General features: G+C 43.4%; 1 protein-coding gene across 3 annotated transcripts; it reads right to left on the bottom strand.

The window, feature by feature from the left end:
- Positions 1-1,884: 1,884 nt before the first annotated feature.
- LOC120759948 (ubiquinol-cytochrome-c reductase complex assembly factor 1) lies at positions 1,885-48,929 on the bottom strand. 3 transcript variants are annotated; one of them, XM_040079695.2, is made up of 10 exons: positions 48,874-48,929; positions 44,610-44,714; positions 43,163-43,267; positions 38,352-38,459; positions 36,004-36,076; positions 30,166-30,223; positions 24,178-24,286; positions 7,751-7,828; positions 6,217-6,330; positions 1,885-3,160 (listed from the first exon to the last, which is right to left on the bottom strand). In XM_040079695.2, exons 1-10 carry the CDS (start codon positions 48,895-48,897, stop codon positions 3,026-3,028), a joined length of 909 nt encoding a protein of 302 aa, XP_039935629.1. In that variant the 5' UTR covers positions 48,898-48,929; the 3' UTR covers positions 1,885-3,025. The 3 variants fall into 3 exon arrangements, with proteins under 3 accessions (XP_039935629.1, XP_039935630.1, XP_039935631.1); XM_040079696.2 differs by having other exon boundaries at positions 36,004-36,073; positions 48,874-48,924; XM_040079697.2 differs by lacking the exon at positions 48,874-48,929 and adding an exon at positions 48,650-48,831.
- Positions 48,930-61,116: the final 12,187 nt, after the last annotated feature.

The raw sequence follows: 61,116 nt of genomic DNA, 5'->3' as shown, positions 1-61,116 counted from the left end.
TAAGTGATGTTCACATGCCGTATATGAGATAGATCAGCCTGGATGATAAAGTGGCTCCTTCCAGAAGAAATTCACACTGATATGTAAATTTAAATATAGTAAGTGCCTCCAAGCTGATGGTCAGTGACCACTTTCCAAAAACCCATAAACAAAGAACTGTCCGTAAGTGAAATACCTTCAATCATTCCCTCTGGAAAATTTTGAAAATAGGAAAAGATGGGCTTTACAATGTTTGGTTAAACCTCCTCTGTCTGCTGCCCTTGAAGCAGAGCTGTGCATAGCAATCACTCACCTGGGAATCTGCTGCTGGAACACTTGCCGTGGGAAATGTATTTTCTTCTGGTTGGAGAGACGTCTTATATAAGATACTGACCATGGCTCACCTTTTGAGAGCAATAGGGGTCACATTAGAATCCCAGAATGGTTTGGGTTGGAAGGAACTTTAAATAAAGTTCATCTCATTCCACCCCCTGCCATGGGCAGAGACATCTTCCACTGTCCCAGGGTGCTCCAAACCCAGTCCAGCCTGGACTTGGACACTTCCAGGGATCCAGGGGCAGCCTCAGCTTCTCTGGGCACCCTGTGCCAGGACCTGCCCGCCCTCACAGGGAAGGATTTCTTCCTGATATCCAACCTAATATTGTAGGATCCTGCCTCTGGGTAACTAATGACTGGAAAGCAAAGTCTTCCCTGGTCCTGTGTAGCCTCCAGTGGATCTCACCTCTCTAACAAACCACCCTTTTAATTCAAAGACAGCATCTGCCTTGTTTTTCCACCAGGCCCCACACGCCCAAGCACACGCGCTGCCGGCTCAGCCCTTACAGTGGGTGGGTGAAGGCATTCCACGGCCCAGCCAGAGCTGTGATTACAGGCCTTTATTCTCACCCTAATAAAAGGTGCAAGGGCAGATGCCAATGACTCCAGTCTGGCACCATCACTCGTGGAGCCTCCTGCCCGTAAACACAGGGGAGGGTTCATTGTGACCACACGCTGTCCCACATTCTGAGCACCCAGGTGTCCTCCCCTCCGGGCCGGCACAAGAATTCCTGCAGCTCTCCGGCCTCCCGCAGCCACGCACGGCCCCTGGACTGCATGGTGCTGTGCTCCCAGCCCTGTGCTCCCATGGCACGGAGAACGTGAGTCCGGGTTTAAATTACACAGCAGGAAAGGGGTTAAAGTTTAAGTAACTGTTTTGTATATGAATTAATGTATGTAGCTTTGAGCCAAAATATCTACCATTAATTTTTCCACCTATTTCAGGAGCAGTAAGATACACAAAGTAAAGTTTATTTTGGTACTTGGTGTACTTCACTCTCATTAAAAATAAATTAATCAGCAAATTCCTACACAGCTCAGCCTTCTTTTATGTAAATACAAGCCAGCTGTAATGAATTACAAGGTGTTATTATCTCACACACACTGTATAATACTTCACACATAAGAGGTTTCTCTGCTTAGCTCAGCTTTCAACAAAAGCATCTTAAATAAACTGCAAGCCAGTTGTTTGGGCTGTAATGTTTTCACAGAGAAGGGATACATCTCACACAGAAAGAGGGGCTCTTTACACGACTCATTTTACAACAAGTTAAACTGAGGAAGCTCGCCCTGGAAGAAAAAAAAAAAAAAAGACAAAATGCCTTTTTTATACACAAAGGCTCCCTAAAAGAAGATTAAAAAAAAAAAAACACACACACACAAGGCAGTGTTTGGGAGCCTCTTTGCTGCATCCCACTGCTTTTTACATGGGGAAGGGATGGCAAATATTCCCCAACACACACACTATGGAAGAAGTCACACTAAGGAAGAATAGTCACAGCCAGGCACTTTCACCAGACTAAGGAGTCAAAAATTAAGGATTAAATTCACAAATTAAGGATTATCACCTTCTGCTTTTACTTAATACTTTTATTAGGAATAAATCCTGATTTTATAGGGCTTATTCTTATCAAAAGCACGCATGGCACAGAAAACAAACACACAGCAATTTAACCCAGACTGACATTTATTATTGACTCAGATTTGGGACAGGAGAGAAATGAAAACTGCTTTGCCACTGACCTGGAAACAGCCTGGTGAACCATCCACCCACACAGAGCACCTCTGCCTCTGCTGATCTCATCAGTGCAGCTCCTGCTCCCCTAATTACTGTGTTGGCACAATTTGGCTGCACAGCCGTAGAAAGTTTTCACTGGTGTTGAAGGATCCTGCTAAAAAGCCCTGGACTGCTGCTTTGGGGGATGGAGGATGGCAGAGTCCTGTGCCAGGGACACAACAGGGATGTTCTTTTCAAAAAGGAATTCCTAGAGCACAATTCTACAAAGAATGTGGAAGTATCAGCAAGGCAGACTGAAACATCAAGTACTGAGGCAGCTTTTAGTGCCAGCCCAGCCACAGTTGGGGATTTAATCACCCTAAGACAGCCAAAGTCACAGAGGATTGCTGGGGACTGCACATTATTCTTTGCATTCTCTTACCCTCGTGCAACAAAGCAGAGAGTTCCTATATGGGATTTTCACAGAAAACCCTTCAGAATCTGTTAAAGCAATTCTTAACTGCACTAAAGCAAAGATGGACCATCCCATCTTGATATCAGGCATTTAAAATATATACTTAGTATCTAAATATGCAAAGCTCAGATTTACATTCACAACCATACAGGGAGCAGAAGACACCACTGTGTCTCTGAGCAGCAGCTCTTTGAACGAGGCAAGGGACAGAAATGTCTTTTTGAGAGAACTCTACGTCACGGCGAATACCTGGTTTCCTAAAGGCAGAAGGCAGCTCTGTCCATTTGTCAGCAAGGGCCACTCGGGGCCATAAAAAGGACAGAGGTTCTTAAAACAATGAGCATTTATTTGCAGGTGAAGATTTGGGAGTACGGCTGTCCAGGAGGCTACTGAGGCACCACGGATGGGATAGCTAATGAAATGTTTTCCTTCCGACAGCAGACTGTTCTTCCTGATCACGCAGCCTCAGCCCAGTCCCATTCCAGGCATCCTTCCCAAGCTGTTCTGGCACGAGGATCTCAGAGTCCTTCGTCGTTGTAAACGGGGGACAGGGGCTTGAGGATGCTGCGGGCGTTGCTCTCCACCAGCGGCCGCCAGCTCACCTCGCCCGTGAGCAGCAGGTCCTCCCCGCTCAGCGCGTCCAGGTGCTGCACCTGCAAGCACAGCAAGTCACTGCCACGTGTCCCTGCGCCCAGCCAGCTCCCGCAGCAGCTACACCAACACCCGTCCTTCCAGAAAGCAAGCACAACAGGGAGAATTCAGCCTACTCTGCCGTTTGTGACCTAAGAAAGTCACTTCCGACTGCGAATCGTCATGGAAGGGCCAGGATAAGGATCTGCAGATCCTCTGGAGTTACCTGCGTCACTGATGCCTTAGCTAATGCCTCCTCCTTTGGCAACAGGGCAAAGAGGAGCCACGCAAAGCTGCCATGAGTCACTTCATCCTCCTGGTGGCTACTGCAGGGGATACTGCCTGGACCAGCACCCACGGAGAGCTCCCATCCTGCACACAACCCGAGGTTTTAGCTACAGAAAAATGGCCTGACCAGCAGGGAACACCAGGGGTTTATCACATAAAAGCACAGGAGCTGGAAGAGGTGAACATGCAATGAACGCTCATCCTCACAACAAAGAAATCCCTGAATGGTTTGGGTTGGAAGGGACCTTAAAGCCCATCCAGTCCCACCCCCTGCCATGGGCAGGGACTCCTTCCACCAGACCAAGCTGTTCCAAGCCCTGTCCAGCCTGGCCTTGGAGACTTCCAGGGATCCAGGGGCAGCCACAACCTCTCTGGGCAAGATAGTTGGGATCTAATGTTATTTTAAGGTACAATGTAAGCAAAATTAAAAATAAAACCCCTCTCATCATACAGCAGAGGGTCAACTTACTGCCACTGGTCACGCTTAGACATGGGAAATGGGGGGAAAAAAAAAGAAAAAAGTCACTCCAAGGATCAGTCAAAGACAAACGCACCACCATTAGCTCAGGAAGGCTGGGAGAGCTGACCAGGGGCACAGTACATGCTGTCCTGTCAGTATATTCTCCTCTGGCATCCACTAATACTCATTGTTAAAGACAGGATCCACAAGAAACCGTGGGGACAACCTGGCACACAATGTTACTGGAAACAAAGGATAACTGGACAAGGAGTTTCTCAACAGGGGAATGAATGCACCCATGGCCACAGAGGGTCACACTGGAAAGCCACCTAAGCACAATGTCCTGTCCCTGACAGTCACCACTGGCTGTCTCCACAGGAGGAGTTAAACACAGCACACAATGCTCTTTTCCCTGCTCATTTTCGCTCCCTCGCAAAATCTGTTCAGATTTTGAGGCTGAAGTGGTTGTGGATTAAAGAGCCCTGGGCAAACTTTTCTTCCATAAACCTTGCCAGTGGCTTTGGAACCCACGTGCAATTGCAGCACCCCAACCAACTGTGGCAATGTTCTGTCCCCACATTCCTGTGTCCCTGAACCCCTTTCACTGCTCACCTTTCAGGCTGCCTTCGGGATTTCCCAAAGTTGTCTCCCATTTTTTCTCCCACTCTTTTTTGGGCAGGAGATTCTACTCATTGCTAATAAAAGAGCAGTTTCACTGTCACCCTTAAGTGCTCCTCTCTGAACCTTCTTCAGGTAAAATTTTATCTGTCCTGGTGGTCAGCACCTGAACCAGACACATTATTCCAGCTCACAATGGTACCAGAGATGTAAAACTGGCACCACAGCAATATTTTATCCTTTATTTCTTCCCTAGTAGTTTGAGCATTTGTTTTACATGTTTTTAAACACTATGGAGCGCTGAGCTGATATTTTCATAATACAGCTGTAATCTCAAGGTCTCATTCCTGTGTAGTAACAGTTCAGAGCTCATTGGTACCTGTGTAAAGCTGGGAATGTTTTCCTCAAGTGCACCACTTGTCTGCAGGAATGACCTGTCTGCACAGAACCTGTGCTCATTCCTCCCCAATGTGCCACATTTTCCTGTTGGATCACTCTTTCCTGTTCAACTGCTGATTGCTTCAGATCTATCCTTTGCTTGAATATCCAGAAGTACAACAATTTCCCTACCTGGCAAGAAATTATCCCAAATTACATAGCTTTTATATGTGTTTGTCCCCAGCAAACTTTCCTACAGCTTCACCACTGAGCATCAGTAACATTCAGCATTTAATTAAGCCAGTCCCTCCCAAGAACCCTCTGGCATTCTCTAAGTGTCCTTAGGAAGCTCAGCCCTTTATTTCCCATTTTCAACACACACTTAAGTACTGTCTCTCTGTACCTCTATCTGATCATGAATATGGTACTAGAAACATTACAGAGAATGATGTTGTGAAAGTTCTGGTCTTCAATCTCCTGTCCAACACCCTCCACTTTTCCTCCACAACCTCTCTCACCCCTTTTCTTTGGTGCCCACATGGACTTTATCCCACCAGCACTTTCTAGAGATCTGGTTCACAAACCTCCTCAGGGCTGAGAGGACGAACACTACTCAGTGTTGTCTCCTCCAGGTAATAACTGAAAGAAACAGAAATAATTCTGGAAAACAAACCCGTCTGTTTCTTTTTCTCAAAGGTCACCAAGAGACTTTCAAGTTCTATGTGCTATTTCACTATGAGGAGAACCCCAACTGCCTAACATTGGTAACAATTCTACAAAAAGTTGCAGCCTATTTCTGGCACATTCTGTCAAGTCCCTCCATAGCATGGGTCCAGAAACAGGTGAGCAGGATTGCTTTCAATATTCCATTAATTTCTCTGCAGCCATTTGTCATCAAACTGCAGTATTGATCAGGACCTGAGGGAACAACATGGAGCTGTGCCAGGGAGGGTCAGGCTGGATACCAGGGAAAGGTTCTTCCCCAGAGGGTGCTGGCACTGCCCAGGCTCCCCAGGGAATGGGCACGGCCCCGAGGCTGCCAGAGCTCCAGGAGCATTTGGACAGCACTGCCAGGGATGCCCAGGGTGGGATTTTGGGGTGTCTGTGCAGGGACAGGGGCTGGGCTGGATGATCCTTGAGGGTCCCATCCAGTTTAGGACATTCCACGACTCTGTAATAAATACCATGCACTTTTCAGATTTTTACCTTCTTCTTCTTAAAAATGATCACTGAGTATTAAAATCGGATTTATTTATGAGAAGTGAGCTGCAGATGCAAGCAATAAAAGAAAGCACTCCCCGTCCTGCAGCAGAGCAGAGGAGAGCGGGGCCGTACCTGTTTGCGCACGTACTCCACGAGCAGCTCCAGGTGCCGAGGGTCATCACAGTTCCTGTTAAAAAGGTTTCTCCAAAGAGCTGCTGCCAGAACGTGATCATCAGACAAGATTCCCTAAAGGGAAGTACAGAGGGGGATTCAAAACTGCACGTGAAGAAGGTCTGAACACAAGACACCCCCGTTCATGTACTTGGCCCCTGGCCACGGCACCTGTCCCAGAGCCCACAGCTGCCACGGGCTGTGCGCACGGAAAGGCAGCAACATCACTCTTTCCCAGAATGGAAAAACAGACCTGGCCTTAAATTAATTTACAGAGCGGCCTGTAACCAATTTTCTGGCAAGTTAATTTGGAAAAAATCTGGGTCCGGGTATTCCTAATGTCGGAGCTGATAACTGCACTTCTGTGTTATGAAATCTTTACCATAAAAGTGGTGATCTTACAGAGAAGGCAGCACCACCTCATGGGAATGTGTGAAGCCTCTGACACTTTAAAAAGAAAAATTAAAGGCTATTTAATGTGATGTTGCAGAACTGTAGTCTGGAGTTTGCTATTTTTCTTTGCTTTTTTACTTTTCATTCTAATTGAGAGAGAAATCTTGCTCATCAAGAACTATCTAGATTTTTCCAGTTAAATTTAATATTAGCTTTGGTTTATACGAGAACAACATCCATTAATGTTACTTGTCCAAATTCACTTGAATTTTATTGTCTTTTTAGATTATGTGGTGTTGTCACAAGCTCATAACTCCTGTCTTCTGCTGACACATTTTCCAGAGGCAAAAGACTTAAAAATATTCTGTTAAAAATAATTTAAAAAAAAGTCAACATTTGTCTTTAATCAAAGCAAACATTATGTCTCCAAAAAGATTGTCAACAAAGCACAAGCAGACACATCCTGGCTATACTTAAAACCAGATTAAACCTTGCATGTGTCCACAACTGTCCACAACTCTATGAGGTCACACTTACAATATATTAATAATGTAAATCACTGTGCAAAAAAAAAAAAAAAAAAAAAAATCACAATGTGAATAAGAGCATCTGAAAAGCAACACTCACTAGAGAAAAAAAAAAAAAAAAAAAAAAAAGTAATTGCATTTTCCTCTTCAAAGTCCTGCAGACACTTGTGCAGTGCTGCATTTGCCTCCCTGTATTATTAGGTACTGCCTATAAATATTCTCACATGGACTCCTGTAGCCACAATGCGACAGACTCCCTATAAATACTCTATAAATCCTCTCTTCACTTTCAAAGTACAGCTGAATACAACAGGATTCAGTGGGAGGAAATGACTTAGTGGAGGCCAAGAAGGGATGGTGAAGCAGCACAAAGAACACCCTACCTTCCACACCCTGTGGTCTAAATCCATAAGCTCTGTGCTGTTTCTTTCTAAGAACTTTGATTCAAGGCTGCTTCCCTAACATAATATTGCTTTAAAGAAATGGACAGTGAATGTTTTACCCATCTGGATTATTCTGTGTTCAGGAATTAGATGGTCTACTTGTTGTACATTCCCTGAAAACAGCCTTCTTACCTCATCGTATCCAAACAGAGCTGCATAGAAATTTTCTGCCATCCTTTTCAACTCTTCTTTCAGAACAGTAGAATTAATCTGAAAATGAACCAGAAAATCATCAGTACAGCCTCTAAGGAAGAGGTGAGGAGAAGATATTCCCAGTTTCACTGTGAGTGGACAAAGAATCACCAGCGCCCCAGCCCACCCCACTGAGATTTGGCTGCCAGCAAGAGTCGGTCTCTCTGGAACCCCCCACGACACAGCTCCGTTATTTCTGACACAGCCGAGGTCGGTGTTACCCAATACACAACTGCCAAGAACGTCCCAGCCAACAGCTCTGCCACCAGCTCCACGAGTGGAGAGAAAATGCTGCTGGGGGAGTGTGAAGTAAGGCTGCCCTTGCAGCAGCAGCACAGCCCAAGAACATGGAGACCTCTCTGGAGCTTAACTACTGAGCAGCTATTCCAGACCTTCATTCGTGGGCAGAAACTCCAAGGTTTTTCAACTTTTTTTTTCCTCAAAGCACAGACTGCAGGGCTGGATGTGCTACTACAGTGGAAGCACTGGAATGCTAAAGACAGAGACAACACCCTGCCACTGCTCCTCCTGTACTGTCCAGACTGACTCTCAGCTAGCCAGAACATGAATTCTGCCTCTCCAGCATCTCTAGCAGCTCAGACTCACAAGTTTTTGACTATGATTAAACTTCTTTCAGAGTCTGTGATGACACAGCAACTTCCCCCATGCTCTAAGTGTGACTCAATCCAAGTTCCACACTGACCTTTAACTAAATTTAATAACTGCTTAAGCATTTGCTGGGTTGGCCTAAGCCACCCATTGGCATGAGAACTGACCCCATGTGAGTTTAAAACGGGACTGGACCAACTGCTGGGTGCAGAGGGATGGCTGAAATACCTTTTGTGCATCTCCCTCATCCACAGTCTGTCCCTCTTGCCTCGATTCATTACCTCTACCAATAAAGTGATGCAGTTCTTCTCCCAAGGGCCCAGCTACACTTTGGTAAAGCTTTTTTGTACTGATTCCCAGGAGGGATCCAAGAGACACAAAGCATTTCTTTTCTGCAGCTCTCACACGCTCCAGAAATACAAACGAAAAGGCCCATCAGCCCTGCACACCAGCAGACACTCAAGTGTGACACTGCACTTTGCAGAGACAGGATTTACACACCAGTGACACCAGCCCATCACATCCACCACATTGGGAATCCCTCGTCCTGAATTCTCTCAGTATCCTTACGAGTATTCACCCTGGCAATTACACAACAGCTTTTCTATCAAAACATGAGTTCGTTTCTGCCAAGTGAACAAATTTCCAGTTCATATACTCTTCCCTTAAACCACTGTCTTTTTTCATCTGTTGATTTTTATAGCAATGCACACAGTGCAAACACAAGGAAAATTCCTTTTATGTCAGTTACTCATATTTTTCCATTAATATAAGCTATTAAAATTCATGCAGATATTTTATAGGCTATCAAGATTTGGAGACTGGTTATTACTGAATGTTTAAAAAAAGAACTAAACATAAGAAATCAGAGGGTTAAATGATGACTGCAACTTCTGTAATGACTTAATTAAATTTTTATTGAGTATATAAACTATGATGTCATTTCTACCCAACCATGCTCAAACCTTCTATGCATGTCAGAGATCGTGGTTTTTCTCAATAGAACGTACTTCTAAATAAGCTGCACTTCTACAGCTCTAATAAGGGGGAGCAGGTCTCATGTAACACACTCAATAAATTATCCTTCCATTTTAAACAAACAAATTCCATGAGTTATTATATATTTGCCACGCACTTTTTATGACATAATAAAAATGTTACCTCAAGGATTACTTAACACATACTACAAATGTTACAGCAGGCAACTGCAAGGGGCAAAGAAAACAAATAGTCCCATTACAGAGACAAGTCCTGGACTATACATCCCTGGGGAAGCAGCTTTCCCTACAAAAACCAAAGAGCAGCAGCTTTAAGTTAGCAAGAAACAGATCCATGAAGGAGATAACCAAGTTAAACAAACATGGCAATAAATACATCTTAAAGGACAGTTTCAGATATAAAATCTGAGTTTGGGGATGGAACCGTATCTTAGGCAATGAAATGATACGTAAAGGAATATTGCAGTTTCTGAAGAATACAACTGGCATCAGTCAAGTACTAACACTGAAGGAAAAAACCTTCTTTATAAATCAAGAAAAATGAGCAAATCCAAAGCAGTGTTTGCTGGAAGTGCTTCCTCTTTTGAAGCCTGTACAAGTTCTTACCACTGGCCAGTTTCAGGACCTGGTTGGTCATGATTCTGCTGACTCTTCCACAGTTTGTTATAAAGAAGAAAAACTGCTAGGGAATTCCAAGTGAGTAATTGCTAGTAACAAGAAAAAAATCAGTAACATCTGGAGCTCTTCTTGGGACTTCGCCCCTTTGCCTTCCTTGGAACAGCCCAGCGCAGAGCTGTCACTGGACAGATTTATGTGACACAGCACTGTGTTAGTTCAAAACAAGGAACCCATTTTTGGTACACATCTCATCTTTACAAGACCTCTGAAACAAGGAAATGTACGGCTAACAGGATCTTCACAGCTGTTTTCTGTGAGCCCACGTTCTGCCTGTGGGACAAGTGCAGCAAGCAGCTGCTGGATTTTCCATGTCACAGTGAAGAAACTGTCTTTGGCATCAGGGAGTTCATGTGCATCATCCAACAGCCACGTGCTGAGGGTGACTCTGCAGCAGACAAGTCCCACAGAAGGTTTTGTATTCTAAGACGATTTCTAGGGAAGTAAGAGCACAGTGCTCTCCTGTACTGCTGGACACATAGCAAAAGACCTAACACGTGGACATGGTATTTAAAGTGAATGCTGCTCTAGAGTCAGTCCATATCAGCGTCCTGTGATGGACCAAGAGCTTCCTCTGGTAATGCATCTCCTCCTCCCCACTTGCTTTGGCTCTGTGCAGAGTAGGATCAGTGTGCACAGACTGGAAGGTAACAAATTATAGGGCAAGAGGAATGGCCTCAAGTTGTGACAGGAGAGGTTTAGACTGGACATGAAGGAAAAGAAACAACAGAAAGACTTTTAAAGCACAGGCTGCCCAGAGCAGTGGTGGAGTCACCATCCCTGGTTCAAAAACTGTGTGGATGTGGCAGTGGAGGACATGGTTTAATGGTGAACATGGAGGTGGTGTTGCACTGATTGATGGTGACTGGATTACCTGAATGGTATTTCTCAATTTTAACAATTCCATGGGCTCTGATGTGCTCTGCCTCCTCAGAGCCATCAGCCCAGGGACGAGCCCAGGCGCCGAGGTGCAGCCCGGAGCAGGACACGGGATCCCTGGCAGTGTCACTGCACACCTGGATCCTGCCAGCGCTGCCCCAGCTGGGATGGCCATGGGCTGCACTGTCTGAGAGCACCGCAACAGGAGTTTCTTTCTGCTTCAGCTTTTGCCAGCACGTGTTGCACCCTTAAGCTACTTTAACACATTAATCCTTCCATAGACTATAAAGCCAGAAGGGGCACTTCTAACTGCCTCCTAGAAGCACTACTCATTGAATTCCAGGCAGCAATTCCTCTCTCTAGGCTGAAAGTTATGCTTGAACTAGGCTTTTTTATGAAGAGATTTCAGCCAGAAGAAATGATTAGATCATAGAACCTGACCCTCTGCATATCACAGACCATTACATTTCACCGAGTTCCCCCTGTACTAAGCTCACTAAGTTGTGTTTGGCTAAAGCATATCACTCTCACAGTTGAACATGTGTATCTCATTTCATATTTGAATTTTCTGGCTTGGATTTCCACCCCCTCCTTCTCATTATACCATTCCTGTTAGAATAAATAGCCTCTCCTGTACAATGTGTTTGCTCCTGTACCTGCACACAATGGATGTGTCAGCAGAGTCATCTTTTCAAACCAGGACTGGGCTCTTCCAGGTGCATCATCACACCTCACCAGCAGCACGCTCCTGGAGTGGTCAAAGTCGCAAGAGCAAAGTAGTGGTTTATGCTTACACAGTAAAAATTAATCCATCCCTTGTACAAAACAAGTTCCACAGGTCTGAGTACATTCATCTTGTCATGGCTGAGTCCACTCTGGGGACTTTGGCAGCCCCACTGCCCTAAACAGCAACCACTCTCACCGACACTTCTGACTGCTGGAGCAGGAATATCAGCAGAAGTTCCTGAAGGAGATACAGGACCAATCTTTCATGGTAAAAAATGTCACTCCGCTAATATTTAGGCTTTTTTATGCCCTTTCTCTCAAGTTGCAATTGGACTGAATTACCTGTAATATGGTCTGTGTTATTTATAAATAATATATAAGCACTTATATATGGGCTTTTTCAGTGTTCGCTCAAAACACTGTGTTAAAACACACACAACATTAAATGGGCAAACACAGCCTTTTTATTTCACCCTATAACATCACTACTGCTTGAAGAATATTAATTTTGACATGACTGAGACTGTAGTTAGGATCAAAAATATTAAATTAATAAAAAATATTAGGAAAATTTCTGTAGCAAGCTTCAGGCACATACTCGTGAAATGAAAAAAATACTGAAGAAATTATTTTTCCAATCTTCAATTTTTGAGCCTTTTTTTTAACTGCTCTGCTACTTTGCCTGCAAAGCAGATCACTGCTTGTACAGCTTGAGTCCTGTATGCTTTAAATATTGACTCCTCTGATAAATTCTCTACTTTTTTCATTAGAAGTAATTTTGTAATACACTCCCATAATCATTAACTTCAGAGAACAATCTTTAAAGCCTTCTTCAATAACCTATTTCAATATTCTTTTAACCTAGACAAAAGCTAAATGTTGGACTGTAGCAGAACCAGCTCCTGCCAAAATCTTCAATCCATAAAAACAACATGTTAATGGAAAAAGTTGTGTGTGCTCTACCTTCACAACAATCATGCAATCATCAATAAGGCTCCTCACAGCAAGTTGTTCCAAGAAAGACACAGAAAAGCAAGTTATACAACATTACCTACATCTTTCAGCAAAAGCAAGGTAGTCACCCCTACCCTTCTGCTACCCAGAAAATGAGGATTGTTCCCATCTTGCAGTTTATTGATTTGGAAGCTCTGCCATGGTAACAGTTACAGATGCAGAGGAGATCACAGTACAATCTGAACTGTATTTAATGGCTTGTTCCAAATTCCTGCTTCCCTGCAGAACGTGGCTGGCAGAGCTCACTGACAACCTCTCAAGAGAAGATCAGGGAAAGGAGGTTGAATTGCTATACCCTGTAAAGTAGTGCTGACTCTCTGTAAGGTGAGCAGTTGTCAAGGGATTTTCCTGTAATGCCTCTTGAAAAAACTAGTTGCTCAAAGACCTAAAGCTAATCACCAATATATTTCTGAACACACCAGAAGCAGGAATTCAGCCTGATAAACTGAAAGGAAATTTCAGAACCAAGCTTGAAAGAAGCACTCGGAGAAAACAGTAGTAAAGGCAGATAAATCATTAAGGTAAATATGCAACATGAGCACTCACAGAGGTCCTGTAAAAGCTCCAGCTCCTCACTGAGACAAACCTCAGGGAGTGTCAGAAAGTGTCACCCACCAGGAACACTGATCAGACCAAGCGGCTACCTACCAGGGTATCCTGCCTTCAGCAGCAGCCAGAATCCCTGAGAAACGGCCAAACCCTACAAAGGCTGATAAATACTTGCTTCAAGGATTCTCCGAACCAATTTCAGCTAAGAATACTTCCCAACTCTTGGTATTTGCTTAGAGAGTAGTCTCCAAAAGGTCTCTATGTCCAGCAGCTTGTCCAGGGAACTTTCTGCACTCACCACGTGCTTCAGCAAGAAGCACCCTGGTCTGCTACCCCCGAGAGATCCATCTCCTCTGGTGAGCTCCCCCTGAAACTGGCTTTTGCTGGCTTCCTCTGCTGGTCCAGCCTTTCCACAGGATCAGGCAGTGAATACTCATTGCTGCATCACCTTCTCACAGCACTCAGGATTTTGAGAGTCAGCGAATGATCCCAGAATGGTTTGGGTTGGAAGGGACCTTCAAGCCCAATCCATTTCTAATCCCTGCCACGAGCACAAACACCTTCCACCAGACCAGGCTGCTCCAAGCCCTGTCCACCCTGGCCTTGGATACTCCCAGTCCATCATATTCCAGGTGATATAATCCACCCAGAGAGAAAGGCTTCAGATAACTTAGTAAAAGTCAAGAGCAACAAAATTCCAGGGATCATAAAGTACTAAACAGCTAACGTTACTAGGGCTGCAGAGACAGGAAAGGTGGTATCCATTCTGAAAAGTCTTTCAGCAGAAACAGGTATGTACAGATTAGTAGAAAATACAGTAAATGAAAATAAAAATCACAGATAATTATGACCAGCGATATCTAATGCTGATAAAAGTACTAGTTGTAGGCATTAAAAATAATAATCCATAAAACCTATTTAACATCATGCACACATTTAGCAGCAACAATTTGGAAATGGATCTTTAAGAGAAAAAAATTAAGCTGAACAGTTCAGTAGTGAAGAAAATGCTAAATAAATTTTAGGAATGATTATGAAAGGAATATGAACCAACAGAGGAACTCTATTCTGCAAAAATCCATAATGTACTGCATATGAAATGTTGTGCATAACTGTTACCTTTTAATCTCTGAACAGATCTAAAAGTAGTAGAAAACACACAGAAAATACCATGATGACATGATGACACTTATGGGGAAACACTCAGCAAACCTTTCAGGATGAAACAAGGAAGAAGATGGTGGAGAGGTAAAATCATGAGTGGTATCAAGCAGATAAACAAGGAATTATTGTCCACTGTTTATCATTAAAAAAGATGTAGAAAATAATCTATTGAAACGACCAAATATTTTAAAATTTAGGTGTTTTCTCATGCAACACATTTAAGTGGCAGAAGTCATTGTCATAGGGCACTAAAGAGCAAAAAATATGCAAGAGGTAACAAAGGGCTGCACATTCCTGGAGGATTTCTGTCAATGATCCTGAACCGCAGTCCCTGTGCAGCTCTCGGGTTACTCGTTAGTGAATGCCAGGAGAATGTACCAGAAGGAACTGACCAACAGTTCTGTTTCTTATCCTTTATCCCAAATATCTCTGGTCACTGCAGGCACAACACACACTGGATCTTCATCTGACAGCAGCACAAGTTCTGAGCATGTTCAGCTTCGTCCATTTTTTGCTGCCCTGTGCAGATATTGAGTGGTATCTCTCCTCTCTGGGGCTCTGTTCTTTCCTGCCCTGACTTCCAGCAGGACAGGCACAGCTCACTAGATGATCCTGGATACCAGACATCAGGTCACTTTGCTAACTTGGCAGGAATTTCACCTGAAAAGTGCTAGTGCTATTAAAAAAACCGCTCCCTTTACCATAACCTTTAATACCCTCATGGGAAGAGGCTACATTTTATGTAGTAATATGAGCAAGAATGATCCCGCTCATACCAAATAGGTCATCCTCCCCTAGGGGAAAAATAGTAAGAACACAAAAAAACATTCTTTCTCCAGAATTTGGGACCAGAACAAGCTTCTGTTGGAGGGGAACGGCAAGGCACCCATCTCCTCTCCTAAAAAAACTGTAAAAAAAAAAGTTAATTTTATTTCAAATGGAGTGACAATTGCTAGAGTCCATACAATTAGTCAGCAATTAACCAGCCTAATCCTTACTGCTACAACCTTTATCCACCAAGAGAGGCCAGGATAACTGCAAATACTCACAATTACTATCACCTTTTCAAATTCATTTCTGTAGTGCCTGGCAGACTTGCTGATTTGTGTTTGCTCCATCAGCCTCCCCACTCTCTCCTAGCAGGGCCCTGCTCATACGTGACCTGTTTGACATTCTCCCATCAGTTCCACATTTGGGTAAAATTCTAATTTGAAGTCACATTGCTTTCACCTTCTACCAATATTCTGCACCTTCTGGTTTCAATCACAAGCTGAGAAAAACCCGATTTCCCCAAGCATTCCTCCTCCCCAGGGCTTCAAACACACGCAGGCCACAGAACAGTTAACAGTTAAATATTTTCTTGCCAATATTTTAAGAGTGCAGAAGGTTCCAAATTGCTGGTAAAATAAACAATGCCAGACTGTGAAAACTCCTGCCTGCCATATACTCTGATGTTAACAAGAGTTTCTTTATTACTGTAACCTTTCAGAAGAGAACAAAAATTATTTCTCTACCCTAGTTCTGCCCTCAAGTAAAAGGCAAAGGAGGAAAGTAAACCATGAAAATGCTGCTTGGTAAGATATTGTGAGTTTTCCATCTTACTTCTGCATTTCATTCAGACTCTATGCTGCTGTGAATAAATAAACTTCCAAAAGATCCTAAAAGCATGGATTTTAAGAAGCCAAAATCTTCCTTACACAGTTTCCTGAATAACACGGATTAAACCTATATATGGGTTATCTTCCCTCCTGCAAGGACATAATAAAACAGGAAACACAAAAGGGCAAATTTAGGATGTTCTCAAGGAGACACATTATTTTTAAGCTCTTGGTACCTGGCTTTGTCTTCTGGGGCTTTAGTCCTGTAATTCCACAAATTACAGGGGCTCTGCCACTTCCCCACTTTAAAAACATTACGTCTTCAAACAGCATCTCCAAAGAGAAGTGCTGGTACTCGGCATCAATGAGACAAATGACCCCAAAGCTCAGAGGACAACCCCTAAAACCCTGCTCACCCACAGGCCTGCCTCCTGTTCCCTGCCAGATCCTTCTGGAAGCACTGTGAAAATCCATTCAGACCAGTGTTGTTCATTTCACATTGACCAAGGCTGTACTGACCTTGTCTCCCATCCACAACATCTCAATCCTAAAATTGTCCCTTTTATGTGCACTTATACTCCTGGCCTCAAGGTTCCTGACTAACTTGAAAATCAACTTGATGAACACTTTGCTATCGACAAAGAGAGATCTCCAAGATTAGATACCCTGGTATTTTAAGCTTTGGCATTATTTCCTGACCTTTGAATGAAATAAAAACATCCAAGCTCTTACAGAAGTGTAATGGTAATTAATTAATTAATAGAGATAAAGCAAGTGCTGTGTAAGACCAGAAAGAGAAGGACTGAGGACAGAAAAAGGAATAGAATCCAGTGAGATTCCCAGACCAGAATGGAAAACAGAAAAGCACCTCAGTTTCCCTAGATGTGTATAGAAGTATCCCATGCTGTTGCTTTACTAGGGTTGTAAAAGAAACCAGAGGAACCAGCAAGTGTGGAAGCAGGCACTGGGATTACTGCAGGGATTGCACTTGCACTTTCTGATCATCATCTTTCGCTCTCCTGTGGGAGCAGTTAGCAATAGCTGTCAAAAAAACAAAAAGAAGTTTCAGAGAGCTGACAGTTCTGTAAATGGATAAAATGGGCCAGAGAACTCAGAAAAAGGAAGCAAAAAATAAATCAAGCTCTAACAAGAAAATAAAAGACTCCCTCCTGAAGTGGAAGCAGACGATATCAGTGACTTTTTATCTGCAGAGAAAAGCACAAGCAACAATGTGATTAAAATATATGGGTACAACAGAGAAGCTCTCAACGATTTGTTTAGTTTGATTTAGAAAAGACTCTAGTCTTGGTATTATTTCTGTTTTTATAAAGGAGCTTAAAAGCACATTCTGGGGGAAGAACCTTCCTCTTTATAATGGACATAGAATAATATAATACTGAAAAATACATAATATTGGAAAATAGGTATCTCTAGAAACGGTGCCACAAGGCAGCTTCAGTGTAATTCCTGCAGGCACTCAAGCAAGACACAGAACAGGCCAACGACACCACCTTACAGTAACAGGATCCAACACATCTGGGAAATTTAAATTGATTTTTTTTTGTGCCAGAATTGATTTCTTTATGCCAGAAAACTGGGGCAGGCCAGCTGAAAAGAACTCAAGCTTTTATTGTATCTTGATTTCAATACCAGGTATCCCCAGCATGGCCCAAACATTTCTCCCAGGTGTGCTGGTTCCACAGATGCTGTCTCTGGAACAACTACATCACAAACAACCTGAGAAAGAGACCCATATTTCAAAGCTCCATGTAAAGCTACATTTGCATCATTACAGTTTGTTCCAGACATCATCACAGTTGAGATAATTCAAGGTAACATTCCATACAAGTGTACTATCCTACATATTTAAGTTATTAAAATTTCCAGAATCAATTTTACTGAATTTCCTTTGGAAAAGTATCTACTATTATTCATTTCTGAAATGACAAAGTACTGGGAACTTACTGTGAATTTTCAAGCTCTTTGAGAAAAGATCAAGAGTTGATGAACTTTTTTTGTGTGATTTTCTTGAAACAATAACTTCAGGTAACACTAATCATACAATGTCTGGTATCTTATTAAAAAAACCCACAAAAAACTATACAGAGCAATTTTGTATCTCACTACTTTGGCAAGGGTTTTATTTCTTTGGTTTTTTTTTAAAGGGAACACTAGAAACTGGTGAAATTTTATATATTCCAAGTGGTCATCAAAAATCGTAACATTTCTCTCCTTAAAATGTCCTAGTAAAGCATTTCAAAATATACACAGATAATTTAAAACTCAAAACTTCTCTTCTTTAGTTCTATAGGTTTTTAAAAACCTTTTTCAACTGCACTGAACACTATCCTCTGTCTCATTCTCTTCATCCCAACTCCCCACAATACTGCCCCACAATACTGCACCCACTTTCCTTCTGCCCCATTCTCTCTCAAAAATGTTGTTTCACTCCTGTGCATCCAAATTTGACTCCATGACTTTCCATCAGATTTGAGAGGCAGGCCTGGAGAGGACCCCTGAACACCCCAGTACAGCAACTTCCCACTTCAATTCATACAAAGGTCAAGTTCTATTTTAAAACTGTATCCATTTTACACCCTGTCCTCTCATCCTCTAAAGCCATTCTACAACTTGCTGCTCTCATCCCGACCATGCCTTCTGAGTCTTTAGTTACAAGGGTAAAACTTTTTGTTGTCCACAGTAAGAATAACTTAAACAGAATTAAACTGAGTTTAGGAAATTCCGTAGCTCCTGTAATGTAAATTGGCATTTTTAATCAACTGAAATATTCTAATTGTGAAAAGAGTATCAAGACAGAAAATTGTGTTCAAGTTCCCAGAGCCAATTTCAGCTCTCAGTTACATGTATTGATTCTGATGCTGTTACTTCAGATGTACGAGAGTGTAATTGAGAGTAAATTATGGGTCACTGGGTATAAACAGCTCTAGCTAAAAGTGTAACAAAGGCTGTATTATGCTACACACAGCAGAGCCAATAAATGAATTCAAAAGACACCTAGATGTGTTCCTGGAAAAAAAAGAGGGTAGGAGTCTAAGTGGTCTGGTGGGAAAACAGGAAAGTGAGATTAGGATAAATTAAAACAGGTTTGGCACACTGGGCTGGACAGCCCCTCCTAGTCCTGTCTCTTTTAGAACATTTATTCATTAGAAAATGAATTGGCAGCTTTTAGAACATTTACTCATTATAAAATGAATTGTCATTTTGCACTGAAAACAATTTTAATTCATTTCAGCAGCAGAATGCTACCACAACATACATGACCCAAGCCAGTAAAGTGAGCCTACAACCAGTTACAAGTGTTAGAATAAAGCCTGATGGATCTTCCTGAGACACCACAGGATTTGCACCCAAAAGCACTAGTGTGGGGTGCTTGGAGGAGGGAGAAGGAGTGTGGGGGTTTTTTGAGTGGTTCAAAGTCTATAATTTATTTATTTCTTTAACCCTCATATCTTTTGTCCCGTTATCAGCTGAAATCCTGTTCCAGGGAACAGCTATATGCCCTTCCCATCAACTCTGCAGCTTCATCTAAGGGCATCAAACCAAGCTATTGTAACAACTTCTAAATCCACACAGTCACTAAAGCACAACACTGAGATCAGCCAGGTTAACTCCCAGGCGGCTCCAGAACTCCCTTAGGGAGAAAACAGCAGCAATGTCTTGTTCTGAGAGAATTCCCTTTCCAAACTGATGAAGCAGCTGCCAGCTTGCACAGGATAAATCTATTCCCTGCAAGCCACGAGGTGGAGATCTCTGGCAAAGCAGGATCCAAAGGAAGTCTTTTACCCAGCCTAATGTTACTATTAACACTTGGAACCATTGCATCAAGCCAATTTTTCTGTTTGTTTTTAAAGTTTGATAGAAATGTCACTAGTGGAAAAATTAAGTAAAGAGCACTGGTTAGCCACAGAACTGGACACACCTGGCTGCAAACCCAGCAAAAGAGACTGACTTCATTAGTACTAGGGACAGCAGAGTAAAATTTATATCTGAAATATGCCTGCACCAGTAGAATTTGCTGAGGCCACAGACTCTCAGTGTGTTTTTACAGCTGTGTCAAGTTTGGGTTTCTGACTCTTGCCGACATTCAGGAGTGCTGAAGGAGCTCAGGCTAACAGGTCCCAAAACTTTGTAGCAGAGATTTAGATCTCAGCAGTTTTAACAACCAGGTTTTGAAATAATACAAACTCCATTTGGAGCTGGAGCTGATGTAAATTTGCAGTTAAAATGCTTTACATTCTACCCCTTTCGGCTCCAATGAACTAGCTAAGAGCAAATGGCACATTTCAATAAACCATCAGTATCACTTCAGGAATATAGTGTCCATTTTCTGCATCAAGTGCTGGCATTGTTGCTATACTGGAAGCAAGCTAAAGAACTGCAACTTTGTATGTCAGCAAGTTAAACTAATCGCATCCAGCCAGCAATTCCATCCAGGTGCTCTGTCACTTGTACCACAATACAGGAATCAGAGTTAAATCCTGATGTTTGATACACTGCATGGGAGAAAAGGCAAGGAATGGAATTTCCTAAGCTCCTAGGATCTGTGCAGATGATAATTTAGTTCTCTGGAAGCATTCAGTAAAGTTTCTTTTCATTTACCTTACTTCTGAGAAAGACTCAGATTCTGAAACTTAAAAGCATTGACACAGGAACATGGATGTCATCCTTTTTTATCTACTACTCTTGATGCATTTGGCCACCTTCTTTTGGAGGCAGGATATTTACTGATTGCAGGGCTAAATTACTTGAAAATAAATCGCTGTTACATATATCCTTCCATCAGGTCACAAACCCTCTGTCATTATCTCATCTTCAGTTTAAAAAATCATTAGGGATAAAGAGATCAAGATAATAAAAAGAATGTAGCACTTGGGAAACTGCCCTTTACTGGTCTCTCAAAACTTGCAGTTGGTAAAGGTGGGAAGTGAGAAAAGACTTCAGTCAGGGTACAGCTCTGTGAAGGGAAGGAAGGCGAGCAGAGAAGAGTGAAAAAGCATGGAAAAACCAGGAACTGCCCATGCAGGCGCATAAGTGAAGTGGGATATGAAGCCAGAATCAGTGGCACTGACAAAGGAAAATAAAGCAGTGATAAGGAGCAAGGGAACTGGTAACATCTTCAAACATCAGTGCATAGATAACTTTCATCTAACATACAATAAATATTACCAGAAGAGACCAAGAAGTTTGTTCATCTCAACAAAATTCCAGAAATTTTGTGTTGAAGGTACCTCAAAGCCCATCCCATTCTACCCCCTGCCATGGGTAGGGACACCTTCCACTGTCCCAGGTTGCTCCAAGCTCCATCCAAGCTGGCCTTGGACACTTCCAGGGAAGAATTCCTTCTGCATGTTTAACCTAAACTCCCTCCTGCTCAACGTGAAGCCATCCCCCCTTGCCCTGTCACTGCAGTTCCTGAGGAAGGGTCCCTCTCTGGTTCCCTGCAGTTCCTTCAAATTCTGGACAGGTGCTGGAGGTCTCCACACACCCTTCCCTCCTCCAGCCTCAACAGCCCCAGTTTTCTAAGCCTGTCTCCATAGGGAACTGACCATGAATAATGACTGAAAGATCAGGAATAGAGAAAAGATTAAAAAAACCCACAACAAAACAACAAAATAAACCACTGCAAGATAATGAAAGTCCTCACTAGGATTACAGGGAAGAGAACAGTTCTGATTTCCAAATCTGTCCCCAGGAGAGTCCACTCTGCTTTCTTACTTCCCACTCAGTGCCTGTTCAGGAGTTCACTTCTCACCCAAGGAGGCTCATTGAACCAAGGGGCCTCTGTGCAGCTCAGCTCCACTAAATACACACACAGGTGTAGCTGCCTTGCAGATTAATCCCTGAAATGTGCAAGTTCTTACTCTGAGCATCTGCTCTGGCCACATAAAGGCTGGGTTAGCATCAGGCCAGAGTCTGATATATTATAGGTATCACAGTACTGCAAACTAAGCACCCTGGAGATTCCACTGCAGGGTCATTCCTACAAAGACTGCACAATTTAAATTCTAGGATAAACTGACCAGATGCCTAGCCTGACAAGGCAGGGAATGAATGGCATTCCAGCAGCTTCAGAGCTTCTTGCAGTTGCATCACACAGGAACCATGCTACTGCAAAATGCATGTATAAACACCTCAGGGTACAGACTGGATGAAAATATAAAGACACTGATGGGTTTTTTTATACTACAGGGAATTTTGTGGAGCAATGGAATAGTTTAGTTCACATAAATGGAAACCCTGTGCATCCCTTTAAAAAGAACTGACTGTAAGCACTATCTTTTTTCCCCTAAAGTTTACTGTAAAGCTCTCACAGGCCTAACCTGCAGCATTCTTCACTTTGGGGCCCTGAATTGCTTGGGAGGGCAGCAAACAGCTAGCTTTGCCTGCTGCTTCCAACCCTGCACAGAAAACTACAAGCCAGCACTTTGTACATATAAAACAAAATTAGGGTCAAAAGAAACAGACAAATCATCTTCTGTTCCAAAGGTTCGTTTTCTCCATGGAATCAGACAGATCCTTTCAGGTGCTTTAGAATTAGAAGGTGACACGTTTGGCTGGGGTTTGCTCCAGGTTTGGGGTTTTTTTGTTTGTTTGTTTTTGGTGCTTGTTTGGTTTTTGGATTTTTTTTTTTTTTTTGGGGGGGGGGGGGGGGGGCTGTTTGTTTTTGTTTTGTTTTGGGGTTCTTTTTGCTTTTCCAGAAGAAGAACCTTAAATTCACACCCAGAGTAAAGATCTGAGCAGTGTGTAGTTCCTAGAGAAAGCAGAATCAACCAGTGGTATGAAATGGAAGGCATTGGATAAGGACAAAAAAGCAGAAGCTCCTTCAGTCAGTCTTTTCCTCCAGTACATCTGATTTGTCAGGCTAACTCACACAGCCCTACCAGAAAGAGGAGATTCCCACAATGGAATTTATCTAAGCACATTAATATAGCAAAAAATTCTCAGATGTACTAATTTAGATTTAATTCAAAAGAAGATTAACAGGATGTCTTGTCTTTAAAAGCAACGTGTAATAGAATAAAGCTATGGGAATTCCCAACAACTAGGAACAAACTCTACTGCTAAAGGAATAACTGAAGTTATACCAGAACCAACACTTCCTAAAACCCCCCACGAAATAAAGAATCAGAGAGAAACTTCTTGAATTACTAATGTGATCGCATCCCAAATCCTAACTCACTGGTTAATTCCCTTGTCTAGCAGCACCAGGAACATCCTGGCAGTTCTCCAATAGAACTGACAACTAAGGCTTGACAATATGCCAGTAATTACTGCTACATGAAAACTGTCACTTCTCTAACACCATCATTCATGTTACCCGTAGACAAACCTCTATTTAATCACTGAAAAGTTCTCTTCCGTTTTGACAACACAGGAGATCTTTGCCAGCCCTGTTCTCCCACAGAAGTGCCCTGAACACAGGCAGCCTGTATCAGGTCTGCTGTCACCTACTTCCACTGCCTCTGCAATGCCTTCTCTTCAGGCATTCACCAACAAAGGGCTGCAGAAACACATTTTCATACTTTAAGTATAGAAATTACCATTATAACTAACCACCATAACCTTCCTCAGAATAGGCCAGAATGATCCAACCTTCCTCTTCCTTCAAACTTTCAAATGAACTCCCCTTGGAACTACTCTCTCCTTAGAACTCTTTTTTTTTTTTTTTTCTGTGACAAAGATCAGGTATAGTGAGAATCCAAAATGAAAAATACACTATGGACTAGTTATAGTCATGTGCAGGAACTTGACAAAAACGCCTTGTTGACTGAAGTTTTAGCTATAGATATGGCATCAGTCACATTCTTCCCCACCCCAGCTGCTTACTTCTATCCCCTTTCTGTTGTAGTAGCATTCAGTTCTGCAATCACATAGTAAATTAAGTAGGAATTAATTAATTTCTGACAAACCAATACCTTTATCCAGGCCACAATGCACTTTCAGAAACCAAGTCAGTGGCTCAATACAGCAGGTGAGGGAATGAATGGTCAGGAGTGAGGACTGCAGGTACCAGCTTAAGCTAGTAAAGGAATCAACCAGGTTGATTCTCAGGTATTTTTCTAAGGTATTTAAATCCAAAAAAAGCATTGAAAGATGGGAATCATCAGGATTAACACCACCAGAGAAGACTTACCCCCATCACCTTCCCACGCTGTTCGACATCCTCCCACATGCAGTGAACGATGTAGCGGCACATGTACTTCCCTGTGCGGCCCTCCTGCTTCAGCCTCACCAGGCACATCCTGCAAGAGCACACAGCAGTCAGGGCTCCTGGGCCTTTTTTAAAAAGGAAAGCGTAAACTAAATGCATTCCAGTTCATTTAAGGTTTTTCTTATAGTATATGTTTGTGATCAGGAGAAAAGTACATATGGATTTTTTTTTTTTTTAATAAACCAATCACAAACATTTCCATTCTGTACTCAGGAGTGGTATCTGCTGCATTTTGGCTAATCCAGCCAAGAAAGAGTGACAGTGGGCTCTATTCTTGTTGACAGTACTATAATCTAGTTAAACATTACTGCAACCTGAATTCCTCAGCCTTAAGAACACCTCACCCTCTGGAGCAGGAACACATGGCTTGTCTAATCCCAGGCTCCGAGCCAGCGGTAGCTCAGCTTGGTGCACTCAAGTGCTGTAAGAGCCCAACTAGACAAACTGGGAAAGCTGAAGTAAGTTACAGACTTCAACCAATCCACATTAGCAATGTCCTAAATTATTTCAGCTACAGGGGTATTTGTATACATGTCCAGCCACCTGGCAAAATCTCCATATGCAAGACCAGTTCAGAGGTTTGTAAGTGCACTGTGAGATTCTAATGAGGACATCAGGTTGAGTTTTACTTTTTTTTTTTTAAGCATTAAAGACACTTGAACTTCATTGCTGCTGTTCTGTCTACAAAATAAAACAAACATTTTATTTTGCCTCTTATAAAACATCTGTAAAGAGCACAAACTGAATCCCAGGCTGATTCCTCACTGGGCTGGGACCAGTCCCATCACCTGTCCCATCTTCTCTACCTCATCAGCAACTCTGTTCCTGTGCTGAAAGACAGAAGTGCCTGTCCAGGACTGACTGAGTGCCTGTCGACAAGGTGATGCTAAAACACTGGAACTGAGAGAAGCCACTGCTATTCACAGACAGGCTAGGAAGGAAACTGCTCCCAGCTCCTGTAAAGCCAAGACAGCAGAGCTGCTGGAGGCCACTGTGGAGCTGGTGCACACTAACAGTGGTGAATGTGCCACAAGAGCTAAAAGGAAAATATGATTATTTATTTGTTGTGAGGTTCATTTCTTTAGTGAATCTAAGATGTACAGGCATTAAAAGTATTTGGTGAGCCCTGAATGCCAGCTCCACACAGAAAATCACGAACACCTGAAGTGTGCTGAGATGACCTGTAAAAGGACAGACATCCATCTTTATGATGGGTTCTATCTTGTATATGGATAGTACAGGAAACTTATTTTTTAACCTGTAAAAGAAGTAAAACTTACTGCCAGGCACAGTCACAAAAGACAGAGACAAAAACTGAAGGTAGCAAAATCTGCAGTAATCCTATACACTTTGTGCTAGTCAGAATCACTGTCCCATCACACAAATGCAATTAAGATGATACCAAAACCAAATCCTCATTTTCTCACAGAAGGATGACAAAGCTTTCTGTTCAAACAGTGGTCAGCGAACACTGTCCAGGTACCAGATTTCCACAAAACAAAAGCACAAAGATCTTAAAACTTTCAGCTTACTTCTATACCAGTTTCAAAACCTTTGTTCCTCTTGTGCATTTACATAGTTGAACTGCACAAAGAAGTGATTAACTGAACTGAAAATTCTTACTCACTCTTAACAAGTCAAAGAGAAAAAGACTCAGTCTAAAAGACTAATTTTGCACTAAGGAAAGTGTTTTTATACTTCTCTTGCTGAATAGCTGAACTCAGGTTTGAAAAACTCAGGGGCAGAAAAAGCTGCCCCTGAGTATAAACCATGTTTCTTATCCTGTGTCCCTTCAGTGGTGGAGAAGCAGGAGGAGAGAGAAGTGCAGAGACCAACAGGCAACAATTGGTCAATGATGAGCAGGACTGACTGGAGTGCAGAGGAAAACCTGCAACTCATGGAGCCTAAAAGGGAGCTCTATGTTTGGATGGACAGCGCTGTCACAGAGCTGTTCTGCAGCACCATGAGTGAGATCATGGAATTTTGCAGCTTATTTGAAAGTTTGGTAGTTTGTTACTACACCTGCTGTCTGACGCGACAAGGACTCGTTAGAGCCTGTAAACCTTCTAACCAGATCACCACAGTGTGAAACATTTCATCATTTCACTGCACAATCTGTTCTGTAGTTTAGTCGAATACTTACTCATCTTCAAACCCAAAGGAAAATTACTCCAAACTATCTTTAGAAAGCTGTCTACCTCACACTAGTTGCGTTGAATAATTTTTGCTGTATTTAAGTTATGCAGACAGATTATGTTAGAAGAAAATTCAGAGGAAAGGATAGCTGAAAATGATCAGGAGCATCTGTAACTCAACCATGTCAGCTGAGATGTTGTAGTTTCCCACAACAGCCTCAGCTACAACTGCTTCTGTCAGTGTTCCCAGAGTGCCAGACTGGCCTGAACACCAGAAGCGGTGGTTGATACCCCCTGATCACTGGTGTGAGGTGCCCTGTGCCATGAATCAAGGTGTGATGAGCCATTAAAGGTAAAGCCCACTTGCACCTTCCTGTACCTGGCTACTCATTCCTGCTTCCTCAGTTGCTCCAGAGCAACTATTTCTGCAGCTATGCTATAGTTCTTCAAAGAAATTACTCAGACTTAACAACACAAGTATCAACAGCATTTTTGGAAGGCTTTATCCTGTTTAACCCACTCATGAACAGCTACCAGCTTGGGGGATGGCAGGAAACACCTGAACTGACTTTTCAGCTCTGTCATGACATTACACTTCAGTGAATGATGATTAGCAGCAGAATTCTGAACGGGTGCCAATTAGGTTTGCATGTTCTCCTGTGCTCCAGCCTGGCCAACTCCCCACCACTGCTCTATCCAGCAGACAGAACCCAGCCTGGCTGTGCAGCCTCCTCTCCCCTGGGGCCTTTGTTGTAGCCCATTCCCTCAGGTTAAGCCAGGGTCAGCTAAATACCAGAGACATTCCAAATAAACTTATTCCTAAAATCTCTCTCAAACAAGACTATTCTGAGGCAATTAAGACACAAAACAGAGAGTTTATTCCTTTTCTTCGGAAGCACTACATTTCAAAATGGTACTGTGTCTTCAGGCTTCTCCATGCAAATCAGACAAATCTCTCCGTGCAGGAACTGTTTTCTACATATACTTAGTGGCTCTCATTCTCCTATGGATTTCCTCAGGATGATCAAAACTTTCCAAAGTGCAGATTTCCCTAAGAAAAACCACGCTTAGATGAACTTTTGCAACAGGTCTCCGAGTCTTTCAGAACAGGAATTGTAGCACCACTCTATTTGATCCTAAATACATCAAATATGTCACCATGCTTGGTCTGATGAAAATATAAAGGGACCTCTAGGTATTCTACATGATAAATACTGAACTAAGACATTCTCAGCAGTCACCCAAGTAATTTCTTTGGCAGTTTGGTAACAGCTCTAGATTCAGCCAATACTCCATTTAGATGCACGGGAAAATGCAAACCCAGCAGAAGAAATAAAGAGCTTTTCTAAAGGTCTGGGCTTTTTAATATAAACCAAGAGTCCTCCTGACATGAGAGGTGTGAAGTAACAGAAATGTCCTATAAAAACATGACATTCAGGAAAGAATAATCATGGATTGGTTTCCTAAGTAATATTGATGGGTTGACTTTTTAAAGTATGATTTTAGCACTGCATTGGAAGGCACTAAAGTGTTTCCAAAGGAACATTATCTTGAAAGAAGTTTGCAAAAGCAGAAGCTAAATATGAGAGCCTGAATTCCTCTCTTTTTGAGTGGGGTCAGTAGGAAAATTCTATTCACAAGAAATATTAGGAGCCAGAGATTCAAAGAGAACCCACCAGAATGTGTAACACAACAACGTGCCCTGACAAGCACCTGAAGTCTGTAAAAGCTGGGATGCAAAAAGCAAGGAAAAATTTACTAGAACAGGCTGGGCAATGGCAACAGTAAGAAAAGGAAACAAAGTTTAACAAAGTAGGGAAAATTCCGGCTTCAGAAGACACTCTGGCTCCAGAAGACACTCTAAATCAGTTGAAAATAAGCTGCTGAACAAGAAGGAAGAAGCAAGTACTTAAGAACATGATGCAGACTGCTCTGCTAGGGGGAACAGGAGCGGATGGTGATCAGAATCTCCTGGCAGGTTGTTGGCCACCAGATCAGGAGGATTTCTAGCCCCTGAGGCAAATGGTCCACCAGGAAAGACAGAGAATTGGAGCCTTCAGACAGGGATAGGATGACCTTGACCTTGACAAAGCTAGCAGAAACACTTCTGCTCCCACTTTACTGAGGTCAAACTGTCTAAAGGAAGAGAATCCTAGAAAACATAGCAATAAACCTGCCTGGGAAAGCAAAGTATGTCATGGCAGGATGCTGGTCACTGATCTCATCAAAAGCAGAGCCTACAGCATTTCCCAATGATGCAGGTAGTGAGCAGGCCTGTCACAGGCTTCTCTGTGTCCTGGAATATCAAACCAGATCTCTCATTTGTGGTCCAGACAGTGCTCCTTAGGTGAAGCTGCCAGGAACACAGAGGAGCCAGGCTCATAAACCCTAGAAAAATTAACCTCTAGAGCTAACCTCCACATTTGAATTTTCACTGCTGTCACAATGAGGCAGAGGGATTTGATTGTTTCCTGTTCATGCACGACATTTCTGTCATCCTGTCCACGTCTCACACGTAAGATTATTTCAATTCTCCTCAGCAAATCTCCCCATAATATCACCAGCAAGAACTGCAGCAACTCTTGGCCATCTTCAAAGGAAGCCAATGTAGCTTTGATCTTAGAAACTTGTGTCTATCCTATACCAGTTTCCTCTCTGTCATAGTCCTCTTGTTTATTTTTAAAATTAATCTTGAATTTGACGCCGTGCATTTATCACAGGACACATTGTCCTGTCAATGAGAAATCAAGACGAAAAAAGTGTGTTCTCTGCAGATTCATCTTAACTCTCTTTGGTTTTGCCAGATACTTACAAACAGTCTGTTTTTTAACACTTATTCCACTAGCTTTCCAAATACCTGTATGAATTATTAGCTCATCAATTCATTTTTAAAGCCTTTTTCCCACAGGGAACAATAGGAAATAAATAAACTGTAGATTTCAAGGGTCTTCCTTACTTGATTCCACTGATTTCATTAATTGTTTATAATTTCAATGGTTCTGCACATTAATTCACTCTTTAGTGTAATGCGCTGCCCCATCTTTCACTAAATTAAGGAGTCAGGAAATTAAAAGGAGGGAAGGGAAAAAGGAGGAGGCAAGGAAACAAGGGGCCTTAAGTGCAGCTATTTCAGTACAAACTTCCTTTCAGCCTTTGGACAGCTGAACCCAAGTCTATGGACTTCAGTTCCCTGAAAGATCTGGCACTTAAAAAATTACTGTACTCCCTTGTGCATCCTCTGACCTTTATAAGTATGTAATGCTAGATGAAAACCTGATTTTTTTGGCTACTATTTTCACAAACGAAAAAGGGGAAAAACTTCACGTTTAAGGTGTTAAATACTTTTACATGCAGCCAAGCTGGCATTCACCACCCTGCACATACCTTTCAGAAGTGAAAGAATAAATGCCAGTGCTATAATTTGTTAAATGCTTCTCATCACCACAAATTCTCCCAATTTAAATGACTTTTACATAAATTTAAACCTTTCCTAAAACACCCAAGAAGGATTTTTCCACATAGCCTGAGCAAGGCTTTTAGAAAACTCATGGCAACGATCATTCCACTAGTGAGGAATTTTGAGATGTAAGAGATGTCAGCTTCTCTATGGGACTTTTTGTTCTTCAGCAGAAAACTGCTGAAATTCAGTCATCAGTAAAATTAATATAACCTCTATTATCAACCATGGATAGAAGGCTCTACTTTTTCTCACATTAAGTTGTACATAACTCCATTTCCTGAAAATAATTATATGACTATTCTGTTTTTCACTTACCAGACATGAAGCTGGGCTACTAGAAACCACGAATTCAAAGTATCAGGCATTTGGCACCCTTGAGGGAAAAGGGAAAAAAAAACCACAAAACCAAAATAAAACATTAAAATGGATTTAATCACATTTTGTGCATAGCAGAAATTCACTGCATCAAAATCTAAAAGCATTTTACTAATTTACTTTCAGCAACAACAGTGCATACATACTGGAAGCAAACATAATTTACTGTCACGTTTGTGCTTAAACTCTAGAACATGCAGCCACAGGATACTGTGGATTCTGAAAGATTTCAGGTGTTTAGAGCTCATTTGGATAACTTTTACAGGGGGGAAAAATTCCACAGGGGAGAATGAGACAAACATGTGGCTTCTAGCTTGGAGAGTCCCAAAGCAGCAGAGAGTAACACAGAGGAATCAATGGATGCTCTGCTCCCTTCTTACACTCTTCCTTCCCATGTGCTGCTGCCTCCTGCCAGGGACAATTCTGTGTCCCCTGCATCTCTCCTCCCACTCCACTGTCTGGATTCACTCCATGGCTGCACAGCCCACAGCACTCTGAGTGTTTCAGCCAGGCTACATTAGGATCAAACCCATCAGCCAACCACAGAAACAATCTGTTCCCAGATTCAGCTCCACTCCCACAGCCACTGTTTACCCTGAGATGGCTTGTCCATATGTGTGGTCACATGATGGATTTCCATGTGCTGTCAGGATGTAAGGCTGGAGATTTAGGCCACGTGGCACAAAAACAATATTCCTCTTCCTCATGCTTGAAAAAAATGAACCTGTGGGTTCTGGGCATGCTAAATCCTTCAGGTCCTGTCAATCTCAAACCTTCCTCCCAGGCACATTCCTGCATCTGTTTCCTGGAGAAGTTTTTAAGGCAAGTTAAAAACTAAGGCAAGTTAAAAACTTCGTCCCTAATGAGAAGGATCTGAGGCAGTAGCCTTGGTGTACCCAGCACTTGGTGTTCTCCTCTGAGCTGTTCAAACCTCACTGGAAGAAGGCCAGACAGAGAGCATTCAGAAAGTGACTCTACAGTCAGATATGCCCTAGGGAAGTCAACCTCATCTTTTGTGTGCTGAATAGATTCCTTCCAGGCTCCTGTACTTCTTGGCTGTCAAGTATTACAAAGGGGATTCACACAGATCACGAAGCAATACTTTCACAGCCTCTTTCTTTTTATATGCCAGCTCTGGTCAGAAGAACCAAACAGATCACCACTATTTCTCCCTCCCCAGAGAGATGACTCCATCATTCCTAGGAGGTGCCAAGCTTCAGCACCACTGCCCATACATCACCTCTACAACAGTACAAAGACACTAACAGTCCATGTTTGGAGATTAAACACAAGTCTCCCTCACCCTTTTCCCTTTTTGGCTCTCTCATTCCTATTAGAAATAATTCCTGTGCCTAGAAATGACTACTCTGACCTAAAGCCACGCCAAGGCATCTCTAACTAGGGCAGGAGCACACAATGCCTGCATTAACCAAACCATCTCAGTAAATGAAGGTTCCACAGGCAAGAGTCAAACACCTAGTTCAGAGAGAGATTTCTCCAGTAGGAGTTCCCATGGATCAGTCCCCCACCACAGAAATCACTCTGCAGTGGAAACCAAAGCTCACACCTCTACTCCTGGAAATACGGAAAGTTTTTAAAGACCTATTCAGTACCCAGGAGGCAAGAATTTTTTGTCTAACTTTCCAAGAGTTGCAATTCTATTTTTATAAATCATTTTTAACTCCTATATTTGGACTGTCTGCATGGTAAATTTAAAAGAAGGGTGGCTCCTTTAAAGCAAGAAGCTTGCCCTCAGCTATCAACTTTGTAAAAAGAATGGAATTTTAAAATCTGGGGGGTTGGAACACCTTATTCTGGTAAACTATATGGAGAGAGCAATTTTCTGTTTCATTATGGGATGGACCATTCTCCTTAGAATAAGATTAGATATAGAAAAAATGTCTGATGATAATGCTATGAAATTACTGTTCTATTATCAGCTGGGGAATAAACCTGTTCTGTGCACAAAACCCATGCTGGCCACATCTCTGGAGCCATAAGAGACAGAAATGCTCAGAATTATGAGGACATGTGTTTTCCTGCAGTCATATTCTGTACTTTAAATTCATCAAGTAAGGCAGGCAAAACTTGACTGTGGACTTTTTCATGATGGATCATCTTTGCCACTACCACAGCTTTAGGAAGGACACAATGGGATAATATCCATGTGTCCTGCAAAAGAACAGCTGTGCTGTATCAGTGTTCCCCTGAGCGTGGCAGGCAGCAGCAGGAGCCTAGAAGACACCGGGTGGGGTATAGGAGACACAAGAATCAAGAGTCCTGTAACCTCCAGCCATTGTGAGCTGTGCTGAGCCCCACTAGGAGCCATCCAAAAGGCTGATTTGGTAGGAGAAGCTCTCTACTGCTGCAGGTGCCCGATTCTAGAGAATTAACAGTATTAATAGTTCAAGTACAATTCAAGGTAACCATGTGGTCCGTATTCATCAGCGAAGGTCCAGTTCAGCTCTGAGTATTACCTGCCTGATCCTAAAAGTTCTTTTGACCTTTCAAGTCTGAGGTTAGGCATGGAACACTCTCCTCACAGGCTGCCTCCTGTGTTGCACTGGAACCACCCAAGCTCTGTGCCAAACCTGGCACCAGCAACTTTGCTATTCCTTCTGCTGTTTCTCTCTTCTCCTTTAAACAAAAAACAGCTGAAATCCTAAAATAGCTCCACTTTCCACATAAGCATATGCTTTTGCATATATGCATATGTATATAAATGCATATGCTTTCCACATACCCATTTAGGATATGGACTCTCAAGCAGAGTTCCCAAAGTTTTGTCCATGAGTGATCCAATATCAAGAGACAAAGGGATGACAAGCGTAACAAAATTAACTGCACTTTCATACTCAAGAACCTCAATTAAAACACCTTCTTTACATCCTACAGCGGGCTCATGACTTGCATACCCATAGTCTGTATTTCGGGAACTGCTGCTCTAAGGCATATACAGAGACAGGGCTCTCATACTGTGCCACAAAAAGTCTTGGAAATTGCACTGGGCATTGGCAGGAATGCAGTGAGACAGAATAGAGCCCATAGGACATGAAATGCTATCACTGTCCCTAGTCCTCACAACCACACCATCTACTCTTTACACTGTCACCTCTGTAAGAGAGCTGCCCTACAAACTCCACACACCAATCCAAGTTCCATAAAGTCACAGCGCAGTTGTTGCTTATGCCACAACACAACCACACCACAAAAGCACATCCAAAAAACACGGGGGAGGGCTCTGTGAAAAACTGCTTCTGCTCACTCAGGTTAACGAGCCCACGAGTGCTTTTACACATGGATGGCTGCAGGTTTCCCAGGTCACCTCAGGAGGTTAACGGGGCTCACACATGGCCAGGAAGGAGCTAATAAGCTCTCCAGAGAGCAAAGCTGACTCTGAGCAGTTCACCTGGATATCAATATCCTCCAGCTAGAGCCAGGAGTGCTGGGGGCACCAGAGCACAAACACAGTACAGGTCAGCACATGGCTGTGGCTCAGACAGCACCTGAGGCTTCCTGTGGGCATTGGGACGGGCAGCACCCACAGAGCACAGGCTCAGGCACTGCTCTGCTGCTGCAGCACCATGGCACAGTTCACAGGCACTTGATTCTCTTCCCACCACTCCCCCAAGCTGCTCCTTCAGGAGCAAGCAATGGGCTTCAGCAATGTCCATCTTTAATTGCAAAAGGAAAAAAACAGCTCCTGACTGGCACAGCTTGATGAGGACATGGTGAACTCAAGTGCAAGTTGGGTTTCTTGCTCCATGTCAGCTGCTCTCCACCAGATCCTTCCATGTGCCACTTCAGCTCACCAATACACAAACCAGGATACCAGTAAACTGGGCTGTTCTCTTTCAGTGACCTGAATGTTCACCAAGGACATAACTGTGCAGTCCAGAACAGGGGCAAAGGAAGATGGAGATGTGAGACTTTCCCCTTTGGCTGCGACTTCAACTCAGCTGTCCATGGAATCACAGCCTAAAGCTTCTCCATGGCAAAATCTTGTTAAAAGCTTTCCACCCGTCCCACATCCATACGCACTGCCTGTGTTTTAGGGGAACTACTTATTAACATGGATCACAAACCTGTTAAATTTTGGACCTAATTCCCCAAAACAGCTGCATTTCTATGTAGACAGAAGTAAAAGAAACTTCTTTTACCTGTTTTGATATAAATCTGTGATTTCTTTGGAACCAAAAGCACTGACCCCTGCACTATGGGTGTTCTTGTACCATTAAAGGGTAAATCATACACTCCATCAATCTCAGAAAATTACCTTGCTCCTTAGGCAACAACTGTCTCAAGTCCATGCAAACATATCCTACTCTTTAAAATACATGTTTCCTTTTTAAAAACAACATCAAAAGCACAACTGAAGCTATTTTACTCCGTATTGAACCTGAAAATCTGTGCCAGTATTTTTTCCACAGACACGTTTAGAAATTCCTTTAGATTTTAAGCTAGGGTGACATTTATAGATCTTTGTACAATTAAACAGGGATAGTGAAACACCAGTAAAAGACAGCAAAGCCCTTGTCTGAGAGGTAAATACCACAAACAGAGGAGACCCTATCTGGGCAAGCCTGGGAGGGCACACAGCTGGGAGAGGGTGTGCACAGGGAAAACGAGGTTCTCAAGTTTTGATCACTAGTGTTGAATCCTACTGCTCACAGAGTTCTCTCACTCCTGCAACTGCCAAAACCACATCACAGGTTTGGAAAATCTTCTGAAAAACACTTGAAAATGTTGCAGTAGCAACACCATCTAACAAACCACCCTCAATAAGCTCTGCACTGGATGAAGGTGTACCTGATCTCTCCTGAGGCAGCAGCCCCAACCTGTGCTGTAAGAAAGAAAGCATCTGGTAGCTCAGGAATCCAGGTGACAGATCAACTAATGGGTTTACTATCAGCTAAATCACACTGACACGGGAAATAATTCACGTAAGAAAAAATATTATTGTAGCTTACACAAGTCTCAAAAGTACATCTTCTCCCTTCACCAGCCAGATCTGACACTATTCAAAGCTGCAACAGATTTTTTAGCTAACAGTTCAAAAACACTGTGTACAACATCAAAAAAAAAATCTCAATCCAAGCCACTACTATGCCTATACACTTATGGGAGGGACTTGTATCTCTGTTCTAGTCATACTCTCTACCCAGTCAAGAGATGTGTCCTGATTTAATGCTGTCAGGGTCAGTAAAACATGTAGAAAGTCTCTTAAGTTGTACCCAAACCTGCCCCAGCCCTGACAGAGGAAGACAGGTGATCCCTGTGATCTGGCTTTGTGTCATAAAAAAGTTGTGCATTAGTGGATGGGGGAGATTCCCTTATCTGCATCCCAGTTATACTTGGGACGGCACAGGGTAGGACACAGAGACCATCTGACCACCATAAAAAGGGAAGATATATCTGCATTCTTAATTAATCCATCCCCTGGTTATAAAAAATGGTGTAGCCATTTCTTGAAGTCCAGGATATCCTTTGAAGTCCAGGATATTCTGAGCTTTACACATCCCACCCCTGTTCCTGTTCCCCACTGCAGCAGGGAAAATGTAACGATGCCAGACTCCAGAGTCTGCCCTTGCGCCCCTGTCACTCCAGAGCTTAAGGGAATGCTGCAGTTCAGCCCCCTTCCAGCTGACTATGCCCTGGGAGGGACTGACAAGTCTTTTTGTTGCTGCATTTATTGGCATAAGTATTTCCAGTGACATAATTCCATCGTGTGTTCTCTCACCGGGGCAGCAGCTCAAATACCATCAGCCCAGCACTTACTGTTAAAGAACTCCTCAAAGTCAGTTTTCTCCACACAGCACGCGTACATGCGCAGCGCTGCCACCTTGATCTTCTGAACAAAAAGAAAAGACAACAATTGAAGTATTCAGCACCGGAGCTGGTGAACACTACTGGCTTTGTTCCACACGCTGCCATTTTCTGAAAACATTTCTTTTGGGAACCACCGTCACTTGAGATTTTCAGGAGCACATTAAAAGCTATTAGATCTGCCAGTAACGGCATGAGTATAATTAATTCTGCCTTGAAGGAAAAATATTATCAAATGTCTTCCTGAACATCCTTCCAAACCTAGTGTGTTAAAACACTTGATACAATTACAGAAAATATAAATTAAATGGCTTTCCTTACAGAGTCTCCGAAGATCCCAATTCACAACTCCTGGTTTCCTCCAATAAATTTAAGTGATGTATGCCACTAAGAGTGTTTTGTGTAATTTAAGTTTTAGATATTAAAGAAGTCACATACCAGACATGTCCTAAAACCAGCTTCTTTTTTCCTAGAAAAGTGACACTTGACTGACTATAAAAGTGAGAAAGGAATCCCCAATGACGAACAACATGAGGCATTCCCAGGTGCTTTGGCACTTCTCATTTTGTTCCTGGCCTGCCACTGCACCCAAAATACCTCCAGGGCATCATCTAGAACAAAGACACATGTGCTGAAGCTTCAAAGAGCACAATAACTAATATCAAAAATCTTAAAGAGAAATGGCACTGGATTTGGATTGCTCTGGTTTGGTTGTTTTTTTTTTTCCTAGGGATATATACCAGTGATCATCTCAGTGCTCACCATACTGCAGGGATGAGCACCCTGCCTGCTAAATGGCAGTTCAAATCACCAAAGTAATTATTTGTGTCTCTTCCAACCAAAAGGAAAGAAGTTGCAACTAATTGCTGAGGAAACACAGGAACCCATTATTATCCTCATCCTGTAATCTCAGGCTTCTGTCAAAAATCAAACATACATCTAAACTTCTTGAAGTAAAATGATTTACATTGCTTACAGGAGCTCTGAAGTTTTCCCTTTTAAAGGAAACACTGCCCAGCCTGTGAGCAGAGATCTCCCTGGTGAGAGTCACTGCCCCAGAGCAGGCATTACTAGACATTAAAAACATATTGTAAAAAACAGTCCCCACAATCCAGCCCTTAAATAATGCAGGTAACAAAAGAGAAACTGATGAAATTTAATCATGGAAGTTTTAGGGTGTAGAAGAAGTATGGGGGAAGGGATAATAAAACAGAAAAAAGCAAGAGAAATATTAAGAAACTTCCCAAAGATCTCCTAGAGAGCACGGGCAAGGCCAAAAATGAACTCAGGTCTCTTGGGCCCTAACCACAAAATAACTCTCTCCCAACCCAGGTTCCCCAGCCAAAAGCAGGCAGTAAAGAGCAGCAATTAAGGAGAACTCTGAAATCAACACTTAGAGCTAACAAGAATCTTTATTACAACAATATGTACACAAGCACATGGGAGAGAAACTACACTCTCAAGAGATTTAGCATCACCTGATTAAAGCAACTGATTTTAACCAAAATACCTAAGCCTGTTACAAGTCATTTATCTTTGCTTTACACTTTCTGAGGAACAGCATGCAATCAGCAACAGCTTCAGATCAGTCTCTGAAGAGGTGCACTCCGCATTGCAGCTATTCAAAGCACTTTAAAACTTCTATTATTTTTAATCTTTTTATTCAAATAACTGGTTTTAATTTCGACACAATTGGGCTCAGTCCTTCTTTCAAGCTGCCTTTTCTTCTCATTCTTTTGTACTCTTCCTTAGTTCAGAGAAAAGAAATTATGAAATTAATATTTTTTCTTCTGCATAAGGAACCAAAAGCATCTCTCACAGAGCTGCTTTTATTTAGTCAATGTAACAACCGTTTTTTGAAAGGGCTATTTAAAAAGAAAAGGAGAAAGAGAAGGACCTATTTGTGACTCTGCCCTAGTCAGCTACCACTGAACAGTGATTTGAACAGCAACCACACCATATCTCACCACTGACTGCTCAGCAGACCGTCCTGCTAAGGCTCTTACTCTGTTCTTTGGTGCACAAATGAAGTGAAAATCAGAAAAAAAAAATCTTAAAAAATTCCAGAAGGATTTAGACTCTACAAACCAAATACAGTATTGTTGCATACGTCAATGATAGCAATACATAATGGAGGTTCAAGATCTGGATTATTAATTCCTTACATCAGAAAATAGGAATTTACATTAAAACTTTTCCATCAAGTACTGCTCCTATCATAAGAAAAAAATGTGGAGTGTTTTTGGTCTGCTTGTTAGAACTATCAAACAACCAAAAGAATTATTAAATTACTGTTTTACCCATCTGCTGTACTTGAGTGGTCCTGTGAACCCCAGTGCTTCAATTATCCTTGTCAAAGCACCCACTTTTTCTTCATATGGCTGCAAGGAATCTTTTGCAGAAAGATGCTGTAAAATTGAAATAAGCACATATTTCAGTCTTAGCAATTAAATCTGACATGTTTTAGTTAGCAAAGTTACACATTTAACAGAGAATTCTAGGGCGCTTTTGCCTGCTTTCTTTGTTTAACAAAACAAAACACTGTTTAGGTCTCCACTGAAAATATTCCATTGGTTTTCATATGTGCCATTCCTCTATTTATGAATACAAACATTGCATAACCACTGTAACAACATCCCATTGGAAGCTCACATTCAAATAGTTACAGAAACCTGCATTCCAAAATATGGCTCCTATCCTAGACGCCCATACTCATCTTAGGTGCCTTTATGAGGGCTTAAGTCTTTTGCAGATAAAATGAGCAAGCAAATCACAGAAACAGAGTAAATAAAGCTAAGCTTTCACATCCCCTCTCTTCCTCTCACAGGCATTCTACAGTAATTGTACATCATACAAACAGCTCTGTTTTAAAACCATTGAAGATACATGAACCCACCATTCTCACCAGAGCTCACCCAGACTGTTATTCCCCTTACAGTTAATCTACACAGTACCTGCAGAAAATCCACATCAGCAAAGTACTTAGTCAGCAATGATTTGCAGTGTCTGCACACATGAAGAGAAGTGTTCTCTTCCAGATTCACTACACACCTTAAACACCCCTGGGCTGATGCTGTGGCTTAAGCCCAGTGGACAGCTGGGGATAGGGGAGGGAATTTTTTTTTCCCAAAGATAAAACTCAGAAAAATCAGGAATTGAGATAAGGGTAGCTTAATTAGTAAAACAAAAGCCACAGACAAAAGTAAAGCCAAAGGAGGAATTCATCCCCCACTTCCCATGGCAGGCAGGTGCTAAGCCATCCCCAGGACAGCTGGGCTCCATCAGAGTAACATCACACCAATGTCCCCCACTTCCTCCTTCTTCCCAAGCTTTCTATGTGAGAATGGTGCTGGATGGTCTGGACTGTCCCTGGGGTCAGTTGGGATGAACTGTCCCCATTGTGTCCCTGCAACTTCTCGCACACCCCCCCAGCTACTCCACTGCTGGGGTGAGGAGCAGGAAAGGCCTCGACCTTGTGTCAGCCCTGCTCAGTAACTAAAACATGCCTGGGTTATCAGGGCTGTGCCCAACAAAAATCCAAACCACAGCCCATATCAACTACTTGGAAGAAAGTTCATTCTGACACAGCCCAAAGCAGCACAATTGGTAAGAAAACTTCATGGCATTCTGCCTCTAAGCACCCCAGCAGCAGCCATCAGCCAGCTGTAATCACCACTGGTACTCCAGCAAATAATTTCCATGACTTAAGTATGCAGTATAGACGTTTTGCTATGAACAAATTACTTTTAACCTATCTATTGCACATGAATCTCCTACATATACTTGAGGAAATACAGCTGAGAGCCGTTATAATCTGCAAAAGTAATGAGATCAGGATGCCAACTCCAGCAAAGATCAGGAGCAGATCCTTGGGGATGACACAAAAGTAGAGAAATAAAGCACACACTGCTCCAGCCTTCTGGGATGTACCTGTCCAGCTTTTCACAGACATTTCTGCACAAGAAAATTTATTCATTCATTTTTTTGTCAGCTCCAACCAGATATACCTTCAGTAAGCAGGCATTTGAAATTTTAACCTCAGTAACACAAAGTTGTGGTATGTTGGGTTTCACGGTTTAATTATGTTAAAAAAAAAAATCTCTTGTGCCTCTTTTAAATCCAACCTTGTAATTTTGACTAGATGACCTTTAAAAAGTCCCTTCCAACCCAAACTATTCTATGATTCTTGGATGCTCTCAATTTTCCCATAAGAACCTGCAAACAACCACTTCCTATCCTACTTTTCAGTAACTATTACTTTTATAGGCCAGTATCATACATACACTCCTCAGTTTAGAAAGGTTCTAAAGGACTATTCTCATATTGAAAACTTTTCTGCTTTCTGACCCTTCTTTATAGACTTCCTAGCACTATTACAGTAGTTTCTGAAATGGCATGAATGATAAGTAAATATATATTAAGATACAGATTAAAATACAGACCCATACTCTGCACAAGTTGCTATACTTAACTAAAAACTAACTGAAAAGATGAAAAAAAATTAGAGCTCTGAGACAGAATCCATCCTTGTGTATATCCACGCACAAGCCTGAGCATTTGAGATAAAACACTGTGCACTTGTGCACTGTCCACAGCTGGCTGTCAATGGCTTGAATCCTGCCATGCCCAGCATTCAGGTAAATGGGGAGAAACACACCCAGCACCATTTTAACATCTGTCAACCACCCAGACAGTGTAACACTGCCCAGGACCTCCTGTGATACTCAGCTCCTCCTCTGAATGCTTGTCATTAAACCTGTTCACCACCTCTTTGTCTGCAGAGGCACATCCCAACCTCTGCCACACGTGATGGGCCCAGTGATTCCACTGACATGGACATGGGTAATTAAACCAATTTTTAGCACCTTCTCTTCAGGATTATGCAATGCAATACTCCCTGTTACACTACAAATGGCTCCTAACCTTCCATCATGACTCCATAATCCCTCTCCAGCCAGGCAATGATAGGAACTGCTCAAGGCAGAACATGTGTCCAATAACCACACTCACTAATCAGCATTCATCTCCTCCACAGGAATTCAAATCACACTAAACCTCTAGTGAACCCAGGCAGAACTTCACTACATGCCTCTTATCTACAAACGCATATGAAGTCTCCCTCTCTACAGGTTTTTCATTATGCAGAGAAAGTTAAAAGCTAAAATTATCTCAATTCATCTGTTGTTAGCTCATCACTGAAACAATGGCTAACCAACAAGCAGGTTTTTCTAGGAAATGCCATGTTTCTTGCTTCATTCTTCTGCAAGGCAGCCTGGACTAGCTCAGGAGATGGTGAAGGGATTTAAGCAGAGAGTGCTTGGTTAAACCCAATGATAGAGGCCTGAAGCTCATCCTGCCAATGCCAGGACTGCAGCCAAATGCAATCAAACAATCCTATAAGTGTCTGTAAAATCAGATCTAGGAAACACTGGGGTGAGGAGGGGCGAATCTGTGTGGTGCTCAGTTGCCAGCTGGGCTAAAACCACAAGAAGCGAGAGAGAGAAAACTTAAAAAATATATTTTATAACTCACTCAAACAAGCTCATCAAGACACTGTGCAGGGGACATAAGCCTACCTCAGGCTGCCTTTCCCGCTCAATACCTGAAAAGCAGTGCTTAAAGCAAACAATCATTTTAATTTTGACATCAAACATAAACTGAAACATCTGGAGCTCACCATTAATTCCAAAACACTTTCCCACCAGGACTGTATAGTCAAGTTCACATTTCAAAGATAAGTACTTCTCTATTCACAATAATGAAGTTGCAGTCCAAAAACCCACCTCAAACCTACAGTGTTGTAAACTGCTTCCTCTCTGGTCATAAATCCTGCCTGGCTTCATACACCACAGCTATTTTAACTGGGAAGTTTCCCCATCCATCTTTCAACCCTTGTAACCCTCGCCCCGCCCTTTCCAATACACCAAAAGCAGATCTTGAGTCTGGCCTTGAAGCTCTTCATGGCACTCCGAGTTTGATCTACTGTCTTGTCACCCCCTACTCTCCCCCATCTGCTCTCCAAGTGCTGCCTGTGCAGGTCTCAGAGCGGGGCAGGCAAGAATGGGGATTAGGGGCATGCACCATGTTTGGGAGTCTGGATTACAGCTTTAGCTCAGGCCATGACAAATTGTGCAACCCCTTTGTATATGCTTCAGTCTCTGTCTGCAAAATGTTTGGTTTATCTTAACAGCTGAAAAACACTGAAAAATTGACTATAAGAAGGAAAACTCCTAGTTAAGAACTAAACGCAAAGAGCAGGCAGGGGTTCTTTCCTTGCACGCTTCTGGTTTTACTTCATTTTTTTCTATCCATTGCAAAATAACCAATTTAAAATCCTTCTTAGCATGTACCTCTAACTCCACACCAGCAAAATGCACTATTAGATAGACAGCAAACTGGGATTATTGTGTTCATGAAAGTTTTACCCATCAGTCCCTAACTCTTTTTCCTTCTGTCCTCTCATTTCTCATCCATGGGTTCCATCTTGCCATTTTCTTCACACTGGGGCAGCATTAGGATATTTGTTATTTGAGAGATGCTAACACCCTTAGTTTAAGTTGTAAACTGATCTTATGTAGCTGATTCATGCCTCAGAAAACTTCTACTCCAAAACAAAAGACAGTATATGAAAAAGACACAGACCACAGATAAATAAAATAGTACTTATGAACAGTAAATTATTACACAATAATTAGCTGTTATTAGTAGACTGCATGACAATTTTCAGTATTTAGAAGATAGCAAAACTGTCACCACAGATTATTCCCAAACTAAAGAATCAGGAAACATCTTGTCACTTCTAATACATGTGGAAAGAACATCTGCCCCCAACACTTGACTTAATTTCTTTCCTCACTGGAAGGAAGCCCTCAGCCTTGTCAATGGAACCTTCACCCTTGATAACTCAACCTTCCCATGCCAGCCCTTCCTTTTCTGGAAAGGAACAGAATTCCGTCTCAAATCACAGGACCCATTGTTCACATTGCAGTAAACATCTTAGAGAAAGGCTGAATCCTCTCCTATGTGCTCTGAGAAGTGTTTTGCCTCCTGTCTCTGTAGAAACCCTAGCACAATGTGCCCCCCAACAATAAAACTACCCAACTCTTCTCACCTTATTCGTATCGTAAAAGGATCTGTTTTGCTGTGTGATGGCTCCATTGGCTTCAAACAATCCACCACAGAATTTAGAGAGCTGGAAGGGGCCAGCCTTGTGTCTCTAGTAGAAATGATAAAAGAAAAAAAAAATTAAGAGACCACTGACTTTATATCAATCACCTGTAGCTTGCTTCCAAGTCAATTAATTCTGGCTAATCCTGAACAACTTTGTATCACAAAAAGCACAAATTTATTATAACAACTGTTACAAACAAAATAGCTGTCTGTGCTTGATGTGGTGCTCCACACCACATTTTCCAGCGTCCTATAAACGTACTGGTGGAATGGACTGGCAGAACACCGCACTCAAAAGCCACAGGCTCTCTGCTTTGACTCTCACACTACTTCCAACTATGGGGTTTGTCTCTAAAGAAAGAATAATTGTTTTTTCTGACTTAGCAGACAAACAGCTATTTTTATCTACAAGTTTATGGCCCATTCAACTATTTTTGGCCAGGACTCCAGAAAACACAATTTGAAGTGTAAAAACTACCACTGCAGACCCCATGGCTTCAGAGCATGACTTGAATCACAGAGCTAGTACAAAACAAAGAAAACTGTCAAGCAGGAGCAAGTGGGCTCCCCAGTAAAGAAGCTGCACACTGAACACAACACTCAGCCTCCCAGCACACCCAAGCAGTACCTTAAGCAGTACCTTATTTATCAATTAATTCAGGCAAAGCAAATATGCTGCTCAGAGCAGTCGTCCCCAGGTGTGTACTGAATGTAGAGCAAGCCCAACCTCATTAATAACTTCACAACTGCTCATTTCCACCTCTGGTCCCAACATCATGTGCTACTGGTGTGAACTGGTGCTTTAATAGTAGGGGTGGCATCTGTTCCCATTTTCTACACATTTTTCACCCCTGTATCATTAACTGCTATTACATGATGCTCTAGTTGATTCACTCTGGACAGACACACTCTAGCACTACGCTGGCTGTCCCACAACTGTGAACAAAGCTGCAAAGCTTCCACTGGAACAACGCTGAATGTGCTGTGCAAGATAAACATCCATCAGTATTAGGAAGTCCAAGGCCACTATACAGTGGAGATGTTCTATAAAATAAAAACGTCCTCTAAAATAAAATGCTGGAAACAGCACACAAATATGACTGGCTCGTAACAGCTTGTTTGGAAAAGTAACACCTCCATCTGGACTTCTGCATTTAATCTTCGCATGACAGATCATTTGGATCTATTAAAAGACTCACCTGGACATATAACAAGAGTGGGAGCTCACTCTTGCAGTAGCAGAGAACTCTAGAGTTGCCTTGGTATTTCCACAATACACAGTAAAGACATCACTTTTGGAAGCCTCTTTATTGAAAAACCATGATTTTTTCTTGGCAATTTAAGATCATTCCGTTTTCCACACACCTTAACATGCTCTGATGTCTTACCTGGAAAACACTGCAGAGCATCCGCCTACACTGGCCCGGGACTGCAGCAGTCTGTAGCAATCCACTGCACCCAGCTATCCATTGGGTTACTCCAGTCTGGCAGCTCTGCAATGAGGAAAAGGACACAAATACACAGAAATAGTTTAACTGTCCCTCTGCTTCCACAGGTTTTATTCATTCATACAATAAGAACAACATGGAGCTGTGTCAGGGGCATTTAGGCTGGATATCAGGGAAAGGTTCTTCCCCCAGAGGGTGCTGGCACTGCCCAGGCTCCCCGGGGAATGGGCATGGCCCCGAGGCTGCCAGAGCTCCAGGAGCATTTGGACAACGTTCTCAGGCACAGGGTGGGATTGTTGGTGTCTGTGCAGGGCTGAGCATTGGACTCATGGATCCTTGTGGGTCCCTTCCAGCTCAGGATATTCCATGATTCTAACAATCCTCAGATTCAACTCCCAACTTGTGCTTGACAAGAGTATAAATTTTGATTATGAAAATATTTTGCCTTCCCGTACAAGTATCCAACCCAAGTCTGATGGCAGAAACAGATGAATGGAAGGAAATGGTGGGCTGTCTACATCATAAAACCACACAACTTCTCTGTCTATACAATAAATTCAAATGCTTAAGAAGCATTCTTCAATTGACTGAGTAAGCTCTAAAAAGCCCTCATCCAACTCAGCTTTTCTGCATCTTTCTCTTACTTTACTCAGGCACAACTAAGAATTTTGGTATTCCAAAAGCACATATTGTCCCAATAAATTTCAGTGAAGATAATTATTTTCTGTCATGAAAACGTCAGCAATACAAAGAAGAGGTGGGGCTTTTTTTGCCTGCACTTTCTTTGCACCTTTCACTTTCTGTAATATTCAAGTTAGTACAATATTTGCCTCCTTCATACATGCTCTACATTAATACTGAAAATAATGTGTATCTTATTAGAATGGAGATGTCATTTTCTGATAAAAATAGCTTCATTTTTGGTTGGCCGCAAAGATGGTTACGAGACTGAAGCATCCAACATAAGGAGAGTATTAGTTTTCATAAAAGAAGACTTCAGGGAAATCTTATCAATTTGTATTAATATCTGGTGGGGTGGGCAGTCAGATTGTCCCTGGTGGTGTGCAGTGAAAGGACAACCACAAGAACATCAGATCTGCCCAGAGATAAGAGGAACCAACACAAACCAACCTGAGTTGCTGTTCCTCTCCTGTGACCTGCACAGTCACCGCTGTCCCTCAGGTGCGGCCATCACAGGCCATCACAGGCTGTGTCCCTCAGCTCCTCCCAGAGCTGCACTTTGAATTGGTTAAGGGAACTGGTTTGGGGTTTTAAAAAGTGCAAAGGGAGAGGTGCTGTCCCATGACAAATGTAATTAGTATTCACTGCTACTACACCTTCCCACTTCTACTGTAGCAAGACTACTCAGGCTTCTGCTCTTTGAACGTAACATCACTGTCAGCAAGTGAAATTAGAAAAAATATACACTTCTATCCACAAAAACATTTCATCTGAGTCCCACAAAGTACTTTTTGAGATAATCTAGTGTTCTGACACAAACAGTTTAACAAACACCTCTGTGAGAAAGAAGTAACCTTTTTTTTGTGAACAATTACTAAAAGATTTCAAGGATCTGACAGAACTTTTTTTCTCATTAACATGCCCATGGCATGGGATGCTCATTAACATGGGATATGGTTTAAAGCTTGAACATACTGAGGTTTAGAACTGTTGAAAAGCACAAATGCAACAAAACTGGACAGAGACATATGAAAACAAAAAATAAGCATAAGCACACTTAAAAGCTGTGAGGTAATAAACAATCCAGTAATGAAGAAAACAGACACCAGGAGATAGCAGGGAATATGAGGAGCTAAGGAATTTTCTCTAAGCCAGCATTACTCTGCTGGACACAGCCTTCCTTTCAAATTACAAGTGCTACTTTTGCTTCTCCCCTTGGCTGAAAGAAAATGTACCAAGTCTAAACAGAACAGGATTACTCAGGAATAGTCTGCAGACAGCTGCCTTGTCAAGACAGAGATGAAAGAATATCACTAGCCTTCTAAATCCTCTCGGCAACCTTTTGGAAAGTCTTAGGTAGCAGACAAGCTATTCATCAAGGTATCTTGGACAAAAGCCAGATTTATTGTAATGCCAGTATTAAGGAGCAGAGCTGAAATGTCAGGGCTGTATCATACACCAGGAGCTCAAAATCAGGCAAGAAACAAATTTTCCTTATTTCCAGTAAAAGGAAGAAATAGAGAAAGTTTTAAGACTCATTTTCATACAATTAGGCAATCACTAAATTCTCATGCAGAAACAGGTGCTGAAGAATGCCAGGGATGAGCAGCTCTTGAGCTGAAGCTGAGCATACTTCAGATGACAAAAATGGGAGATAACTACACAATCTCCTCTCTAAAGAGAAACCTTTCTGGTTAGGCTGAAAAATGGAATCAGCTTACTTTTTGCCACATGAATGCCAGGAGCAGCTGCCTAAGGAGCTGCCAGGGACAGGTAAGCCCAGGAGGCAAATCCTTCCCCTTCAGAAGCAGTTTTCATTGCAAACCCTGCCCTGGGGGTGCAGCTCTACAGACAGCTGAGACCTTCTGGTGCCTCACAGCTTCCCTACTGCTCTCCCTGCTCCTTTCCTGCCTGGCTCCCCCCTGCCTGTCTGCTGACCATTGTCTCTTTAATGCTTTCAAACTGCAGAACCTGTTGTCACTGTTCTGCTGCTCCAGCACTTGGATCACGGGGGCCAAGAAAAAGGCAGGCAACAGAGCAAGGACAAAGCACAGAGAAAGGGTAGGGTTAGGAGGGAGAAGGCAGGAACTCAAGGTCACTGCGTTTCAGCTGCCCTCGGGCAGATTTGTGCTTGACCGCTTTAATCTTGAGATTGGAGAGGGCAGGGCTCACTCACCATGCTAGGGGAAACCACACCCTGAGCCATCAGCTCAGAGTACCCGGGGACTAATTTCATAAGTGGATATTGTCCCCATACCAAAGGCCTTTCCTGTCCCTGGGAAATTTGTCCCCACTTAGCAGCACTGGCCACCCTGCGTGGTGATATAAGATCACACCCAGCTACAAAATTCTGTTTTCTAGCCAAAATGTTAAAAAGAGGAACTCTGCTGCAGATGCTTCAAAGGCTAATAGAAAAAAAAAAAAAAAAAATGCACACAGATGAATGGGAAGGAAGAAAGGAGTGGAGTCATTGGAAATCCACACTTTCACAGGAACCCAAACACTTCCAATCTGAATCACAGAACCACTAGGGCTGGAAAAGCCCTCTAAGATAATCAAGTCCAACCATTAACCCAGCACTGCCAGGTTCATTATTAATCGATGTCACCGAGTGCCACATCCACATGGTGTTTGAATACTTCCAGGGACAGTAACTCCACCACTGCCCTGTGGTGGTGCCAGTGCCTGACCAGTAACACAGGAATTAGAATCCTTACATTATTCTTGCTATCAAACAACTCCAGAGTGAGAGGGGAAGGTCCCATAAGGGCAGTGCCGACCCCCTAGGGCACACACTGAGCCCAGCAGGGGAGTCCCACTGGCAGGCACGTGTCTCTAGTCCCCACCAGGAGCCCAAACCCTTACACAACAGAATCACGGGATTAATTAGATAGGAAAAGACGTCTGAGATCATCGAGTTCAACCTATGACCCCAACACGACCATGTCAACTACACCATGACTCTGAGTCCCTTAAACACCTCCAAGGGATAGTGACTCCAACACCTCCCTGGCAGGCCCTTCCAATGCCTGACCACCTTTTCAGTGAAGAAATTCCTCCTGATGTCCAAGCTGAACCTCCTCTGGCACAGTTTGAAGCTGTTTCCTCTCAACCTGCCCCTTGTTCCCTGAGAGCAGAGCCCGAACCTCTCCTGTCAGGAGTTGTGCAGAACCAGAAGGTGCCCTCTGAGCCTCCTTTCCTCCAAGCTGAGACCCCCAGCTCCCTCAGCCACTCCTGGTGCTCCAGCCCCTCCCCCAACTCCGTCCCCATCCCTAAACACCCTCCAACCCCTCACTAACCCTTCTGCAAACACAAACTCCGCGGGAAAAGCTCGCTCCGCTGCTTCAGCAGACATCGGGTGCGAGGCCACAGGGCGGGAAGGGAGCAGCCCCCGCTGACACCCCTTGGGCTGCGGGGGAAAGCCGCCACAGGGGCGGCGCGGGGACAGCTCCACACGCGGCTCACCCCCTCAGCACCAGCGCTCTCTCCCCTCCTTCCTTCCCTCCCGCCTCCCTCCACTTACCAGGGCCCGCGCCAGCGCCGCCATCAGTCCCCGGCGCCGCTTCCGCCGGCGCGACCCTGCCCCTTCCGCGGGAAGCGCCGGGCCAGATGGCGGCGTGAGGCGGGCGGGTAGCGCGGCTCTGCCCCGCAGCACCGGGAGCCTTCCCCGGCGTGCAGCAAGCCGGTAATGGCACGCTCGAGAGAGTAAATATGTAATTGTGTTTCCGTGGGAAGGAGACCACCTTTCCACGGTATTTAAAGCGCAGGTGTAGGCTGCCCATGGGAGGTAAATGTTAAGGAAGCTTCCCATTCTGACCATTCTGTAACGCCTAGGCAGTCACACTGCCAAAGGTCAGAGACTTTCACTGCTGGAACCGAAGCCTCTCCACAGTGGGGCTCAAAGGAGCCGAAGGGTGTCCCTGCGTTCCCCACTCTCACAGTCAGACCAGATTCCCCACAGCAGAGTCTCACATTTCTCTTTCCACAAAACAATTTTTTCACAGCGCAGGAGCACAGAAACAGCTCAAGGCAGTGCCTCCAGGGAGGGACTTTGAACGCCCGGGCTGTTACACCTTCACAGTCCAAGCACAGCAAAGTCTCGGCTCTTTCTCGTGAGTCTTTGGCTCCCATTCCCTTCTCGGTGTCCATCCACTTCCTTGGCTCCTGCTGTGCTTCTCAGTGCCGCCCGGACCTGTCTTTGTGCCCTTTGTTAACCAGAGGCTGGCAGCTCTTGGCTCCCACCCAGAGCTCAATCTGCAGCTCGATCTGCAGTGTGCAGGCCGAGTTACCTGGACCAGATTTATTTCTCAACAGTTTTCTGACCTTTCACATCTTGTGTAGGAGCAGTTCCTGGATCTATTCTGTTTTGGAGCAAATTTTGCAATCAAATGGCAAAAGTGAAAGTGAATCAAAGAAAGTGAATCAAAGCACCTTTCCTTGAGAAGGGAAACACTTATTCCTCCTGTTGGTGCTGCAGGTGATCATCTGCCTAGTGGTGGTAAAGGCCAGCAAGACTTTTCTGTCCTCAGCAATCCTCAGATGTATTCAGTATTGGAGGTATATCATAAATTTTGGTGATGGGCCCCTGAATGGAAATGACTGCTTTTCCGTGGGAAGGAAAGCAAGTTGCCCCAGTGTTCCAGGTGCAGATGATGGGCTGCCCAACCAGAGGTAAAGGCCAGCAAGACCTTTCTTTCTTGTGTTGTAGCAATCCCTGGACATGTTCAACCTTGGAGCTGAGTTCCTGATGCCAAAGTGGGATCTGCATGTAAATGACACTACCTTTCCCTGAGAAAGGAAGCGCCTAGTCCTGCTCTTGGTGCTGCATATGATCATCTGCCCAATGGAAATAAAGGTCAGCAAGATTATTTATTTCAGAGTTGTGCAAGCCTGCGTGCTCGGTGATATTCAACAAATCCAGCAGGCCCTAGCAGACTTTGTACAGCACTTTTTAGACACAGAAATTCATAGTTAGTAACTTCCCAAGTACAGCCCCTCTATTAGGATTGATTAGTTGTTTCCGTGCGTAACCTAGGAATCCTTTTGACCTGTAGGTATGATGTAGGTATTACAATGAACACAGTTCACCTATGGGATACATGGACCTTGAGTATTTTGCGAGGTTAGCAATGTAGACATAGACATACATCAACATCTTGATTCACTCCATCCTTAAAGCTTGTTAGTTACAGGATGTCCATGGGTAGGGGATGCTCCTGCTCCCTGTTCTGCTGCCAGGGTCTCCTTTCTTGATCATTAGGCTTGAAAGTATACAAAGAACTTACACCAAAGAACATCCTGACTTAAGATAATCTTGACATATTCCACATTTTTTCAACAGCATGGGAGGCTCCAGGTCTCTGCTGGGGTTTGGTTTGGAAGGGGCAGAGGCGGCAGATCTGCGCCTGCTCACTGCTGTCAGCCATGTCCTGGGGGATGGTGGCTCTACCCTAGGGCAGCAGGGAGAGCAGCATGGAAGCAGCCATAGCTCCCGTAGCTGAGGTTGGTCAGGCCATCCTGGCTGTCCCAAGCACTGGTGTGAGCCTGCACACATGTCAGCAGTGGGATAGTACCAGGAGAAAACTACAGAGTCCTTCACCCAGAGACCTCAGAGCCAGCAGCTTGCTGCCAGGAGCCATCCCGCCTGTCCCTGGTGCATATTCTGTGCCAAGAGCCATCCCGCCTGTCCCTGCCACTAGTTGCCTGCTCCTGGCTGCTGCTGGCACCAGCTTTCACAAGGCCACAGAGTGAGCCTGAACAGTGACCCAACGGGGTGAAGCAAGCTGGCTTGTTTTGCCAGGTTAGACGGAATCTGGATCACATCTGCATCACCTCACAAACGCCAGTGCTGGTGCAGATGTGAGCGGCAGCAGCTGGGGCAGGCAGCGAGTCTGCGCTGCCGGCAGCAGCGCTGGCTTAGAGGGCTTAGGGAACCATAATATTCTCCTCCTCTCTTTCCCAGCGCGTTAACTGGGATGTCAGCTTCTCAGGAGGGCAGTAGCAGCTGCTTTAATGGCCCTGAAACTTCACAGTAGTCCTTAGAAATCTTTCATATGTTCTTAAATATTGGGCCTCAGGGGGCCAATGGAATCACCTGTCTGGACTTCCTATCCACAGGCATCCCAGGTCCCTGTGCTTGCAGCTGGCCTTTCCCGAGATGCTCTGATTCCCCACAGCTATCTGCTGAAAAGGGTTTAGCTGTGTCTGACAAGGTGTTTAGAGAACAAGTTCTTCTGACGAGGCAGGATGTTGAACAATGCAGGGAACTGTGGGATCTCTGTTGGGGAAATGCTACATTTCATTTTGTTCTTGTGCCTGCAGCAAATTCCAGGCAGGAAGGTTAAAGCTGGTTTTGTTGCTTTCTATTTGCTTAGCTGCCCTTTGTGCACTACTCTCAAACCAATATTAAATACCATCATTAACAGCAAATTTATTTGGGAAGGCGATGGAGAGGAGTGATTACACTTTTCTGAATCCTCTTTGCTATTATTGAGTTACAGCCATTAAAAATGACGATGCTTAAGAGGCCCTAAAATGTGTAGTCATGCAGAGAAAAGGCTCTTGCCATAAGCAGTGTTTGTCAGTGATGTGACATGGTCTGTCCACCATAGTGGACACTTTCCAACTCAGAGCTGTGTCTGATAAATATTGACACTTACCTGGGTTTGTCTTAGTCCTACCTAGAGATGCACAAAGAGATTCTGACACATTTCAGCTGGAGAAAGTTACTGTCCCACCTGAGATTCCTCTGCCTGTCACTGCTCCATGTAGCACCAAGCCCTTTCCCTATCAGTCTGCCTGAACACAGCTCCCAGAGGGAACAGAACAGCACAGCCTCTGATGGGATATGAAGCTAAAAGAATTGGCTGTGGACCTGAGTTTCAATTTTAGTTTCAGTTCTGAAGGGATTCCCTCAGTCAGAGCACTGGCAATCTATTCCCTTTTACATACATTTTAGCTGTCCTCAAGCTCCTCCACTCAGCTCTGCTCAGTGGGCAGCTCCACAGATTGTGGGTCTTACATCTGAGATAATGCATCTTCCATGTGGAAGTTTCTCCTCTTCCTGGGAGATTGTCACCTGAGGCTGAGAAACTCACTGTGACATGTTTTCTGAAACATGTTGGGGAACATCAACAATGGCCTCAGGTGTTCATGTGGCTGAACAGGAAAGAAGAGTCAGAAAGTATATGATGATGTTTAATGTACCTAATGAATTATAAAGTAAATTTATTATTATTTATAATAATAATTCATTAAGACATTATATTAAGACATTATATTTAATGGGCCTCCTGATTTGGCCTCAATCCTGTCTTCTCTTTAACTTCTCCCAGGGTGGTTTGGAGGTCATCACTACCACTCTCATTCCTTTTTGTCCTAATTAACAAGGAATGACAAATAACTTTTAAACAAAGACATTTAAATATTTGATCTTCCTGGCATCCTCATTCCCCATCAGCACATAATTTTCTTTTGAATGTTATCATAGCACATGCTCTTCCTGTTTTCACACAGAAAAACAGACTGACCATTTTTATGCAGGCCTGTGCTTTCATATTTTAAAATGTTAAATATGCAGGTTAACTGACCATCTTGAAATAAAGTCCCATAACAGCATTTTGTATATTTCTGTTCTTGGACAAATGAAGAATGAAAATCAGCTTGATACAGCAATTGTTAGCCCAACATTTGCTGGGGGGAGCTCCCTCCTTCTGAAAAACAAACAGAGCTTTAGACCAGGGCAAAAGTACAAGTCTTTCAACTTCGATCTTCCCTCTGCTCATTCTTGAATTCCTGTCTAAGTAAAGGTTTAGAAATCGTATAAATTTTCCTTCTTAACCACCTGCTCCTGCTTCTGCAGAAGTAAAGTCAAAGGAATCTCATGGTCATGTGAGGAAAGAGGATCTGTCCATGTTACCTGGGACAAGCAGGGCTGGGACATTCTAGCTAACAAGAGGGAAAATAGTCCACATGGGTATTCCAGGAAACTCTGGAGATCATAATAAAGAGAAACCCAATAGAAAAAACTCAGTTCGAGTCCAGCAGGTCTTATTAATTCTGGTTCTGGGCCAATAGTGCAGAAGTGCCAGCTGGCCCCCACAGCTACGTGAGTGTCTTTCCCAGTGCTCCAGGTTCTGAAAGGGCTTTGTATGTACCACCGGAGCCAGTGTGGATCTGGCATTGCACCCTGTCTCATGCATTCCTTTAGGACTGGAAGTGCAGGTCAGTGATAACATACACCTTGGAGCACTGGTGTATGTGGATTGACTTATTCCAGAACTTTCCTGGATGTGTCTGCACTGCTCTTAGCAGAACTCCGAGTTCCAGCAGAGTGGTGAGGGGCCATCTGACCACACGGGGAAACCCGAGTTCACTAGATTCCTGCCTCTGGCTGTTGCTGAAGGAAAAGGGCATTTCTAAGCTTGAACTGGTAGTTCATAAACAAATTTGTCATACTTCACTCTTGCAAAATTTTTCTCCTTTTCATATGGAGTAAATCTGAAAACTTTGAGGCCAAGTCCACCCTTAGGAAAACATTACAAGCTGAAAAAGGACTTTTAATAGAAGAAAATTATATTTTAGCTTTTAACATAAAGGTGCTTAGTCCTCCCCATAAGACTCAGCTTGGGATGTTAGTGTGCATACATTTTGTAATTGCCGTGCCCAGGAAAAATGCTATTTAAAAATATGAAATTAAGATGTATTTTTCAATAAAAATGCAATCCTTACAATTCACTATGGACCTTGAAAGGTTTGGCAAGTATGGAGATCAATTCCCTGATCTGGAATTCCTTGGCTAGAGGTGCAAACCAGTCCTTGCTCTGGTCTCAAGAAGGGAGTTACCCCTCTTCTGCACCAGTGCTGCAGGAGGAAAAGCAGATGTGAAGTAGAACAAGCTGCTCAGTGCTGCACCTCACTGCGTTTGGTGAAGCCTGGCAAGCACAACCTGAACTCCATGGCTGAACTGTTCAGGGGGAGTAGAAATAGAACCTGGTTACTTTTTCCAGGCTTTTATATCCTAGTGGCTGCTGCTACTGTTAAATATGATAAACTCCTGTTTGTTCACATTAGCCTGCCATCAATACTCCCTGTTTGCTGGGCAAGCCCAGGACATTCCCCTCCCCACCTGTCAAATCTGGAGTGTGCTTTGGCACCGTGCCACTGCAGTCTCAACGACTTGAGCAGAAACGAGACATCCCAGTACTTAAGCTGCCTCTGTTTCATGAGCTTTTCTTCCCATCTGTCTGCTTTCCGAAGAAGAAAGTGTTTGCTGGTCAGAGAGGTTTTCCACTTGCGCGTCCTTCAGCTTTCCATTACCTCTCCGAGGTTATATGGGGTGCAGGGCTATACACTGTACTGTACTATATGCAGAGGTGTTCAGACTTAATTTATTCCCTTCTCCTGGATAAAGATTATTGCAGCTGTGTGTTTTGGAAAACTATCAATGAAGGGAGTTCAGCTCATACAACACACTTTCAATAGGGTACTGTACTCTATATTTCCAGGTTCTGTTTTAATTACACTTGCATATTAGCTTGGAGGAAGCTGAAATCTGGAAAATGTTTTCTCATATACCATGTCTTAAACCTTCCTGACCTTCTGTTTTATACCAAGTACTTTTATGTTTGTGATGAAAACCATATAATATGGGGCAAGGTCTGGCTATCCCGGATAATCTACCAGAGACACGCTGTCAGTCCTTCCTAGCAAAGACTGAGCAGCTCTAACTGAGAAATGTCCCCACCATCCCTCACCCCACCATCTTCCAGCAGTCATTCCTTCTTCCCTCCCTTCACATGGCTCCCAACAAGAGCCCCATGCTGTGAACAGAGCATGCAGTGGCAGGGAGAGGCTCCTGCTGCTCCGAAGAATCTTGAGGGACTGAGTTACAGGATGGCTCGTGCAGTGCCAGTGTACTGCCTGTATCCCAGAAAAACAAGGAAAAGGCCCTGCCTCATTAGAGGGGCTGTGTCCAGCAGTGCACTCCTACAGCTTCCCAGAGGCTGGTGAGCCAGAACAGCCCAGGAGCCCTTGGGGTGCCTGAACAGTGGCTCCTCCTGGGCCAGGGGAGCAGATGCTGCTCTGGGGTGTCTGTACTGGCTGCACTGGGCACCACTGGGAAACAAAAAAAATAAAACAAAACAAAACAAAAAAACAAAACAAAACCAAACCAAACAAACAACCCCCCCCAAAAAAAACCAAAAACAAACAAAAAAACCCCTACAAACAAAAAAACAGACACCAAAAACAAAACCAAACAACCCAACAACCAAACAACCAAAAAAAAACCCGACACAAAAAACCAAACCCCAACCACCTAGTGTCCAGAATTTAAGCCTCCTTAAGACAGCTGGCACTGTGCTGGGAGAGCATGGCATTGGTGGGAACTCTGGCACAGCATGTGCCCTCTGCCAGGAATAAGCAGCTACAAGCATGTTACGAGCAGGTTGCAAGCAGGCTACAAGCAGGTTACAGAGGTGCCCTATGGACTCAAAGCAAGAGGTGCAAACCTCCTCCAGCAGTCTGAGACCATGTGCTTCCTACGGCTGACAGCAGAACAAAATGTGTAGGAATCGGGCATCTGATCTAGAGCAGCTTTCAAGCAAACTATGAATCTATGCCAAAGAGAGCACATCTTGATTTTCACATCCTTAGGATGTCTGGAGAATGTCCTGGGACAAAGGGAATATGTGTGAATATGTGTGAGCAGCAGAGGGTTTGTCAGTCCCCTGCCCAGCTCTTGAAGCCCATAACCTCACCATTCCAGAAGTACAGATTGCTGCCAGCATCTTTCTTCTATGACTTCTTGAAGAGCTCACGCCTCCTGGAGGCATAGGATGGGGGCGACCCCTCCAGCCTGGGACCCTCGGCTCTGCCCTGGAGCCTGGCACTGACAGGGCTAATGAGGTCCCACCTTCACTTGTCCCAACACCTCACCCTAAAAAGCAAAGTAACTTTTACTTCATAATGAATAACAGAAATTACATAAATCATATCAAATCATGGCATTGAACTGTTTTTTAACTCAGCTGTAAACAAGGATTTTCAACTCTGAGGCAAGAACTTATAAAATGGAAAGCTTTTCATTAGAAAGCAGTGATTATGGAAAAGCAGGGTTGGTCATAATAGAAAGCTGATTCTGAACTCCTAATGTGATGCTGGAGCTGAGAGGGAAAGCTGATCCCCAAACTGTAAAGGTCAAAATCCAGTAAAAGTAGAAAGTTAGTAGTGCCTCTGTGGCGTTGATGAGACTCTTACTGCAACATTAAATGAATTCTGGTGTTTACATACTGAAAGTATTTAGAGAAGTGAGAGCCTAAAGGAAAAAAATCAAGAAGAAAAAAAATCTGTTAATGAAGGTGCACAGCAAAAGCAGAGCAAAGTCGATCAACCTCTTCCACAGAAAATAAGAGAAAAACATTCATCACAGTCTGCTCAGGTAGAACAATGCCCATGGGAGCAAGTTTTTTCATGCAGCAGACAAAGAAGCCAATTCAGTAATTCAAAGTGGAAACTGGACAGTAAGTAGAAATAGCTGCTTATTAAAAAATGAAGTGCTAATATTCCCAGAATTAGCTTAGAGCTGAATGTGGTGAGCTTTTTAAAACTTTCGGTTTTTAAATCAATCCTGGATCTCCCTTTCCAAATATGTAATACCCAGCTATTTATATAGCGTCATTTAATTCCCTGGAACATTAAAAATATGCTTAAAAAAAAACTAACAAAAAAAAAAAAAAAAAACCCAAAAAATACACCAAACCCACTAGATGGGAAAAGAGACACCACATCAGACAGCCATGCTCCTCTAACAGGACAGTGGCCAACGCCTGGTAAGCCCTACTGGTTTGAGCCACAATGTCCCATTGTACCAGTTTATTCTGAGTTTTGGGCTTCATATGGAAGAACAGTTAGACCATGGATCCCATGGAGCTCACCTTCTGTAGGAAACAGCAGATCCCTACAAAGAAAATAAAGTCAGGACAAATGTGCAGCAAGATTTTCTTGATAGAGCTTTTGAACTTCCAGCTGCCAGGGGCTCAGAAAGTCCCATGGACTCATGGTAAGCTGCTTTTAATGGAGTTTTCTTTTTTTTTTTTTTTTTTTTTTTTTTTTTTTTTTTTTTTAATAGATATAAATTTTAGCATCCCAACCAGGGTGTGCTCAGGAGCTGGGCTACCCTGTGGGAATCAGTGTCTTTCTGTTTGCTTCAAGCCTGTCCTGAGCCACTATCATTTGGTGCACTGTGGTTCTAGTTTGGGAGAAAACTTGCTCCAGTTCACATTCTTAGTCCTCACCACTTTTCCTTCTTGCCCCAGTCACCTTTCATTGAAGGGCTCCAGTCTCATTATTTCTCTCACAGAAGCTGTTCCATACTTCGTGTCCTTACTGCCCTTCTCCAGCTCTTTTGTATCCCAAAGTGTTTCAGAGTTGAGTACAGTGGTTGCATACTGTCTTCTCATTTATTCTCTATTTCCCATTCAGCCATTCCTAAAGTTGTATTTGCTTCACTGATGGCTGTAAAACCTGAACTGACACTTCAAGGACTCAGAAGTAAAGTTTTTTACCTAGGGTAAGCAAGAGCTCATCAGGCCAAATGATCCTTATTGTTCTTTTTGCCCTTATCACCTGAAAATTAAATTGCTATCCTTCAACCACATTATTAGATTCAGTCAGTATCAACAGCCCCATAAGTTGCTTATGATTGCCAGTTGAGAACAGTCACCCTTTAAAATACTGAATTAAGTTCCTTTTCTCTTGAGACTCCCAAACCTCTGGAATTTCCCCCAAATCCCAAGATTTATTAAAAATCAGTAGGCTTACTGGTGCAGGTTAAGTGTTTTAAAACTGACAATGCCAGCACATGCTCCTCATCACTTTCTTATCTTACTGGCATGGGTAATATTTCACTACTGTTGCAAGAAGTGAATTATTTCTTATGGCTTTTTCTCTTACCAAAAATATAATGTTTTGAGAGACAGATAGCCCCGCTGTGTTTTGAGATGAAGATCAGGTCATTTTACAAGAATTCCAAAGAATCAATTTGTGTTTAAAGTTTCTCTGCCACTGAAAGATTCCATCTTATATTTTCTGGAGCTTAATGATCGAATATTATTATGCTCCTTCCAGATGCTCAAATCCTTTCTTTCTCTCCTCTCTCCTTGCTCACACTCAGTGTTTCTTACCTGTCTCTTGACTAATCCAGTAGCTGTTCTCACAGTGCTCCTGAACCACCAGGCTGGCTGTAACTAGGTGTTTACCTAAGAAGACAGGAAGTAAAAGAATCAGTTAAATGTGGAAACATGTACTTTCAGTCCTTCCTCGAGGTCAGATCAGCTGTTCCCCAGGGAGTGTGCAGGGGTAGGTGTCTGTCTCAGTCCTGCTTTGCAATCTGTCCAGCTTCATGCTCGTGAGGCACAAGCAGGAGTGTGACTTTCCCAGTAGCAGTGGGAGACACGGGGAGTTCCCCCTCCTGGTGCCTCCAGCCAGGCAGAAATGCAGCAGGGAAAAGGAACTGAGCCCAAGCTCTCATCACCTTGGGAATTCAAAAACCTCCCAACGAACCCAGGGACTCTTGTGTTTAATAGGAGCCTCTCCATTCCCTTTGTCACCTAGCCAATACAATCCTCTTGTGCCTGCAGCTGAATCCCAACAGGACAGAGGGACCCAAATACCAGTATGTGTCCCCAGCCAGGAGGCTCATTTGGGACACTGTTCCTGGTGTCATTCACCAACTCCTGCTCAGCACAGACGCTACAGCTTGCTCTCCCAGGGCCTGGCTATTCCCTCTTGCTCTTGGGGAAGCTGCTTACTTTAGCACTCTGAATCAGCTGTTGGAGCCAAGGGCTGCTGAGAAAAGCACAAAAATGCCAAAGTTAAGCATTTTGTAAAGTCCAGAGCTACCTTTAACCCCTGGCTGCACATGGCTAGAAGAAGGCAGACTGCTTATGCCTGAGGCCTGGCAATGACATCTGTGATCCACCTGAAAGTCTCATAAATGAAAGTCCCTCATCATCCAGACTCAGGTTTCTAATCTCTGTTGGTTTGGATTTCCACAATAGCACACATGGCCACAGTCAGTTTTGTGGGAAAGTTACTGCTGTTTCTGTCTGTTCAATGCCACTGTCAGAAATTATTTGCCTCTGCTGAGCTTTTGAAGTATTGTACCAGCAAAGGTGTGGCCAGCAGGATCATTCCTGGCAGGGATCATTCCTATGGCAGGAATCATTCTCCAGTGCTGGACACTGGTGAAGCTGCACCTTGAATTCTGGGACTAGTTCTGGGTCCCTCATGACAGGAAAGACATTGAGGGGCTGGAGTCTGTCCAGAAAAGAGCAGTGAAGCTGGAGAAGGGTCTGGAGCACAGGTGTGATGAAAAGAAGCTGAGAGAACTGGACAGGCTCAGCCTGGAGAAAAGGATACTCAGGAGGGAAGTTGGAGCCAGGTGAGGGTTGGTCTTTTCACCCAGGTAACAAGTGACAGAACAAGAGAAAAAAGCTTCAAGTTATGCCAGTGGAGGTTTAGGTTGGATATTGAGGTCAGCTTTTTCATGGAAAGGGTGGTCAGTCACTGAACTGGCTGCCCAGGGCAGTGGTGGAGTCACTGTCCCTGGAGGTGTTCAAAAATGTGTGGATGTGGCACCTGGGGACAGGAGTTAGTGGTAAACCTGGTAATGCTGGGTTAAGGGTTGGACTCCATGATGTCAGAGGTCTTTTCCAACCTTAACAATTGTGTGATTCCATGATCCAGCAACCTGCTCTTGCTCTAAGCCTTCAGCAACTTCTGGGCTAGAGCTCTCAGGAAATCCCTAGAAGCCACTAGCATGGGAAGGACAGGCAAGTACTCAGAATTACTTGCACCAAGCCCTCAGTGGTTTTTGTTTTGTTTTTTGGGGTTTTTTTCCTGGTAGGCACATTGGGAGAATCATAGAATCATTTAGGTTGGAAAAGACCTCTGAGATCACTGAGTCCAACTTTTGACTGATCACTACCTTGTCAACTAAACCATTGCACTGAGTGTCACATCCGGTTGTATCTTCAACACCTCCAGGGATGGTGACTCCACCATGTCCCTGGGCAGCCCCTGCCAGTGCTTGACAACTCTTTCTGTGAAGAATTTCTTCCTGATGGCCAACCCGAACCTCCGCACCTTGAGTCTGTGTCCTCTTGTCCTGGTGTTTGTCACCTGGGATGTGTCTGTTCCCCCAGCGGCACTGCCACCCACCCAGCTGGTGTACACTTGGAGGTACATGCACTCTACAGTTGCTCCATTTGTGTCACTTTATTGTTCATTCTTTCACCCAGTCCCAGCCCTTGCTGTGGAGGCTGCCTGTCTGTGTCCCCCCAAGAGCCACTTGTCCCCAGGTCCTCTCTCCCAAGCCACATTCCCTTAGAGCACCTCCTCCTGCTTCTCCCTGCACTGCCTTTAGCCCTTTAATCCTCCCTAGCTGGGTTCCTGTAACCTGATCACCAACCCTATGAGTTAATGACTTCTTCGCCATCTGAAGTTTACGAGTCTTGTTTCACGTTAGGCGGAAAAGAGAGCTGTGGGGAAGATATCCATCCCCTCCTCTCAGCATGGGAAGGACCTAAGGTGTGTTTTTCTTCTAAAATTTCTGGAGAAGGATTAATGTTTTGAAGGCATTTGCATGAGCAAACTGAAATGTCTCTGGTTTTATCAGTTAAAGCCTTATTTCTGACTTTATGCAACAATCGATGGCATTGTGTAAAAAGAGGCAGATGGAAACTGGATGTGCAGAAGCAATGCC

The sequence above is a fragment of the Hirundo rustica genome, chromosome 16 (assembly GCF_015227805.2).
Source record: "Hirundo rustica isolate bHirRus1 chromosome 16, bHirRus1.pri.v3, whole genome shotgun sequence".
In the NCBI taxonomy this organism is placed as follows: Eukaryota; Metazoa; Chordata; class Aves; order Passeriformes; family Hirundinidae; genus Hirundo; species Hirundo rustica.
This window is presented reverse-complemented; position numbering and strand designations above follow the sequence as displayed.

Bases quoted from the DNA above. Each gene is read 5' to 3' on its own strand.
- LOC120759948 (XM_040079695.2), bottom strand. From the start codon at position 48,897: ATGGCGGCGCTGGCGCGGGCCCTG. The intron at 38,460-43,162 runs GTGAGAAGAGTT...TCAATTTTACAG, and splicing joins CCTTTTACGATACGAATAAG to CATCTTTCTGCAAAAGATTC. The intron at 7,829-24,177 runs GTAAGTCTTCTC...GTTCATTTTCAG, and splicing joins AGCGTGGGAAGGTGATGGGG to ATTAATTCTACTGTTCTGAA.